This window comes from Parasteatoda tepidariorum, chromosome 7 (genome assembly GCF_982258835.1).
Source record: "Parasteatoda tepidariorum strain Cologne lab strain chromosome 7, Ptep-v5.0, whole genome shotgun sequence".
Lineage (NCBI taxonomy): Eukaryota > Metazoa > Arthropoda > Arachnida > Araneae > Theridiidae > Parasteatoda > Parasteatoda tepidariorum.
The window spans coordinates 36,494,297-36,566,385 of NC_141761.1; the positions used below are offsets into that span (position 1 = coordinate 36,494,297).

General features: G+C 28.0%; 1 protein-coding gene across 2 annotated transcripts; it reads left to right on the plus strand.

Annotated features, from left to right (window-relative positions):
- The first annotated feature begins 9,387 nt into the window (after nt 1-9,387).
- On the plus strand, nt 9,388-39,318 carry LOC107440029 (uncharacterized). 2 transcript variants are annotated; one of them, XM_071183578.2, is made up of 4 exons: nt 9,388-9,641; nt 28,544-28,608; nt 30,416-30,477; nt 33,484-39,318. In XM_071183578.2, the coding sequence occupies exons 1-4, from the start codon at nt 9,618-9,620 to the stop codon at nt 33,669-33,671; spliced, it is 339 nt and encodes a 112-aa protein (XP_071039679.2). In that variant the 5' UTR covers nt 9,388-9,617; the 3' UTR covers nt 33,672-39,318. The 2 variants fall into 2 exon arrangements, with proteins under 2 accessions (XP_071039679.2, XP_015908293.3); XM_016052807.4 differs by lacking the exon at nt 9,388-9,641 and adding an exon at nt 25,114-25,289.
- The last annotated feature ends 32,771 nt before the right edge of the window (nt 39,319-72,089 follow it).

Consider the following 72,089-nt stretch of genomic DNA (forward strand, 5'->3'; position numbering starts at 1 on the left):
GATACGCATGCGCTATGATTAGTTAAAAAAAAAACTGCAACTAATTATAAAGCATACGCATTATTTTCTGTTTTATTTTATAAATGGTTATTCCATAAAAGGCAAGGAATATATTTTTTTAACAAGTAATTCAAATCAAACAAATTCGAAAATACCCGGAAAACAATAAATTGAATCATTTACACATTTTTTGTAACGATTCCGAAATGAGAGATGGTCTGCTTCCATCTGCTAATGGCAACCGGATACCAACCCTACCGCACCGATTGTTCTTAAACTAAGATGTAAACTGAAAGTAACTGAGGCCACGTGACCAGTTTACGCCAATGTCACCAGTGTAACCGGTGTGATTATTGGAACTCGAACTCAGCTCTGCAACTATATTTTCGATTTATAAATTTAATGTAATTGGAAATATTTAATAGAATTCTAGATAATGCTGATATATCTAAATAATGGTGATAACAATATTAATAATAATAGATTAAAGAAACTTTTGTAACTTTCAACATATTAAAACTATTTTCTATAATATATAGCGAAAATGAAGATAAATAATTGCCCTATAAACAAGTTTAGTGCATTTTATTAACAATTAAAAATATCGCGCATTTATTAACAATAAGAAATGTCGTTCATTTATCAGCTGTGCATTTTATTAACAATTAAAAACATTGTAGTATATTTCAGAACAGCAATGATCATATTTTTGTGTAAACTGATACTTGGTATGGAATTTTTAGGAAAGCCCCACGAATCTAATTAATTAAAAAAAGAGGTAGTTTTTTAATAGCAAGAGATTGTATAGCGTAAAACGTACCCACAAGCACAAAAACGTACTTTTCTGAATAAACATACCTTTTAGTGAGGGATTTGGATTTCAAATCATTAAATTATGGGGTAGCTGAACTGTGATCTCATGCAGAGGTCAAAATTTGAATCCTTAATAATATCAATTTTTATTTTTGTGGATATCTCCATCTCAGAATTTTTTAGTTACATCTCAGGAGTTTTCATTATATCTTAGGAGGCGAATCAAACAATTTCTGTACGCAATTGTGAAATTCGTATGTCCAAAGATTACTCTACGCAAAAAATAAGTTATATATTATTTATTTAATAATAATAAAAAAAATCGCAAAATAATAAAATATTTCTGATAATAATAAAATTTTTATTTCAAATTTTTAAGTTCAATTTTGTTAATCCATCATTAAATAGAACAAAAATAGTTACTGAAATTATTAATATATGAAGTTATTGCTGCATAAATGAGTTTTATAACTGAGTGCAAAACCTTTTTTGGTTCTCTTCGTAAGTTTCCGAGATATAAAGCAAAAATTGGTCTTAACATAAAGGGGCCCACACTTTTGACCCATCTCTTGACCAGTTTGTGGCTACCCTCCATATTTTTATTGTCAAAAATCGAATTCTGTCCATAAAATGAATGCACATTCAGAAAAAGGTTTTTTTATCTGATTTCGTAACTTCAGTCATAGTTAGGACTAATTAATTAGCATAATTGATGTTAACCTGTAACACCTGAACTATTAAGCTTTTTTTTTTAAACATGTGAAATTCCGATTATTACGACAAAATGCTTCAAGTTGAATTTTTTTTAGTTGTGATCAACGTAGATCAGTTCTTTACTTACAGTTCTTTAAAAAATAAAAAACAAACTTTTTTTTAATGTTTTATGTAAATATCACGTTTACCCCTCTTACCCTCTTGGCCTTGTCAGCAAAAATAAACAAAACATATTTTCTTAAGATACTTACGTAGCAATTGAATGGCCTCAAGGAAGAAAATCTCTAGAACACGCAAAGCTTTTTAGGCAATAATGAAAGTTCATAAATTCATTCGGTAATAAATGAATTATGTTATCAACTAATTTAAAATCATTAAGTTGAATAAAAAAGTTTTGATTCTTCAAAACTACAAATTACACTGAACTAAAAATTAATTATATAAATTTATCTCAATAATGAAAATAAATGAATATTTTAAAAAAAACCCTCATATCGAAAGAAATAGGAAGAAAAATGTGAATAGAAAGAAAAAATATATATATAGAAAAATTTGAATAGTATAGAAATAAAAATTTGTAAAATTACTTATTTTAAAAGTGAAATTTCTATTCTAGGATGTCAGATTTTCTTGAGTAATTTAAGGGAAAGAATAAAAATCACTGAAAATCACTGAAATTAAATTTCCATGAATTAAATTTTTATAATTTTAACATAAATATCATTAGATTTAATATAATTTAATAACGTTTACATTTTCATTTGTTTTAGTGCTTGCCTGTCGGTCAACAATTATAATGCCGATTCTGTTTTACCGATTCAAATACTAAATTGTAATTTCTATATCCTTCCGATTTCATTAATGCCTGTCGAAATTCGATATTTATAATGCATTATCGGTGAAACATGAAATTTCCGTTAATGAAAATATCAAGCTAATGATATCCCGTGAAAGTAACAGAAATTTTAATTTTTTTCTTTAACAATTTTTTATCACTTTTTTACTTTACATTACATTTTATTTTTCAACCTAAAATGTATGGGACTTAGAGACTTGAAATTACGAAGTTTATTAGAAAAATGAACAGAGAATGCGATGAAAAGAAAAGTTTAAGTTTTGATTTTTAATTCAAGAATTATTAACTGCTAAACTTAAAGCAAAAAAAAAACATGCGTTGGTTAATCTACTACTCGCTGAATTGAAACTAAAGTTGAAACTTGACGTGTTTAAGATAGCCATTTTCAATTATAAACTTAGCGCAAGTATTTTTCGAAATTCTAATTTATTAGAAAGTTACTGAAATTTTAAGTACTATTTTCGTGAATGTTTCACTTTTTTGTTTAAAAAAATGATTGTTTATCCATGTATCCAAAACCCGTTGTCAAAAAATCGGTCTTTCTCGAGATCATCATTGTGTTAGCTCACTCTTAGCTTGATTTCAAAAATAACAAATAAAACAGATAAACAAATAAATGAAAAAATAAAGCAATCAGTTGCTGCCATAAATCATACCATTTATGTCTAAATTTTTAAAACTGTAAAATGTCTCAAAATGTCTCGTTATAGACTGTTAACAAGTAAAATTTATTTTCATTTATTACTTCGTATTGTGCCCCTTTATCTATATTGATAAGTTAAAATTTTTTTTTCAAGTACAACTAATTATTTAAACAGTTTATTTTGTTACGATTACTTATTAACAAAATGTTCTTGCATAAAATTAGAATATTTATACATTTAATAAGCAAAATGATTTTTTTTGTTTGAAAAGTATTGCATTTTAAGGGATAAAAAACAAAGATAAGTGTGAAGCCACTATGGATTTTGGCAAGCGAAGCCTCCTAGTTAATAAAAATCAGCAGTTAATTTAGTGACTAAATTAACCTTTAGTTTTGATGATTGAAATTTCTAATAGCTTCAAGTACCTTTTGAAATGGCATCTAAGTGTAGCTGATTTAAAGTTTCATCCCCTTTGAACTCTCGATACAGAATAATTTCTAAGTAATTGAAATTTGAAATAATTAGGGTAAAGCTGAGTATTGTATTAAAAGCAGTAGTTTGAGTTACAAGTTTAGTAGTTTAGTAGAAGTTCTGAGTAGTTTAGTTATGACTAAAGTTTGTTTTCACCTTCGAGATGAGCTTCGGTCGCAGCTTAGAATTTAATGAGCTGGTCAAAAGTGGAAAATACTTTAATATCTCTATTTAGACAAGCGAAGTCTGACTTTCTGTGTGTGTTGTTTTGCGCTGAATCGAATTACACTAAAAATAGGTTAATAGGACTATTTGTTCACAAATCATAAGGGATATAGTAAATTTAAAGTATAAAACGTACAATTTTTGATTTATATATATATTTACTAACTGACATCTTCTGCGGACCAGTCAACGTTTGATAATTTTACCGCCAGGAGGGGAGAGACGTCAGTTTTTATAATTTATATTGCTTGATTTAATAATCTTAATTTAACTGATAATAATTTTAATTTAGCAAGCCTTCAAAATAAATTACAATAAAATTCGTGGTATTGGTGATGTCTTTCATTTCCCAGTTAACCTCTTGTCCATGGAAAGTCGTATAAGCCCGAGAGATAATGTACATCAGTAAATAAAATGGAAATAATTCATAGTTTCTTTGGCAGCTTAATACCATTTGATCCACAGACCGGTCCTGGAGGTTGGAGACCACTGGTCAGTTGGATCTTGTATTTCAGCAGTTGATTATTCCTAGCTTTTCTCTTCCTGATTGGCACATCTCGCATGTAATATGAACGAAGATGCTGCACATGGACAAGTTTCAAAGGTTTATTTCGTGGCTTATAGACTTGATCTCGTGTAATGTTACGTAGTACTATACACCGAAGAGTCATTACATTATGGCCACCCTCTATCTATAGCAATGGGCTCGCCCAGGTTTTCATTTCATGGTTTCTCGCCCAGGAACAATGTTTTCATGGGGCACATTAGGACCCATAATCCTCATAGAACAATTCCTGACGTCTGTAAGCTACTTGAACAAAGTTGCAGACCAGGTTCACTCATTCATGGCAACAGTTTTTCCTGCGGGGGATGATGTTTACCAACAGGATAATGCACCATGTCATCAGGGTCGAATTGTCATGGATTGGTTCGAGGAACATTCAAGTCATGTCTTGGCCACCAAATTCACCTGACCTTAATCCAATAGAGCATTTGTGATCCTATTTGGAAAACCAAATTCGTGTTGCCACGCTACACCGTGCAATGTGAGGGAATTGCAGGACCAGTTGGTGAGTGCTTGGTACCAGATACCTCAGATTACATATCAGCACCTTGTGGAATCACAACCACACGGCGGGTGCTAGCAGTTTTGAGGGCTAAAGGTGGTCCTACATGTTATTAGCAGGGTGGTCATAATGTATTGGCTCTTCGGTGTATAATCATAATAATGTGAGCCTTACACACTGGGATGTGTATGCCGTAGGCTGGTTAAACATGAATTATGGCGTCACAAATCAAATTGTATTGATCATTGCGAATCTTTTTTTTTAGAAATTCATATGGCAGGGTAAGTATATATTTACTTTTTAGAACTTAAAATTTGGAATTTTCGATAAAAACTTTTGGAATAACTTTAAAGGGGGGCATCTAATTCTGAGTTATACTAATAGTTATTCTCAAAATATTCACTACTTATTTAAAATCCTTCTTTTTAAAAATACCACTCTTATTTAAAAAAATAATTAACACTATAAAAACGTTTTCCATAGAGTTTTAGGTTATCCGATTATAGCATTTTTTTGTGCTAGATAGAGCGTTTTTTGTTAAAAATAGACGTTTTGGGCATTATTTCAATTTCTGTTTCAATTTAAGTAAATGCTATTTAATATTTTTAACAGAATCATTCATACTGGATTATTTTATAAGCATGGAAAGCATTTTATAAGCATGGAATATTTCTATGCCCGGGGGTAATGAGATATTTTAACTTTGAAAGGCTTTCGGAGAAACGAATTTAAATATTCATTTTTAGGAAAAGATAAGGACGACTATTGTCAGATTTTATTATATATTTCGCAGAATTGATTTGTCATTTAACATCTCTAATAATTTGCTTTTGTATAGTCTTCAAATTACATTCTTCCTGGAATTTTTGCTTTAGTCGTATAATTGGTAATATATGACTAAAAGCAAAGTTAACTTTATTAGTTGATTTCTCTGATTATAAAATTTTAAAATCGCTTACAAAAAAAGAAATGGAAACGAAAACGTCAGCACGAGGTGAAAGAATTAGGAAAAAAGAGTTGCTTAAAATAAATAATGCTAACCCAAAGCTACCATGCGCCATTTGATAAAATTTTATTCAATCTTTAAGAGCTTAAGTGAAGTTTCAATTTAAAAATACTAAAAAAAAAATCATCTTCCGACATTACTTTTTATATGTTTTTCCTTCTCTAAAATTATTTTCTTGAATAACGTAAACAAATTAAACTGGATAATAAATAAAACATAAATGCTTAGATTTTTGCTTTTTATTCAGAACATAATATAATTGAAGATTTAAATGCCCTTACTTATCCCAATGATTGAATCGGAGAAACATATTTAGTTTATTTAAAATAGCGAAAACTAAAAATTTGACCTAAAATCCAAAATGGTGACAAAAGCCCTTAATTTTATTTAAGACGCATGTGGTATTTGATTAAAAAATATTTAACCTTTAAATGTATAGGAATGTAAATCTACATCATATGTGTCAAACCTCATTATATAACCACATTTTCACAGCACTTTCTTTAATTTTAATTTTATCAAAACTGTTTTATCATTTACGCAGGCAACGAGAATCTTTGACAGTTTATTTCTTTATTAGTGGCAATTTTCGTCATTGGCGTGCTATCATTTCGGCGTGTGTTGCGAATTACTATTATTTATATAAAAAGAATAATATTTGAAAAAGATCATTTATGTAAAAAAATATGTTTGAAACATTATATTATTATACGCAGTGAAAAAATTTAAAAAATAAAAATGTGCAGCTTTTTTCTTGTTGTATTATTCATCGTTGGCGAGCTAAGTACAGTTTCATTTCGGTTACGAATGCCGATTATTTATATAAAAAGAAGTATATTTGAAAACGATTATTTACCTAAAAATTATGTTTGAAACATTACATTATAGTACACTGTAAGAAAATATTTTGTAGCTTTTTTTGTATTTTTCTCGCTAACTACAGCGATTTTCCGGTTGATTTTAAACAATATTATTAAAATTAAAAATTTATGCATTTAAAGATTAAAATTATGTTGAAAAAATAATTTCATTTATTTTAATTTTCAATGGTAACATATAAGAAATAGTATAAACAATGTGAAGAATATAATATTTATAAGAATAACAAGGTATACTGTTTGAAATTTCTCAGAAAAAATGAAATGGTAAACAAGCAATTTTTTTATTTGTTACTTTACCATTTTCTTACAAAACAGTCAAATAACCTTAAAAAAGAGAGTTTTTAAACTATAAAATGAGAGTGAAACCGTCTATTAACTGCTTTCACCTGATACGGTTAAAAAACCAGAATTTTATCGCATCAACTAGGAGCACGTAATGAGGCCACTTAGTTCCTTGCTGCTAGATATCATAGCCGAAAAAGCTAATCCGTCAGTCTCATGACATGAGAATAGGCGCTCGAGTCCCAAGTTTAGTTCCCAATTTGGGACCCTGACTATTAGAATACGATACTCTCATTCACGCATAGATGGCAGCACCATGAAGTTGCTTAACACAAAATAACCCAGTATTTTCCATCTCTTACGATAGACCAAACAACTAGATAAACCAATTAAACCACATCCACGGTTCATTTGATAAAACATAACTCAACCATAATCTAACTCCAGTGCCCATTACCTAACGAAAAGTCTATCTCTTACGTCCAGTTAAAGTTCTTTTTTAAATTTTTGAAGCCATGCTAGTTGTAAAAGGTTAAGAAATCGTAAAGTTTTGTATTCATGGTTGTTAAACAACAAAATGGTTGTTCAACAACATGGTTGTTAAACAACAAACCTCAAAGGTAAAAAATGTTCTTTAACCTAATTTTGTTGGTTAATTGGTTGGAGTAATAAATTGCTATGTTCCGGTTTTTTTTACTCCTTATTTTAATGCAATTAAACCAAATGCTCAGTGAAAGCCATTTTAATACATTTAGTTGAGAAAATTGTGTTATTTGTAAGACATAGCACATCTTAGCTAAAATGGAGTTTTAAAATTACTTTTGAGTTAAATATGGGTAAAAATGGTACATTTCTAAAGGCTTCAAGCAAGTTCAAAGACTTCAAAAAAGTGTGACAACAGTTTTATTATGTAATCATTCAAAACATTTGCTCCAAACGGAAAGTTGCTAACATTAAAAAGTAAAAGAAAAGTTGTTAGGATAGAAAAGTCTCCATATTTTTGTCCGAGCTTCGTATATTTTTATTGTTGAAAAAGAAACAATTTTTGTATCCTAGTTGGTAGTCGGCTAGTTAATAAATGTGTATGGTTTGTTCAATTGTTGCTGAAATAAGAAAACGTCTCTTATCCGGCTTCATCAAAATTATGTCTTCTTATTCATCGCCGCCTTTTTTTTTTTATACCTTTCAGACGTGAGCATAAGTTTTATAAATAAAAACTTAATAGTAGAGTCAGGCTTTTTATGAAATAAAAGTTTCCTAAAAAAGCAATTTATAACAAAATTTCCCTTAATATGTAAGAAAAAATGCCTTTTAAATAAAAAAATAGTATTTTATTTAAGCAAGAATTTCAATCTGAAACATGATTTACTTCCTAAAAATGCATGTAACATATAATTGTACTAAAATATGTATATATTAAAGTATGTATTATATGCTGTTGAGATGGAAGTATTGAAATGTGTTTTTCTACATTGACTTTAAAACGGCTATCTAAGTTTAAATTAATATTGTGCTCATTTTAATTCTTCTTTAAAATCATTGTATAGATATTATTTTTATCTATATACTATACTATATATTATCTATATACTATATATTTATAATGCATTTTTCTTTAATGCAATTACTTTGAATTATTAATAATTAACAACGTTTATTTTGCTTTCATTATTTTATTTCATTTCTACTCGTCAGAGCACAGCATGAAAGTCAGTTTGACTATTAACTAAAGCCCGTGAAAAATGTCATAACATCTGGACTTAATTTCACTGATTTGCTTAGAATTTATGTATAATAAAATTCAGATAACAACTGTCTGTTTATTCACGGTGCATACACAGTAAAAACTGAAACGTATCTTAGAATGTTACCCAAAATGAAATAACACCTATAACACCTTTCCAAACTCCAATATGTATTTAAGGCTATAAAACCCGTAATGGTTCTAATATCTTTCCAAATTGGACGAGTCCCGCAGTGGACTGATCGTTAAGACACGGTTCGTTCCCAGCAGATCACCGAAGTCAAGCATCACTGGCTACGGTCAGTGTGCTGGTGGGTGACCACTTGGATCAGTCTGCGTAGGGACCGAGGGTGTGCGGTATTGGTGCTCGTTAAACTGTGCTACCGTAAAGTGCTCGAGTTCGCGCTCAGGTCGTCGGGCTACCGAAGCGGGGGTGCCATCCCCTCCGCAGAGGATCAAAATTGTGATGGCATGTCTTCGGATCATTCTCAGGGATGTTTCCCAGACCGTCGCCAATAGCCCATTGTGCAGCTCTAGTGCGACGTAAATTAACAACAACAACAACAACAACAACAAATTGGACGAAAAAAATTACATGTTCAACGACTTTCAGCTTAGAATACCAATTGGGAAACGCCAATATTCAAGTTGGTTTACAGCTCTGCTACTTTAACTGTCAACCGCATTCGTTTTGCTCTTTCGGCCGTGCCATATTTGTTTTCGAACAATCGAATGTGCACTATTTTGAGGTTCCCTGTTGGACTCGGTGGAAGCCTGTTGAATTTGAAGAAGAGCCTCAGAGCTCAGATAAATCTTGATAGGCTAAATTAAACCTTACCTATTGAAACGCAGTGCTATAAGCGAAAGCAGAGAGCACGTCGCACTTTACTCTACTCAATACTCAATACAATCGAATGTTGTTTCGACAAGTCAACAAGGTAAGTGTTTGACCTTTTTCTTCCTTTTCATAACTTTATCATTATTATAATATAATTTTTAAACATTATGTGATGGGTTCATATACTGCAGAAGTGGATTTTTTGATATTTAAACCTTTGTAATATCTCATAACATATCGCTCATGGGCTGCAATAGCGGCACAACTAAAAAAAACACGATTTTTGGACTAAGAACAGGTGTAAATATGAAAATACAGATTCTTTCAGCAGCAATACTAGCACAACTCATAATTCAACTTGAAGGTAATCTTCGTTTAAGTAAACGAAAGCATTTCTTATGCGTTTTCTTTAGGAATGAAAATTTTAAAACCACTTATCTCAAAACATGATTTTTTGAGTTGTGCCGCTATTGCAGCCCATGAGCGATATAGATAACATTTTTGCCAATATAAGATTTTATTTTTTGTAATATATTTGTTTGACTTGAAAAAAATTTCTGATTAATTGACTTCGTATTTAATATTAACCCTTAAAACTTTCAAAGTTCAAATTAACATAGCAGGAGCATTTATCAAATTTAAATAGTTTTTTCCTACTTTAATTTACCGCAAATATGAAATCATTAAGGCATCGGGTTGACTTTCATTTTCAAGATTGGGCAGATTCTGTACCATCATCTCTGTTTTACCAAACAATTCAACTTTCTCTGTTTGATTTAATCGTATGCTTGAATTGGTATTTAACGTAGACATAGATTTCCTCTTAATGTTAGAGAGAAAAGGATTATATTCGTAACAAACAGATTGTATTGTAACTCTAAATAGTAAAAAATGATAAAAAATAATGATATTGTTATAACCTATTTTCTTGGTACAGCATAATCATTGAACAGTAACCATATTTTGTTAAATTATAGATTTATATATTTATTAAAATAAAATCGTTGTCACAAGACTCGTTAAAAATATTTTTTTTAATTTCCTAAATAAACAATTTTCCTTAGTATAATTTACAAGCTAGAGCAAACGCTTGCATTGTAAGTTAATTTATATAATGCCACAGAAGTTTCTCTAATTTTTCTTTAATCCGATTTAACAAATGTTATCAACCAACAATACGTAACGTTTATAAAAATAAAATGTGGTTTAAAAGTTGTGTGAAACCGCCAAGTTTGATTATGTATGAATGTGATGAATGAATACGATGTATGTGAATAAAAATTTTATAACGAGAAGAGAATAATATTACGTTTATATTCATAAATAGATACAAAAGCAAAGAGATTTTTACAAATAGAAATAAGTGTTTAACTTTATGAAATTTTAACTAATTAATTGGCAATGATCAGGCTGTTGGGTAACAAGATGCATTCCTTTCGAATAGGAATGTTAAGCTCGTCGTAGCGTTTTGGGGTAGATTAAAAAATATGTAAAAAAAAAAGAAGGAAAATTTACCCTTGAAACTTTTGTAATCAATGTTGTAATGCTAAAATATTTATCACAGGAACGAAAGTCACTGTATGTGGAAGCGCATGAAAGATAAATGTAATTTAAATCTTTGCTTACTGATAAAGCAGAGGGTGAAATTCAGGAAAATGATTATTTCTTATGTTAAAATATGAATTCCTAAAATTTTTTATAATTCGGGATGTTCCGTAACTACAGCTATTCATATGTAATTTTTGAATTCTTCTTATAAATGAAGCAAAACACACATTAATACACATTAGGGGTTAAAAATTAGTCAACAAACATGAAGGGTATCACAATTCAACAAAACATTATAGAGGAAGTTGAGCGGAAGTCATTGAACTTGCTTGATTGCCAAGGAAAACAGGGAAGAAATTTTGTAAACACATTTAAAAAAAAGAGCAAATTTAGTTTGACTGATTCAGATTTTTCACTCCCAAAATAAAGGAGGTTGCGTAATGGGGGAAATATGGCCCCTTAGTTTGGTCAGGAGAGCAGTCCTAAGTTTGGACTCATTTATGCTAATTTAACTTTTTGCGTATATCTTCATATCTCGTGATATTTTTGAGCGATTTGAAAAAAAAAAAAAAACTGCTTACAATTAAAAAATTCATTTGTCGAAAAGTAATTCGATGCAAGAAATGACTTTAGCAAATATTTATCATTTTTCATAATTTTATCTAATAATTGTTGAAAAAGTTTTGAGCTGTAAGGTATACAATTTTTTAAATCATTTTAACGAACGCAATTTTACATGGCAAATACAAAATTAGAGCGGAGCCCGTCAAATAGAGCCTGAGAAATCAAATTTTAAACATACGATTTTTTTTAAAATTTGATTTTTCAGGAATTATTCAACCGATTTCTCATTTTTGTATTTGGCCATGTAAAATTACATTCTTTAAAATTATGTAAAATATTGTATACCATAAAATTAAAATTTTTTCCTCTTATTATCAAATAAAATTATAAAAATAAAGAAATATTTACAGAAAGTTACTGTTTGCACGGAATTATCTTTGGGCAAATGAATTTTATAATTGTGTGCAAAAATTTTTCAATTCGTCTTAAAAGTTCGCGATAAATGATGAAATATGCAAAAAATAAAATTAACATTAAGGAGTCCAAAGTTTGAATCGGTCAGTAGTGTTGAGAACATGTTTCTCTGATTGCAGTTATATTATATAATTTTGAGGTCAGAAGTCGAATCCATCAAAAAAAGGTATGTTTCAATAGAATATTAAATATTTCTTTTAAACTGAACTATATTAAAGATTTCTTTTTAACTGAACTATATAAAATACTTATTTTAAACTGAATTTCTTCATTAACCAAAATAAAAGTATTTACATTTTGAAATCATTTATTCAATTCACCATATTAAGTTATTTATAGTATATGCAATAAAAAAACATTTTTTTCAAGTATAAATTCCTTTTTTGAAATTATTTCTGGAAAAATTTCAGGCAGTCCTAGATTTTATTAATCCTTACTGACTTCTCTTAAGTTTCCCGGGGGATTTACACAGCTCATAGAGATAGCAGAAATACAAATGAATGATAGATGGCAGGCTTTGTGCGATGCAACAATTTTTTTTTGTGCGGCTGAAACAAAGAACTATGTTCCCAGCAGACGTGATACAGGCATTTTTTTTTATATCAAATTTAAATAAATTGTTTTTTGTATAAATATTAGCAAAAGAAGCAGATGCAGATTTTATTTCTGGCCTGAATAATGACATGCAATATTTTTCATGTAAACTGCTGAAATTTTATTGAATTCAATTTCGATACATAGCAAAAAAAAAAAAAAAAAAAAAAAAGTAAGAAAAAAGAAAAGGAAAAGAAAAACATTTTTGTGATCAGTAAAACATTTTAAATAAAATAGGGTTTAAGTTAAAAGCTTTTACAATGCTTTCCCTTATCTTACTTGGGAACTGCAATTTCCGTCATTAATAAATTAGTCTTCTTTTTGGCTAACTATTGAAGTCTAAAAAAAATCTATGAAAAGTGCAAAACTATAATGTTTTGATTGTGCAACTGCATTACTTTGCTTCGAAGACTTTTGCTTTTTCAGATTTCATAACTACAAAAAATATTGTTGAAACTCCCAAATTTGCTACAATCAGACAAAAGGTCGAAAGAAAAAGTTAAACATGAGCTACAAATGTTGGAGGTAATCTTTGAAAAATTGTTACTTACAATTTCCTTTACATTCCTTTTTTAAACTCTTCAATTGCTTATTTCCAATCGTGAAAAACTTCTATTTTATTTAGCTATGTCGTTGTGTGTGCGACTGTAGATTACAAAAACTATTACAATTCTATATTGGAAAAAAATGGCTTTCCCAAGGAGACTATATTTGAGATAATTTAATCTTTTGATCTTTATTACACATTCAAATAAAGAAATTATAATTAATATTGTGAAATTAGTATAATAATAGCAATTAATATATAGAAAATTCGGAATTTTTAACTTGATCATCGGTTGGATAGTAAATTAAGGTTCAGAATTTCATATTTTTTCAGTAAATAAATAACTATATACGTATTTTATGTTTTTAAGTTACGTATTTTAAATTTATATTAATATTTTCAAAGCTTGTTTTTCGTGAAATGATTTATATGAAATCAATTTTTAGTCCAGTGCTATAAATTTCTTCTACCGAAGTTATTTCACATATTTCACCCCTTTTCTTTAATCTATCAAGCTGATTAACAGTAATAATATGTCAGTGTTGATATTATTCATTTTAACAGGAAAATACTACCATTGAGGAGACAATTCCACAAACGACTGAGCCATCAAAATTGATAGCGATTGGCACTGAAGAGAGCGCATGTTTCTACTAAGTGTTTAGCATTTACAACGAATAAGGCTGTCAAAGTTGTAACTTTAACTATGGAGACTTACTGGAGTTTTAACATAGAATTTTCCTCTTTCTTGTTACTAAGCAGTGTGTTGCTGACAGAAAAGATTCATGTTGAAAATTTTTAAATATGAGGTGCAGTTGTTGAATTACTTAAACAACTAAAATTATATGCAAATTTCGAAAAAAATAAATTTAATGTGACATTTTATAATTCGTTCTTCTATGTATGTCCTTGATCTTGTATATCATTTTTATTAAAATAAAATCCCTAAATGTACTTTTTCTCTATTTTCCACCCTGTATGAAATACTTTATAAATGGTGTGACTAAAGTTAACTAATGATTCTTTAATAATAGGTTGATGCTTTCCATTGTATTTCGTGTTTATTGTTTTTGAATTTTTTTTGGATGAAGATGCAAATAATCAAGGATAATAAAATAAAAATTAAGGATAAATAACGACAAAATGGCATTTTTTCCACTTTCCACCCTGCATGAATTACTTTATAAATGCTGTGAATAAAGTTAACTAATGATTCTTTAATGATAGGTTGATGTTTTCGATTGTATTTAGTGTTCATTGTTTTTGAATTTTTTTTTTTTGAATGAAGATGCAAATAATCAAGGATAATAAAATAAAAATTAAGGATAAATAGCGACAAAATGGCATTTTTTCCACTTTCCACCCTGCATGAATTACTTTATAAATGCTGTGAATAAAGTTAACTAATGATTCTTTAATGATAGGTTGATGTTTTCGATTGTATTTAGTGTTTATTGTTTTTGATTTTTTTTTTGAATGAAGATGCAAATAATCAAGGATAATAAAATAAAAATCAAGGATAAATAACGAAAAAAATGGCATTTTTTCCACTTTTTACCCTGCATGAATTACTTTATAAATGCTGTGAATAAAGTTAACTAATGATTCTTTAATGATAGGTTGATGTTTTCGATTGTATTTAGTGTTTATTGTTTTTGAATTTTTTTTGGATGAAGATGCAAATAATCAGGGATAATAAAATAAAAATTAAGGATAAATAACGACAAAATGGCATTTTTTCCACTTTCCACCCTGCATGAATTACTTTATAAATGCTGTGAATAAAGTTAACTAATGATTCTTTAATGATAGGTTGATGTTTTCGATTGTATTTAGTGTTTATTGTTCTTGAATTTTTTTTTTGAATGAAAATGCAAATAATCAAGGATAATAAAATAAAAATTAAGGATAAATAACGACAAAATGGCATTTTTTCCACTTTCCACCCTGCATGAGTTACTTTATAAATGCTGTGAATAAAGTTAACTAATGATTCTTTAATGATAGGTTGATGTTTTCGATTGTATTTAGGGTTTATTGTTTTTGAATTTTTTTTGGATGAAGATGCAAATAATCAAGGATAATAAAATAAAAATTAAGGATAAATAACGACAAAATGGCATTTTTTCCACTTTCCACCCTGCATGAATTACTTTATAAATGCTGTGAATAAAGTTAACTAATGATTCTTTAATGATAGGTTGATGTTTTCGATTGTATTTAGTGTTTATTGTTTTTGAATTTTTTTTTTGAATGAAGATGCAAATAATCAAGGATAATAAAATAAAAATTAAGGATAAATAACAACAAAATGGCATTTTTTCCACTTTCCACCCTGCATGAATTACTTTATAAATGCTGTGAATAAAGTTAACTAATGATTCTTTAATAATAGGTTGATGTTTTCGATTGTATTTAGTGTTTATTGTTTTTGAAATTTTTTTGGATGAAGATGCAAATAATCAAGGATAATAAAATAAAAATTAAGGATAAATAACGACAAAATGGCATTTTTTCCACTTTCAACCCTGCATGAATTACTTTATAAATTCTGTGAATAAAGTTAACTAATGATTCTTTAATGATAGGTTGATGTTTTCGATTGTATTTAGTGTTTATTGTTTTTGAATTATTTTTTTGAATGAAGATGCAAATAATCAAGGATAATAAAATAAAAATTAAGGATAAATAACGACAAAATGGCATTTTTTCCACCTTCCACCCTGCATGAATTACTTTATAAATGCTGTGAATAAAGTTAACTAATGATTCTTTAATGATAGGTTGATGTTTTCGATTGTATTTAGTGTTTATTGTTTTTGAATTTTTTTTGGATGAAGATGGAAATAATCAAGGATAATAAAATAAAAATTAAGGATAAATAACGACAAAATGGCATTTTTTCCACTTTCCACCCTGCATGAATTACTTTATAAATGCTGTGAATAAAGTTAACTAATGATTCTTTAATGATAGGTTGATGTTTTCGATTGTATTTAGTGTTTATTGTTTTTGAATTTTTTTTTTGAATGAAGATGCAAATAATCAAGGATAATAAAATAAAAATTAAGGATAAATAACGACAAAATGGCATTTTTTCCACTTTCCACCATGCATGAATTACTTTATAAATGCTGTGAATAAAGTTAACTAATGATTCTTTAATGATAGGTTGATGTTTTCGATTGTATTTAGTGTTTATTGTTTTTGAATTTTTTTTTTGAATGAAGATGCAAATAATCAAGGATAATAAAATAAAAATCAAGGATAAATAACGCCAAAATATTTTTTTATCAGGAAAAAATAAAAACTTTTCAGCACAACTACGAACTCTGACATTGCTAAACTAAAAGCTCTTTTATGTTAAAATAAATGAATATTTTATTAATAGCAAACCATTCGTACTAGAAGTTACTTTTACTATTATATTAGGTGTACCTGAAAGTAATGTTGCGCATTAAATATTCGTCAGTCTTAAAACCCAATTCATTTTTTTCGGTTCATTTTTGATCCGGCATTGAAAGGTTGTAGCTAATGAGGGTGAATACATTATTAATTAAAAATGAAATCTTGATAACAAATATCAAATGCACCAAAACGACATTACTTTCCGGTCCTGTTTCATTTTGTAGAAAGTTGATTTTGATTTTTGAGTGTTCTCGAAGAGTAACATAACATGCACTTTAATTTAATTTTTACCCTTTCAAAAATATTATGAATCAATTTTATTATTAATTAAAAAGCTTTTAAATTTATATAATTTTCTTAGTTTTTCCGTGAGTGAAAAAAGTAAGTTTTTGTAAAATAAACCATTTTATTAATAAGTGTTCTTTTAATAAAAATGTATTTGAAGAAACTAAGTATTATAATTTGTCTATATATTGACTTATTCACGAGAATCGATTATTTCAGCTTTTTGAAATAGGATTAGCTTCTACATTAGGAATTCATAATCCCAATTTCCTTTAAATATCAGTTATTTCTCGTCTTAAGGATATTCGTAGGAGTTTAAGTATAAGCATGTGCTTATATTTATTTTTGCGTACGGGCTTTTAACTAATATGTTTATTCACGATTTCATGCACCTTATGGATAAAACTAGCACGATTATCCAAAAAGATGTTACCATGACAACTGTAAACAATCGAACATTTTCCATTCTTGATCAGGAAAAGGATCGAAAACATCATTAAGATTTAAATTTATAAATGTTCGAAAGCTTTATATTTAAGAATGTTTTGATTGCTCGCACAGTTTGAGAATTATTTTGAGGAAATATGTTTAAAAACGAAATAACAATAAACTTCACTCTTAATTAAATTCGCGTGATTTGACATATTTTGTTTTCAATCGATTATAAAAAAATTAAAGTTAGGAATTTTCTTATAAATGGTAAAAAGCCCCAATGGAAAAAAAACCCCGAAATTTGAAAGACAATTTGAGCAATTTGAAAAATAAGAAATTGCAAAGAAAGCAAAACTGCGCCAGACATGAAAATTAAAAAAATGTTTTTCTTATATTTTCTTAAAAATTTCAGCAATTGATTTGAATTTCAAATTTCACCTAGAGTTTTTTTTATATCAGAATACGAGTAATTTTAATTTTTTTTAATTTGTACTTTAAGTATCATTTTTTAAATGTTACATTTTATTTATACAATTCATCACAGTAAACGTTTACTACAGTAATAAAAATTAATACTGAAAAGACAGTAAATGAGTGTAGTATACAAGGCTACTCATTCGGAAAAATTTTATTGTATTGAAAAATTCCAGTAGTTTTTAAATTTGATCTTGTTCAGTAAAATATTTATTACAAATAGTATTTCTACAAATATTTTGTTAAATTAAAAAATAAAAATCATTTTAGCCGTAATTGAAGCATTGATAACTAATACAACACGTGGCAACAATTGAGAAATGAAAAATAGTTATAAAAGATCGAAAATGTTTCCTTTTTCTAAAATAGAAATGTCACAATATACTTTGACATGAGAAAAATATTTTGTACTACATAGGCTAAGGCGAAAAAAAAAACGTGAATAAAGCACAAATCACACAAATATGGACAGGAATTAAAACTATAAAAAAGGCAAATAAATTTACCCAATAAGTTCCATTTATACCAGAATATCCAAAAGAATAGGGTATATGTAGACTGTCCATTTTTGTATTTGATATTCGGATTATTCGCGTTGTTTTTCACTTTAGTATACTTTGGTATATAATAAAAATGACTTCAGAAAATCTAAAGAAATAAAATTAAAATTCATGTTTAAATTTTATTTTCATATTTTGAATTTCACTTTATACAATATGTATATCTTCTTCTGTGTTAGAAAAAAAAGATAATACATTTCAAATGATATTTTTTATCCCAAAATCCAATTATTTTTAAAGTGGGTTTAGAACAATATTTTATTTCTTTTTATTTTGCTAGAAAATCATCTGAAATTTATGTTTAAGCATTGGTAGAAAATGCTTTTTAAATTTCTTACTCTTGACATTTTAATAGAGGTGGAAATAATCTATTTATTTCGAAGGCTTTAGAGGCATTATAACATGGATTTCAATAATGTAATCAAATTTCATTGGGTTTGCTAAAAATATATTTTTGTGGAAACTGCTTAAATATTGTATAAAGAAAAAATTTATTTCGATTTTTTTAATTTTTTTCTCTACACCATCTTTAGCTAACACAAAAATATCAGATTGCATCCATGCGTAGCTTCTATTTACATTTAAGCGCAATGCATGCTAAAGACAAATAAAAACTTTAATTTTAATCGAAGTATCTTTTGAAATTAGTGGTGAAATATGAATAAAATTGAAATCAGGGAGCATGCATATTTTAAATGCACAATATTTTCAAACTATTAGCCAAAGTATTTAAATCACTTTTTTACACTTCATTTTCATACGAAATTGAACAAGATTTATACAGTACTTTTTGATATACTAATTGTTAATAAAACTATTTACATATTTTTCATTTTCATGAAACATAATTCGGGGCGATTTTTGCACATATTTGCTGAATCAATTAATTGTTATTTTAATTGAAGTAAAAAAAAATCTCTACTGTGCTGAGAGTTAATAAAATTGTGATGAGGGAGCATGCATATTTTAAATACAATGTTAATTAAAGAAGATTTTTCACGGATTGTTACCAATATCAACCTATTTTAGATATTTAATAAAAACGACAAAATTAAATTTATTCCGACATTTGATTTCCAATTTGTCATTTATAGTATTCCACTTTCTAAAATAAAAGATGCTCTTTTGAATGAATACTAAGAATTCGGGGATCTGCTAGTTTTGCTACCAGAAAATTCCAATAATTATGTGTCTTTTTAATAGTTATCTCTATAATGTAAATTGTTTTTTACTCAAATGAATAGAATACTACAAGGATAAATTTTTTCGTCACTTCTTTCAAAACTATTTTCACATTATCAGGAAAAATTTATGCTCCAAACATTAAATTTGCTTTTCGATTTATTGACTCAATCGTTCAATTATCTTTAAATTTCGAAATAGTATAATTTTGTTAAATACAGAGTGCTTAAAAAGTCCCGGACCCATTTTGATGCTTAATAACTCATAAAATAATAAAGATAGATTAAAATTAATAACATAAATGGTTAGATAGACTCAAAAAGTTTCATGACCATTGTCAGTGAACTTCCACGTTGCCCCCTTCGTCGCACGAAGAATATTAAGTCGATAGTTACGCCAGGTAGCTTTCTTTTTTAAAGAAAAGACGGTCTCACCAGTCGTATACTTAGACATGTTGGAAAGCTTTGTATTTCCACAACTAGAAGATCTTCAGCCACATGTCCTTTTGCAACAAGATGGTGTACCACCTCATTGGGGTATCATTATTCGTAGTTTTTTGAATGACCATTTTCCTGAAAGATGGATTGGGCGAGGAGGTCCAATTCCTTGGCTACCCAGATCACCTGGATATAACAACGCTGGACTTTTTTCTTTGGGGATTTATAAAGGACAATGTTTACAGAAGGATCTTGTCGAACATTGATGACCTAAAAGCCAGAGTTACAATCGCAATAGCCTCTGTGGATGCCGACATGCTTGCCGCTACCTGGCGTGAAATTGACTATCGACTTGACTATCCGTGCGACGAAGGGGGCACATGTGGAAGTTCATTGACGAGGGTCATGAAACTTTTTGAGTCTATCTAACCATTTATGTTATTAATTTTAATCTATCTTTATTATTTTATGAGTTATTAAACATCAAAATGGGTCCGGGACTTTATAATCACCCTGTACTACAGTGATGGAAAAAGATTCCCAACAAGAAGAAGAAAAAAAATTGTGGAGTATTGAAATTTCGGCAATGCGTTTGTCTGATAAAAATATTTAATTGATTAAAGTTTCAAGATCACAGGTAAATGCAATTAAGAGAAAAAGCATTTCGAACGTGAAATACTGGTGCATTAATAACCGGTGTAACCACCAGAATTTTAATTGCAAGCATACAAAACGGTATGCATTGCGTCATACAGATGCTGTATGTCATTTTGTGGAATTCCTTGTTTTAATAAGTAAACCTGTAAACCTTTTTCAAGACCACATAAGTTTGTAAAGCATAAAAGCAGACTGGTGTTGAGACACTTTTCATTAGCTGTTTGCATGAGTGAGGGGAGACAAAGGAGGGAGGTGTTTGCTGGGAGCGGAGGGGAATGGGGCTGTTTAGGGGGTGAGGAGAGCGGGACCCTTTGTTAGGAGGCAGGTTTTTTTCCTGGCAATACTTCCACACCTCGATGGAGTTAACCTGTGCCTCCGGAACAGGTTCACATGGGGGCCTATGAGAGTTGGTCTTCTCCTCACTTATATGTTCTTTGTGTTGCACTTGGTCAGTCAATACGGGGATAGTTAATGCCGGTTGTGGATGACGATGAAGTTGACGTCCAATGATGTCCCATACGTGGTCGATTGGTGAAAGATCTGGTGATTTAGAAGGTCAAGGCAGAATGCAGACATTCTGTAGAGCATGTTAGGTTACAACAGCAGCATGAGGGCGAGTGCTATCCTGTTTGAAAATATCCAATTGAATGCTGTTCATGAATGGCAACAAAATAGGCTGGATCACCCGGCTACAGTACAAATTTACCGTCAAGGTGAGTAGAGTAACCACGAAAGTGCTCTTGCTGTCATAGGAAATTACTCCCCATAATCACAGGTGTAGCTCTTGTGTGTCTAGGCCGGAGTGAGGTCTATAGAAGGCCCTCTCTTGCCCTCCTTCTAACCAATATACGGCTTGCACTGACACCAAGGAAAAACCAATTTTCATCAGAAAACACAATAGATCTCCACTCTGTCCTTCAGTGAGCTCTAACTCGACACCAATCACGTCGTAAACGGCAGTGGTTTGAAGTGAGTGGAATGCAACTTACAGGGCATCTCACTCGGTGCTGTACTTAAAGTTTTCGATTTGTAACAGTTCGTTGTGTCACTGCTGTGCAAACTGCAGCTCGAATTTCTGATGCAGACGTAGTACGGTGCACCACAGTCATACGCCGTATACGAAGATCTTCCCTCCGATTAGTGCCGCGCGGCCTCCCAGAATTCGGTCTTCTTGAAGCAGTATCTTCTCTTGACCACTGCTGCTAACAATCATGCACAGTGAGCCGTGGTGGCTCAGGAGAAATAGTGTCCAATGAGGTGTACCGGGTTCGAATACGACCGATTTGAATACGATACGGCTATAAACTGGAAAATATGGTTTCCAGATAAGCTGACCAGCGTCACGAGAAAACCAAAAAACTGGTAGTAAGGTTTTCAGAAGGATATTCGAAAACTCATTCCTTTACATTTTCAATTTAATATCCGGAAAAAGGATTTCCTGATAGAGAATAGCAGAGAGTTCCTAGCAGAGAGCAGGAATTTCGGGTAAAAACAGAATATTCCTGCAGAGAACAGTAATTCCTGGTAGAGATGAAAAATTCCAAGCAGGAAACAGAAATTCCTGTCAGAGAACAGAAATAATTTAAATTAAAAATTTCTGGTAGAGGACAGAAATTTCAGGCAGAAACCAAAAATAACTTTTGCTAACATAAATAGCTTTCTTTAAAGTTATAAGTAAGGAAAAGAGGAAAGTTATTTTTGAGTGATTCTTTAAAAATTTTGCTACCAGTTTTTTTAATTTTGTCAGGACATTGGTCGGCCTAAATCCTTAGTATAATCGCAATAGTGGTCAAATATTTGGTCTGAATCTTAGTTTCGATTTTTTAAGTATTTTCCATAACACGGGAAATTTTTCAGCGAACTGAAAAGTTTTTAAAAATACATCATCAATTTAAAATAATATAATATCAAAAAATTAAAAAAAACTTCATGTTCCTTCATGTTGACCGTTTAGTCTTATACGTAAAAAAATATATTATTTTTGAAAACATTTTAAATACCAAATATTTCCATCAAGCAATTAATTCTTTTGCTAAAAATATTCGGCTTCAATTTTTCTTTGGCTAAAAATATTCGATGTTTATGTATAATTGTTATATTTTATTGCTGCTTCAAAAGAATCCTTAGAGAATAAATCATTCTCCTAAATATTTTCGTAAGAGAGCGAGGAAGAAAAAAAAATCGCCTTAAAAACATTTTCCTACCATTGAGGAAAACACAAAGAATAAAAAGATGCTGCAACTTTAGTACTAAGAAAAACAAATTGAAAACTGATTTGTTTAGTTGTGGATCTAATTTTTCTCGCTTCGGCATTTTTAATTCATCTGAATAGAGATGTAAATTCTTTCTTTCGAATTGTTGAAAAGATTTAAAAATCCCGGAGAAAAGATCGCTGAGGTATCAAGAATATATTAAGCAACACGTTTTCTTTAGCAAAAGAAGGAGTTCCAGTTCACTACAAAGAATTGAGGATAAACTCATACACCTTTGCATTCAAAACCTATTGTAGAATGAGTTGTTTTTCCGCAAGTATTGGAGTTATATAAATATTTATGCCCTAAAGTAATTTACTTTTATTTGATGCTACAAAAGTCTTTGTGTATTTTGTGCCAAATGATGTTCAGTGATTTTAAAATCTTACATGTCTATTCTAAAAATATAGAAATCCACTAAAAATTAGGCTGTTTAAAATAAATGATGCAGCAAATAAATTTGGAGTAAAATGATGAATATAAATTATAGTTCTGAAACATAGACGGAAATATTGGAGCACATATAAAGGTGTTTTCTCAATTTCCATCCATCTTAATATAATTTGACATTAAGGCGTGCTTTGTTAGAAAGTCGATAGAATTTTTTTTATTTGTGTTGGCAACAAAGAACTGAAAACTGAAATATCAAGCGAAGGCGCAGTCATAAGAATGAGAGTCAAAACAACATTTGATGAAAGAAAGGCGTTAGCAAAATAGCATTTTCTTAAGAAAGAACAAGACATCTAATTTAAGTGCAAATTACCTGCATTTAGACATGAGTTTTCATTTATTATAATAATGAATGACACGTTTGTCTGTCTATGCGTCTGTCTGTCTCTCTTAGAACCCCAGAACCAGTCCTGAAGTTTGAGCAGTGGGAGAAAAGGGCAATTTTAGCTCGCTATCCTAATAATTCAATTACATCGTGCAAGTGAGACAATTATAAAAGGAAATTTCTCATTGGTATGGAGCTAGTGCAATTCATATAAAGAAAACTGAAAATGATTCTGATTTTTAAATATTTATTGATTGCATCAGTGATTGTGATGTTTGCCTTCTTATTAGTCTCAATAATAAAAAATAGGAGTTTATTGCACGCTATCAATAATCAAAGTGAGCGTCGTAGCACAGCTGAATTACTCGACCAAATTAGTATTCCTTAAGTAATTTGAAACGCCGAATTTATTTCTTTTTTTTTTTTAATAATTTTGCTTTTAAATGCATTTCTATAAAACTAAATAATAAAAAATAAACGGTATTTGAAATAAAAAAGAAGTTATGTACTGAAAAGAAAAATTAATGAAGAAATTAAATTAAATTGTTCGGAAGAAAGGTAAAAAATCGTCGTTCTATTAAAGTCAATGATGCTTGAATAATTTTGAAAACAATTAATAAATGATAGTCACCGATGTAATTTTTAAAAAAAATGAGCTCCCCACTGAACAGAAAAATTAATTGGAGAATGATATTAAGTCCTTTAGGAGAAGCGTAGTAAATCGTCATACAATTATTTTTGCCTATAACTCTTAATTATTTTGTTAATATGTACTAACTGAAATAAAAAAAAATGTACTAAAAAGCAAAATTAATGGAGAAATGGTTCTCTTTCGTTTAGAAGAAAAATGAAAAATCGCCATACTATTTTTCGCAGAAATGGTAAATTAATTTTGGCAAGAATTATTAACATAAATAAAAAAATAAACTATATACTAGAAATCGTTTTTTTATACAAAAAATCTTTTTTTTTAATTTTAAGGAGAAATATTACTAATTCGTTCAGGAGAAAAGTAAAAAAAAATCTACATGCTACAATCGAAGCTAATTATACTTCCAACAATTTTGATAGTAGGTACTAATTAAAATAAAACTATAAGCTACGTACTAAAACGTTTCGTTTTGGGCATGTTTTTCTTCCGTCTCCTACTATTTGACTATTATTAGATAAGCGGACCTGTTGAAAATCTACCTTGCCTGCTGAAGCAACAAGTACTAACTACAAGAAAGTACAAGTTGAACTACAAGTACTAGCAACAAGCTAAACTACATGAAAGATAAATAAAAACTTTGTTGCTATAGCAACGAGAGCTGCCGCGGTACAAATTAATCAGACTGAACTGCGCATTGACAAATGTACCCAAAGAGATGCGCTCCTCTTCAACCGATTTCATCACTTACCTACCTGTTCGAAACTCGGATATTATATTGTCAGTTAGCTCTCTATTTCGACTAAGAAGTTGCTTTATGCTGCCGACAAACAAGGAGAATCTTCGTGATTCGCATGATTCAACAGATGATTCTTCCTCATCTTCTTTTGAATCTTCTTCTGAAGAAGAAGTAAGAAATTTTTTTTTTCTTCAAATAATTATTTATTTTATTTCATTTCATTTATTTTATTTTGTTTATTTCATTATATATATTTTATTTTCTTAATTTAATTTATTTATTTAATATTATTTAGTTCTATTTTATTTATTTAATTTAATTTTACTTATTTTAACGGCGAAACATACACTAAAGATAAAAAAAAATCCGGTTGCAGTGGTGTATATTGAAAAATTTTAATTTTATTTATTTAATTACAATTTATTTAATTTCAATTTCTTTACCAAATTTTATTTATTCATTTTATTCTAGTCATTTAATGAATTAAATTTAATTTTATTTATTTTAACAATGAAACACGCACATACAGATAAGAAAATCCAGTAACAGTAGTGTATATTAAGACACATTTATTTAATTTATTTATTTCAATTTAATTTAATTTATTCTACTTAAATAATTTATTTAATTTTATTTTATTTATTTTAATGACAAAACACACTTTACATACAAAAAAATCCAGTTACAGTAGTGTTTATTTCGAAAAATTGAATTTTTTAAATTTATTTTAGTTATTTAATTTAGTTTAATTTATTTTAACGATGAAACACAGACTATAGATAAAAAAATCCAGTTATTAAAAATCTAAGTAAAAATACAGTAATTAAGTAAATTAAGTAAAAATCCAGTATCCCAGGGATTTATATAGAGAAAAAATTATCTAATCTATTTAACTTTATTTTATTTATTTTATTTTATTCTATTTTTTTATTCCATTTATTTTATTCATTTAATTGGATTTTATCTCTTTTGTTTCATTTATTTTATTTTATTCTATTTTTTTATTCCATTCATTTTATTCATTTAATTGGATTTTATTTCTTTTGCTTCATTTATTTTATTTTATTTTATCTGCTTTATTTTGTTTTATTTACATTATTTATTTTATTTTATTTACATTATTTATTTTATTTTATTTTATCAATTTTATTTTATTAATTTTATTTTTCAACGATAAAACCCACACCATAGGTAAAAGAAATCTACTTACAGTGGTGTATATAGAGAAATATTTCTTTCATTTATTTAACTTAATTTTTTTAAAGTTTAATTTTATTGTATTTATTTGATTTCATTCTATTTATTTCAGCGACAAAAAACCTTAACAAATAAAAAAACCCTGTTAAAGTGGTGCATATTGAGAAAAAAAAACGAGCATCAATTCAACAATCAAACATTTAAACATATTTTTTTAAAGCATCAAAAGACATATTAAAAATATCAAGGTCTTTAGCATGTTCTTAAAAATATCGTCAAATATGCATACAGAACAATTTTTTCATAGTTATGCTTACAAAATGAGTTTACAAATAATTATTCCTTTTGTATATAGTGACTTTTTTCAGAAAAAGGAATCCTTCTTAAAACATCAGATCAATTGATATAATTATTTAGCATTTTATGGAAAATAATAAAGTACACGAATTTCTACGAAATCAAAAATATTTTGTAATTTAGAAAGAGAAACATCCTGAAAATAATAATAATGCTTAGGTGTTTTATAATATAGAAAAAGTAGAAAAATATTTTGAATCTTAATTGCATAATAATATACTTTTTCTTACAGAGTATATTTTTATGCGTAGGCAGACCAAGTAAATTACAACAAATTAAAAAGTTTTTTCTCGTTATAGGAAAGTCAACAAATAAAGCCAATGCGTATTTTACTGTACGTGCTTTACTGTAACTTGCAGTAACTAACTTAAAAACTTTACTGTAACTTACTTTAACTATCTTTAAGTTAATAAAACTAACCTATTTTACTATAACTTACAGTAAGTAACTTAAAATGTACCTTACAGTAACTTTTTGTTACTAAATTACATCTTACTTCACTACAACTATTAACTATTTTAACCAATCAAATGCGTAATCCTGGCCACTACTTTACTACTATTCTTTACTACTTTTTATGTACAATTTCTTCATTTCGAAAATATTTGAATTCGATTTATAAAAAAATAGCTTTTTTTTATAACACTGTCTAAAGTTGTTAAACGTAAATAATTTAAGAAGAAAACTGATAAGTTGTATTTTTCCATCTGGTTTGCTATCACAATAAAGATTTTGAAAGTGTCTATATATTCATTGTGTAAAGCATTAACATTTAAAAACGCACATTTCTTGGTAGAAATATGGGTTTTTCCACTTTTTAAAATATGCAATTACTTCTTTAAACTTTATTCTCAATTTTATTATTTAAAAAAATTGTTTGATTGTTTTGTTTGGTATTGTAATTTGTGTAGTACAAACCAAACACAATTGTTTTATTAAATGAGTTGAAACAATTATACAACTGGAAAAAAACATTGGTGATTTCATGGCAATCATTTTTTTAATTATTGCTTTCAGGTTTAACAGAAATAATAAATAAAATAAAAATCTCGTAAAAAAATTTCACTACTTTTCTGCAGAAAATCCAATCAGTGCGTAAAACAGGAAGCATTACAAGATTCACAAATATGCCCTTACAATTGGAATATTTTACAAAAAAAATGTTAAATTTTGAAGTAAAAATTAACTTTATGGTTTGACTTATGTCTCAGAGCCATGGAACATGTTTAGAAATGAGTAGAAGATATTTACGATATTTGAAAGGAAAGTTTTGAGAACCATCCATTGACAGTATAATTATCAGGAGAAAAAGTTATAATTTCGACATTTATAAAATTTTTAAGAATGTTATCATTAAATTTATAAAACTAAGTAGAATGAGATGATCAGGCCACGTAATAAAAATGAGCTCAGGGCAAACAGAATTGATGATTTTTATTAGACCTTAAATAACACGAGGGAGCAACAATTAACGAAGAGAAAGATTAAAAAAAAAAGAGATTGGAAAGATGAAAGTGGATGAGTATTTGGTCATCTTCAAAGAGAAGAACTGGAGATCAATTTCCGCAAGAAAAATAGATTAGGAAAAGCTTCTACGGAAGGCCCAGACACAAAATTCTGTCACGCCAATGCTAATGATGACAGTTAAATTTTATCTATTTATACTTCGTTTAATGCCTCTACCAGTTCTAAAATGTGTTTAGATCTACCCTCAGTGGTTCAATTTCATCCCATTACCATTTCAATGAGTCAAACAATTGGTTCAAATTTGTATCTTGGTTACATCAAAATCATAAGGTATCTAAACACATATATGCTTCTAGATGTCCAAATTTGAGTTTTTTTTAGCTTTTATTTGATTTTTTTAATAGGATATTTGCAGTGAGGGGAGTTATAGGAACACATATGGTGTTAGGAGAGATGAATTTAACCCACCGTGAGTATTCTTTATTTTTATATCAAATATGTTTACCTTTTCCTTAACGGAAGCTGTTTCCTGTTTTGCTAATAATTTTATTATTAATAAAATTATATCTTTGTATTAACTTTATTAATTGCAAGTATTTGAGTGCTTGCGGTAGTGGACAAGAAGTTGGATGACTGGAAATAGGTTAAAGTATCACCACTGTGGCCACTGTAATGGAAATGACAAAAAGTCTCCTCTCAAATTTTGGAAAACAAAGATTTTGTTGCTTCTGCTGATCTAATGTATATAATGAAATCATTCACTTAAGATTGCAGATATTTTATGAAAAATATTATTAATATCAAAGATATAAAAGTTTGAGTGAATACGATTAGTTGCAATTACACAAATAATCATTCAAAACATTATAAAAACAAATAGAAGAATATTATTAAGAGATATTTTTTCTTTAATAAATTTGATGTAGTTTCAATTGCATACGCTGTTCGTAACTTTCAGCTTTTAAATGAGTAAGCTTTAAGATTTTAAATGACAAATATGTGTAAAAAGAGAATTGGTATCTTAAGAGAAGTGTATTTAAATCATTTAAATCAATAAATAATTTATTTTAAGAAATACTTTTAAAAAAGAAAAGAATATTTCAGAGGCATCATCTGATACCGTTTATAGTCCATAACTTAAAACTCAATTAATATTTTACTTGAATGAAGGCTAGGAAAGAAATAATACAGTCAACAAATTCAATTGATACTGCCATCTGGTAACCATTATCTAAAATGAAAGGTCTTTATTACTCATTTAAAGAAAATAAAGCATTAAATTTGCTTTTTATTTTGCTTGTATTTTTAATGTTAGAATAAGGGAGGAAGCTACATAAAAAAGAAACTAATGATTAAATTATATTTTCTATAAATTTGGAATTGAAAAATAAATCTGTTATTACCACCAAGCAGAAGTAATGGTTACGATTCTGTTTAATTTTCAGAAGAGAGAATTACTAATTTAAAACTATATATATATATATATATATATATATATATATATATATATATATATATATATATATATATATATATATATATATATATATATATATATATATATATATATATATATATATATATCCTAGAACTCCCATTTATGACCCAATTTTCTTCGAAACTTTGTCTATCTCCCAAAATTTGAGGGTAAGGAATCGAAATGTGTAAAAGAAAAACTATTTTTAATTAACTAAAGTACGTTTTTGACTGATTTCACTTCTTAATTAAATATATATATATATATATATATATATATATATAATTTAGAAATGCTGCATTGTTCAAATGATTAGTGCAATTATTAAATTATTTGTGATTATTCGAAGGAGATTTTCCTGCTCTTTATCTTTCAATGCAAAAGTTTGAAAGAAAAGAAAAAGTAAAAGTAATTATTATCATTAATTTATTAAATAACAAATTTAAACTTAAATACATATACCTTTGAATTTAATAATAATAATAACAATAACATATATATATATATATATTTATTTATGCCTTAAGAAAAGAAAGGAGATTTAAAGTATTGGCTCATCTTAACAGTTTAATAATTTGTGTATGTTAGTTGTAGTACATGTATTTGTTCATGTTAATTGTTTTGCATTTTGAGTTTGAATCATATTAATTTACAGGTAGAGAAACAAAAATGTAGTAACTGACTTGTGTATTTATTTTACTTATGTATTTATTTTAATGTATCCCATGTATGTATTTATTTTACTTATAAAATTTACTCTTCTAACTCTTCAGTACGGTACATAAGTTTCTTTTTGCAGGTCGAATTCTGAGGATAGTTCTGAGGGAAGTTTTGCAGTGCACCAATCATCACACTCTGATGGTATTATATATTTACCTAACTGTTTAATTTTCTGCACAGTTAATTTAACAGAATTTAATAGAATCCTCAGTTTTTCGTTTCATAATTTACCACAATAAATTTTTTACTAGAGGGCTAAGCCTTTTGTTCCTTGCTGTTCACCAACACTGAGGATTGTTTTGCAGCGTTTATTGTTCTTAGGCATAAAACAGTTTTTCCCCCAAAAGTTGAAATTAATATATATGTACTATAAATAATTCCTCTTAATTATGCTTCTGTCTCCACTTCCTTTACCAAATATTCATTTCTGTGAATTAATTGTTTATTTTATGTCAAATTTAATTGGTAAATAGCATGAAAGATTTCGTACGATTCCTTAAGATTTTATTAAGATCTATGAGTGTACATAAAATAATTTTTCTACACAGTAGGCTAGAGAAGGGGCTAGAGAAAATTGTAATTGCAATCCCTAGGATAGAAAAAACCCATAATAAACAAGTTTGCTTAAAAGTTATGCAAAATCCGTTTACTTTCCATTATTTGAAGGTTAAACTATTTTTTTATTATTTTATATAACTATTTTATTTATTTCTCTAAGATAGTCAACGTAATTTTGTCGCTGGTGTGGCAATTGTTATATGTTCATGTTTTACCACTTCTCCGCCATTGCCTTAACCTCATAATTTATTTTGTCGAAATGCTGAATCCCTTTCCGGCTAAGTGTTTTTTAATATCAGAAAAAATGCTGTAGTCACTGGTTGCTGAGTGTAGAATATAGGCAGAGTGTAGGGTGTTGGTAATAATAAACTTTTGAAACAGAGCAATGATTTTGAGAACTGGCGAACCTTGCCATCAAAAGAGCTTGCATATTTGTTCAAGATTCTTTTTTCTTAGTTCTGAAAAGTCTGGCTAAGCTTCAGCAGTGTTTCGTAGTATTTTTCAGTATTTAATTTAGTATATTCAGACATAAAGGTTATTTAATTCAAGTTTAAACTCCTCTGCTTCGTAAATAAGGTGAAGTGTGAGTCCAATGCTTTTTTGTGGACATGGTGGGGAGCTGGTTCCCAACTGGCTTATGCAAAAGCGTTTGGTCTCTTCATTATTTGTAAACATTAAACCATATTGAGGTGTAAAAAGGGATCAAAACAACTATTTTAATTTAACACAATAAAGGTCAGTTTAAGGTTATAAAAGTATTCCTCCTAATTAGCTAATAAATCCTTTAAAAGAAAAACCTGCATTTAAATTTTATTGAAAAAAAAAAGAATGCTTGGATTTTACAGAGTGATGATCAGTAAGATTTATTAAAATCGGATGATTTATTAAAAATGATCACTCTAGATCCCTCTTTCCTAAATTTTAAGTTTAATATACATTGAATTCTTTTAACATTCATTGAATTAATTCGCTTCTCTATTCATTGGTTTTCTTGGAATTCGAACAGAAACAAACCCAGTAAAGAATTGTTTATTCATTTCTCATTTATACCTTTTATTTCTTTTTGTGTGTAGCTTCATTGTAATTCATCTCACACTTGATTCGTGCAATATTAAAATAGTTCTTCTTTAATAAATAATATATTAATATTTTTTCGTCCTTTTTCGTTTTTGTTTCATTTCAAGTTCATAAACATTTGACTTGAAATAGCGAAACTAAGTAAGAAGTTCTTTTTCTCCTCAATTCTAGCTACATAAAAGTCATATAGGAGTTATTAATAGAGAATGGTCATTTGAGAATCATTGAACTGATTGCTGATTAATGTTGCTGCTAAATAATTGCTGTAGTTAACAAAAACGATATACTAAGGCGCAACTAAGAAGAGGAAATGGAATAGGATTCATTGAGATAAATTTGAAATTTATTGCATGATAAGAATAATATAATTTTTCTAGAATTTCAAAGTATTTTACATTCATCACCTTTAATTTGCCCAAATAAAAATTAATCACGATAAGGTTTTTAAAAAGAAATTATGTCTTACTTTGTATTTTAAGATTATTGATTTTAAAACTTGTTTCTGGATGCAAAAGTTTAAATTTATTTTAAATAAGAAATATTAAATAATTTAGATGAGTGCTTATCGCAAAATTTTTTTTTTCACAATCCTTTTCAGAAATAAAATAAATCAAGTAAAAAAAAAAGTGGGCAATGTTTTGAACCAGAGTGCAAGTTATTTTCTATTAGCAATAACTTCTGGTTATAAGCGTACGATCTATAGCTATCCATAGTTTTTTCAACGATCTATATCTATCTATAGTATCTATAGTTTTTTTCAAAAATTTAATACCATGAACATTGAACTTTAATATTTTAGCATAAAAATACATTTCTGATTAAAGTTAAAATATTACCACACAACTATTCATTTAAACGTATGTACCTTTATTTAAATTTATGCATCATTATTAAGAAATTTAAATTTTGACACAAAATTCAGACCTTTTAAACACGCTTGGTATAAAATTTGTATCCTACTTTTTTGTTTTAAAAGTATTTGATATATAAGAATACATTTTATGTTGAGACGCATAATATGTTGAAGAAAAAACAAATATGGTATCTCAAAAATGTAATAATTATTAGGATGTATATCAAACACTTTTATAACAATAAAAACGACTTAGGGTACAACTGTTGGTCCAGCCGTTTCATTAAGAAAAAATAATTTCCTGTGAAGAAACGTCAATTAGAACAATTTTGAGGGACATTGAGTTGAGTTTTAAATTGACGATATCATAATAAATATTTATTCAGTAATTAAATAATATTAAACATAATAAATATTAACTGAGTTAATATTTATATTTATTATAATAATATTATTATAAATATAAATATTAACCCAGCCCCAAATTTAACTTATCTTTTCAAAAAACTCTTGGTAAATTGATTGATGCTGATAAATAATTTGAGACTCCACCTGTGTTTATAATGTTCTTTAGAAAGGAAGTAATCTTAATAAATCAGCATGCTCAAATATTAAATTATTTTTTTAATGCTTTTCTAATAAAAGTATTAAAATTTTAGGAGGTTCATCTGCAAATGATGAAATTACGATCAGAGACTGGTCAACTTCTACAATTTACAGAGCGGTGATCTGTGTAAGGCTCATTGAAAATATATCATTATTATTTGCAGTTCTTTATGTGATGATTTTGCTTGCAATCTGGTATTTATATATGACCTTTGCTATTTGGAACTGGATTGACTCATAAAAAACTTTAATTCATTAACAGTCGCTAAAAACATGAATTTTCCTTGTTACACTAACACCAAGGCTGTTAATGTTCCTTTAAATATACTATCAACAGCTTTTGCAACATCAGCATTTTCATCAGTAATGGTTGCTCGTGTAAGAGGTAATGTTATAAATTAAAACTTGTCAATTTCTTGATTTGCCTATGGAAGAAACAGCTTTAAATTCATTTGCATTAATCACTATTTCGATTTTGTTTTATTCATGTGTAATTGTTCCTTTGGTAAGAAAAGCATGCTGAATCTTGTGATATGTTGCAAGAATAATTTTTGTATATTTTTGTTAAATTTCCATTGGCAAGGCAAAAAGGTACAAATATTTAAAGAGATAAAAATACAAAAGTGTGTACATGAGAAGATCAAACATGACAGAAGTCATTGCCCTAAATGTTCTCTTGCTTCCCTATACCTTGAAAACCCAGTATCTCTACTCAGAGCCCAGCATGGCAGCAAATTGTCCCTGCCCATTTCTTCTCCAGTATCACAAAATGGACAAAAAGGCGTGGCGAGAAGGCCTATACGATGCAGAGGAACAGAATGACAATCATGATCCGTAGATGAACGGTAGGCCGCAACTGCATCACGTCTAGGTTTGTCGGTTATTGAGGAAAGGTTTAACTTCCTGCAACTTTTTGGGGCTGTGCTAGTCCGAAGATCCTGCATTGAATTAGTTTAACGTAGATATTTCAGAAACAGTTACATTTTCCAAAAGGAAATTGCTGTATTTGAGTGTTGAAATAAATTAATACCTTTTTTTGCAAGTAAATTTGTCTGCTCATTATCCCAGACACAATGGGCAATTTTTTTATAGATGAATGACAAATTTATGCTGCAAGGAAATCTAATAATTTTGTTACAATCGTTTAAATGGAAGAAATGTTACATTTAGTGAGCAAGTATTAGTTTAATGTATTATTGCAATATTTTATCTACTTATTTAAATTCAGATATTATGAAATTGGGAGTAGTTAAAAGGTTCCCTTACATACAATTTTGATGCGCGAGATTAGCTCGAAAAGCATTATTTATTGTCCCTAAAGTCCATAATTAATATATATTTTTTTTAAAAATTCCTTCATAAGAGGTTGTTTATGTTAGTATTTATGTTTCAAACTGTCGTTCTCATCCCTTTTCCCCTAAATATAATAATACCAGCACAATTAAATTAGAAAAAAACGTCGCTGCAGAGCGTGATTATCGTTACGTGAATATGTAGAATAATTATTACAATAAGTGTTATATTGCTACAATAAATGCCAAATGCGCAATTTGTATATTAATTGTTTTTATCTAAAGAGTTTAAGTTAACTTTTATTCTTTAAATTTTTCATAAAATTTAGTGCAGTAAAAGACATTTCGTCAACAAAATATTAGTTCAAATAAAATAGTTCTGATGTAAAAGACCTTGCACGAAAGTACAAAAACTCGTATTCTTTGTGCTTTTTTTTCTCAATTTGCAGCTGTAAAAATAATTTTTTTTGGCATAATATTAGTTCAAATCAAACTGTTCCAAGGCATAGACATTTATTCTTTGTATATTTTCTGTGCATATATTTTTATTACTGTCATAAGAGACCTTGATTTATAGGCATAGTATTGGTTCAAATAAGGCTGTTGCAATGTACAAGACAGTGAACGATTTTTACTTTAAGTATACTTAGCACTGAAAAAAAATTGTGATGTTTTCAGAGATTTTCTTTAGATTCTAAAATTGAGTACGGTTTTGTAAGCTAGAAACAATGGTGTGAAAATTGTGTTAAAGTAAACACTCTCCTGGGAGAGGGATTTTTTAAGAAATGGGTGTATACAGGGTGTTTCTTAATCATACAATTTTAGAAGCGTAGTGTATAATGATGAAACAAGTGAATACAGTTTAGGGGTTACTATTTAGAAGAGAAAAAAACAAAAATGGCATGGAATTATCATTACCAAGAGGGAGAATATAAAGAATATTAAAACATGAAAGCAATGGAAATTTGAAAAACAATCGCCAAAACAACCATAAGTTTCAACTGGCAATTGAACTTGATTCATTGTTTTTCTTTTAATGTTAATTGTTGTTCCCATTAGTTGCTATTGAATGTTATTTATTGATGTTTAAAAATGAATTGGAGTATAGTGTTTAGTATCAATTTAAGTTTCGTGATATATTTTTTTTATTTCACTTGATACTCATTTAAACAGATAAAATGATTTAAATACTGAAAAGGACCAAATTATATTTCCCTCTTCAAATAAAGTAAATTATAAGTTTGAAATTAAAAAAAAAAGTGAAATTTATCTGCCGAGTGTTCCGTAATCACTGATCTCACAAATTAAAACACATTTGGGCTCACTAATTAATATTTAAACAATGAAAAAATGTTATCAAAATCTGCAAAAAGTTATTTATTAAGGCAGTAGTAAAAATATCAAAATCTGCTTGATTACCAGCTAAAGCTTGCTGGAGTTTCTGATCGGCTTTTAGTTCCTAATAGTTTCCTCAGGTTTTATTGTATTTAAGACAACCTTTCCAAACAGGGAGTGACAGATTTAAATATTTTTGATCCAATTTAAATACCAATTCTTGAAGCGGACCCTTAACTGTTTACTTTATTATTCAAGATGGTTATAAAATATATATTTTATACATTTTCTAAATTTAAATTTGAAAGATTGTTGTCTTAAAATTATTCATTGAACATAGCAACAATATACAATTTTTTAGTAACATTGTGTATGATATTTACTTTTTTCACTCAAAAAATTGGTAATACAGGTTGAAAAATGTTGTAAACTTTATTTCTTGATGATTATTAATTTTTGACAATTGTAAATAATATCGTTTCTGTTGTTTTTTAATATTACTCCAATGTAAGCGTGATAATATCATCCTCGAATTGTGATTTGTGTAAAATGTACCTTCAGAGTACTTAAATCAAAACGATGGTTTTTCATAAAAATAAAACATCACTATGATTCTAGATAAATGAGATCTTTACCTAAACTTAACTGTAGTGTTCAATGTGATAAAGTATTGTTTAAACGTAACATACTCAGTTCCATGAGTTTCACTCACCTGAATAAAATTGCTCAATTGTAAATAAAATAATGCGTACGTACGATTTTATATAAAACTACAAAGGTCATTTCTAACATACATGTAAATATTTAACGTAAATCACCTTCACCGAAATGAACAAGCAAAAAAATATACAAGAAATGAACAAAAACCAAGAGAAGATAACAATGTTAACTGTTTGCTGCATTGAATGGTTAAAATCTAAATTATTAAAATTATTGAGAAAAATATTATTAAAGTTATTAAAGAAAGAGATTTTATGAGATAATTGTTATTTTTATTCTATTTATTCGCTCGCAAAAAGCAATTTTTTTCTTACACAGACAAATAATTGTTGATTTTGAATCTCCAGAAAAACTGAGATGAACTGAGTTAAAGATTTTTTAATCAAATACTTTGTGTCACGTTACCGCTGCTCTTTATATTTTTATTAACACTTGGAAAGAATGACTTCAAAAATTTGTAAACTGTATGACAAATTAATATTTTGGAGAGGAAAATCGTAATTTTTCACCGAAGTCTGTTGAATCACAAGAATATATACTTATTAATATTGATGAAATATACAATGAGCGAAAAACAATTGTTAAAACCACCGAAAGATGGCCGTGTTTCCAGCTCTTGAACCGCCAAATATATGGATGATTTTTCTGGAAGAGCTTTGGTAATGATTTCAATAAATTTAACAATAAAATATAGCCTTATAATGTGTATTGTTAAATGTTGTGAAATTTGGTATTCGTATCATGATTCCTTAGAGTATGGCATAAAAACCATTTGCCGGTTAAGTTTACTTAGCAGATATGCATTTTTTCCTAATGAGCGGTATTAAGAATTATAGTATTGGACATCAGAATGTCTTGCAAACTTTTATTATATGAAAGGAAAAGTTATCAAATGAATGGTTTAAATATGGTTTATTCCGGTTTTATTAACCAGAATGATGTTTTTTCTTCCTTTTTCTGAGAAAACTAGAAATGTCATAACTATACTGGTAATTTTAAAGAATTTTGTCTTCATGTAATAATTATTAGTTATGAAAAGCTTAATATTATTATTTATGAAATAGTCTTTCTATTTCTGTTTATTTTTTGCAATAAAACAGCTTCATTAGATTTAGATCAACATTTTTTACTGTTTGACGCGATTCCTTCAAAATCATCAAATAAAAAAAACTTTAATCGAAAAGGCAAACAATAAAAAAGTTTAAAAAAAAACGTATATTTAGTATTTGGTATTGGAATTTGTATCATAAAAATAATTTGTAAAGGAATTAATAAATACATTGTCAATTTTACAATGATTTGCATAAAAGTTATTTTTTATTGTTATGAAATATTTTTCTTCTTCTCCCTTTTTCCGGCATCTCACTTTTTCGGATAAATTTTCTGAAAATGCTCCCAAAAATGCATATATCTGCCAGAAAAAAAATGAATAAGAGATGATTGAGTTTTAATTTTACTTAACACTACTAAAATTAAACACTAACTAATCCTTATAATGATTTATATTACTGTTATGAGCCAGTAGATAATAGTGAAATTTATTCTGCTCATCTCTAAATTTTTACATTTTTTTGTTGCGTTTTTTTAATATTTTAATTCTATTTTGTAGTATTTATCAATAAATTCCTTTAAATGGTTGTATTTTTAGAAATTAAGCTAAAACTTTTGAGCTGGAAATAGATAAAAGTTTCTCTGAATTTTCATGGTTCAGTTTAAATAAAAATAATTGTCTCTAAAATCTTTCATTTCAAAGGTCATGCGTTCCCCTAAGCATTGTTGTGATTCACTACAGATATATATATAGATTCTGTATATTTAAAGAGTAACCTTTAAAATAGCTCATCATTTTTTGTCTTTATTTGATGAGTTCCGTTTATTGTTATGTCTGTCAAAACATTTTACCTAACTTATTTTGCAAACTAAGAATGTTTTAATTTATAAATCTATGTTTTTGTCCATTTTTGTGTTCCAGTCATTATATTGAGAATATAATGGCTGAGCAAACTCTTAAGAAGATGGCAATTTATTCCTTTCTATGTGCTTAAATAGCTGATTGCATGTGTTAAGTACTTTGAATGGTGCTGTGAGTACACAATGCACATTTTCAAACTTATATTTTAACAAATCTATTTGCTGGCTTTCCTATTGTACTCCATATTTTAACAAATAACATCCTCCTTAATCACCTTTACCTAAGATATTTGAGTGATGTACATGATATAATAATACAGAATAACCAATATGCAGAATATTTTTGAATATATAGATTTCTTTTAATTTTCTATAAAAACATGGAATTCATAATATTTTCGCAGATTAATGCTCAAGGTAAACGGAATGCTTTAAGTTGTTTAAAATGATGAATATTTCACATGAAAATCAAGAATATGAAAATTAATTAATTTGCAACAATGTTAACATATTTGCAAGTTTTATGAACAGCATTGACCATGCTTTAAATATTATAGTGTAATATAAATGTGAAATTGTGTACGTAAGTTTTAGTTGTTTCAATGATGTTTTATGTAATGTTGTTTGTGCACTTCAAGATGACGTTTGTAAAATAAATTTAATATTAAATTGTAAAAAGATGTGTAGTTTTTTTCTCTCTATTTCACAGTTTGAATTTCTTCACAAAATGTATAAAAAGATCAGGTGGCAAATATATTATTAAATCAATAGTATGAATAGTATTTTAATATTAAAATGACACTGTTTTAAAAGGCCTTTCACAATTAAAAAAATAAATGCAAAAACAATAATAATATAGTCTAAAATTACATTTTCTATAAAAAAAAATATTTTGTTGCTGCAAAAGTTCTGCAATATTATTTCCATCGTACCCTGCAATATGTGATTAAAAAAATATTTTTAATTGAGATTCTCATGAATTGATCTTCATTTAGCATCGTTCAGCTTAGTTTTGCACAAAAATGAATATGCGAAATTAATATATAATTGTTGATAAAAGAATAAATAAAATAAGAAAATAATAAGTTTGCAACATTTTTCTTAAATATTAATACCTATTTTTATTTTTATTTATTTTTGTTTTTTAACTTTCACTAATGTAAAAATATGTTTAAAGAAGACTGATAATAAAAGTTTATTTAAAAAAATATTAAAGATGTAGTTTAAGAAATTGCCCTAGAGATAATATTAAAACCATATTTTTTAAGGATGTAATGAAAAATGAGTTTTCGAATCGTTATAAAATAATACTTAACAATTAGCATAACCCAATTTAAAACTAACAATTCACATTGAACATAAAATCCACCATAATATTTCCTGTGATATTATATTTTGTAGATATCATAACATGAAAATATCATAACATGAAGATATCATAACATGAAAATATCATAACATGAAGATATCATAACATGAAGATAACATAACATGAAGATATCATAACATGAAGATATCATAACATGAAGATATCATAACATGAAGATATCATAACATGAAGATATCATAACATGAAGATAACATAACATGAAGATATCATAACATGAAGATAATATAGCAAAGATATCATAACATGAAGATATCACAATAGCATTTTCATAGATATCATAACGTGAAGAAATGAAACCATATCTTTCTTGTTATAATAGGAGACACAGCCCCTAATTCGCTCCGATCACTTACTCCCTGATAACTTAATGTTCATCATTTTTCCTTTCTCTTCTTCTCTTTTTTAAAGTAGATATTTTTGTGTGTTTTTACTAAGAAAAAGTGTTTTTGTTAAGAAAATCTGCAATTATAATTTTATGTAAGCATATGTTTATATTATCTAAATCGTATCGAAATAAATAATTACCAGTGCTTGAAAAAAGCTTAACTTAAGAAAACAAAATTTATGACAAAATTTGAAGAAAGGAAAGATATTTAGTTTTACTCGTTACCAATCTATAATAACAACCTTATGGCATTACATCATTGATGTTGAAAGGGACTTTCGAGAAATTTTGATTTAAGGTTTTTATATTTTTAAAAATGTTAAGATAAATATTACTGCAACTACTAATGGAATTTGAAATAGATTTCTCAATGCAATGTTTTGCTTCTTTATCCGAGTATAATTACGGTAACATGGGTCCAATAATGGTCAGCATATCGGTCAACGCTGTCTGATATCGTCAATGATTAGTAAATGAATATCCCCAGAAGTTATACATGGAATTTACTTGACCGAGTAGTCTCACCGTTCCCCCAAACGCCATGTAATGTAGAAGGTAGGAGGTACGAAACTCACAATAACAATACTTGCATCTCTTTTATGTACATCTCTAACTTAAGCTATCTGTTCTTTAACTTGACTTGGACTTTGATAAATCATACTTGGTAAAGAGTAAGCAAGCCTGTATATATATGTTTAATAATAAATTAATAAATCTTGAAATAGTAATGATCCTTTTTGCTTATATATATATGTATATAATATATATATATATATATATAATATATATATATATATATATATATATATATATATATATATATATATATATATATATATATATATATATATATATATATATATATATATATATATATATATATATATATATATATATATATATATATATATATATATATATATATATATATATATATATATATATATATATATATATATATATATATATATATATATATATATATATATATATATATATATATATATATATATATATATATATATATATATATATATATATATATATATATATATATATATATATATATATATATATATATATATATATATATATATATATATATATATATATATATATACACTACCGGTCAAAAGTTTGCGAAAATTTTGAAATCTACAAAGAAAAGGTCTATATTCAAATGCTCATAGAACTGCGAAAAATCATTCAAATTGCATAAAAATTTGATATGTTCTAAAGTGAACCCTCTACAGTTAGTTACATATGATCAAATTGCAATACTTTGTTTTTTACGAACTGAATCCAGCTTTTCATTATGGGTTGTTTCTATGGTGAAAAAAGTTGTTAAGTTTGAACACTTGCCAAACTGGTAAAAAATTTTTTTGAACTTTCTGTTAATGGAAAATAGTTATTTGAATTGTTCTATGTAAGCCCTCAAAATTTCAGATCGATTTGATTTTTTTTGACAAAGTTATAGAATTTTGAAAAACATGTGTACTTTTCTCGATTTTTGAGCATTCCACATATGCAGTCTTTTGGTCTATACATCTTCTACCAAAGAACTTTTTAATTTTAATGTTTTCTATATTTTCAAATAATTAATATTTATTATAAAACAAATATTCTTATTCATTATTGTAATTATTATTGTCTATATTTATTGTTTATATTTATTGCTCATTTGTATTAGTTTTATTGTGATATTTTTACTTTACATTAAATTAAAATAAAAAGTTATAACAATAATTACATAAATAATTCTAAAAAAATAATAACAATAGTATAAAAAATTTGCATTTTTACTGAACTATTTTATTTACAACAGGTCAAATATTTAACATTAATTAAATTAACATTTAAATCTTAGATTCCTCGAACCATCCACCTTTTGTTTTTATTATAGCCTTACATATGCGTGGCATCTTTCTTGTTATAAGAGGAGACACAGCCCCTAATTCGCTCCGATCACTTACTCCCTGATAACTTAATGTTCATCATTTTTCCTTTCTCTTCTTCTCTTTTTTAAAGTAGATATTTTTGTGTGTTTTTACTAAGAAAAAGTGTTTTTGTTAAGAAAATCTGCAATTACAATTTTATGTAAGCATATGTTTATATTATCTAAATCGTATCGAAATAAATAATTACCAGTGCTTGAAAAAAGCTTAACTTAAGAAAACAAAATTTATGACAAAATTTGAAGAAAGGAAAGATATTTAGTTTTACTCGTTACCAATCTATAATAACAACCTTATGGCATTACATCATTGATGTTGAAAGGGACTTTCGAGAAATTTTGATTTAAGGTTTTTATATTTTTAAAAATGTTAAGATAAATATTACTGCAACTACTAATGGAATTTGAAATAGATTTCTCAATGCAATGTTTTGCTTCTTCATCCGAGTATAATTACGGTAACATGGGTCCAATAATGGTCAGCATATCGGTCAACGCTGTCTGATATCGTCAATGATTAGTAAATGAATATCCCCAGAAGTTATACATGGAATTTACTTGACCGAGTAGTCTCACCGTTCCCCCAAACGCCATGTAATGTAGAAGGTAGGAGGTACGAAACTCACAATAACAATACTTGCATCTCTTTTATGTACATCTCTAACTTAAGCTATCTGTTCTTTAACTTGACTTGGACTTTGATAAATCATACTTGGTAAAGAGTAAGCAAGCCTGTATATATATGTTTAATAATAAATTAATAAATCTTGAAATAGTAATGATCCTTTTTGCTTATATATATATGTATATAATATATATATATATATATATATATATATATATATATATATATATATATATATATATATATATATATATATATATATATATATATATATATATATATATATATATATATATATATATATATATATATATACACTACCGGTCAAAAGTTTGCGAAAATTTTGAAATCTACAAAGAAAAGGTCTATATTCAAATGCTCATAGAACTGCGAAAAATCATTCAAATTGCATAAAAGATATTGTTTTAATTATATTCATAATACATTCTTTAATAACAATAAATACATTAATGAATAAGTATATTTATTTTGTAATCAATATTAATTATTTGAAAATATAGAAAACATTAAAATTAAAAAGTTCTTTGGTAGAAGATGTATAGACCAAAAGACCGCATATGTGGAATGCTCAAAAATCGAGAAAAGTACACATGTTTTTCAAAATTCTATAACTTCGTCATGAAAAATCAAATCGATCTGAAATTTTGAGGGCTTACATAGAACAATTCAAATAACTATTTTCCATTAACAGAAAGTTCAAAAACATTTTTTCGCAAGTTTGGCAAGTGTTCAAATTTAACAACTTTTTTCACCATAGAAACAACCCATGATGAAAAGCTGGATTCAGTTCGCAAAAAACAAAATATTGCAATTTGATTATATGTAACTAACTGTAGAGGGTTCACTTTAGAACATATCAAATTTTCATGCGATTTGAATGATTTTTCGCAGTTCTATGAACATTTGAATTTAGACCTTTTTCTTGTAGGTTTCAAAATTTTCGCAAACTTTTGACCGGTAGTGTATATATATATATATATATATATATATATATATATATATATATATATATATATATATATATATATATATATATATATATATATATATATATATATTAAAATATGGAACAATTTTCCATATTTTGATCACACTCCAACAAAGTGAAAGATCGAGATTAATCTTAAGAAAGGAATTATGTCCATTTTTTCTGATTTTGTTACATATAATGTCATTAGTAGACCTATAGTAGTAGATTAATAAAGTAGATTAGTAGTAGATTAATAAATTCTCTGTTTCAATTTGTTTTTTAACAAGAGCAAGAAATGCCAGTTTTTTGTCTTAAAATGGAGGAATTGATTTCAGTAATAATAATAATAATTAATTGTTTGCAAAATTGTTATGTCTATGTAAGAAATATAATAATTGTCTGTAACTATAAAAGTTAACCGATCAGATAGTTGCGTTAAAAATATTTAACGAAAATAATCTCATACCAGAAAATTGCATTACCAGCTATTTGTAAAACCAATTTCAATTATTTGATATAATATGAGTTTATAATTTTAGAATATGTTCAAGCAATACTTCTTTCATCTTATATAATAGCTGAAACTAACATAAACCATTTTTAAATCCTTCCAGAACTTTTTATGATCTGAATAAATAATTTATATGTTGCTGCTTTTAAACATATAAATTAGTAAGTTTGCATTTAAAATACATGTATAGTTTCTATTGGAGAATTTTTTTTCTTCTTTCCTTAAATGGAATCATCAAGTAGTAATCTCTGGAGACTAACATGCAACCATTAAAGATGAAGTTCTTTTCTACCAGGATATACCCTATATATGTTTTGCATAAATTTATGGAGGGCATTATTAGAGGAATGTTTTCAATTCCTAACATATTTCAGACAAAACTTCTTCGGTAAAGTCACGCATGGAATACTCGCAAAGAAGTAAAACAGTAAAAAAATTAACGACAATTTTTACTAAAAAAGAACAAAAAAATTGATGTGCGCAAAGTAATAAGATATTAAATTCAAAATTCATATTTAATAAAATGTCGCATTTTAATTTAATGTTTTTGTATAGAACTTTTTGATGCTTATAGAATAATATTTTTTACTTGATTAAGTGTTGGGAAAGGCTGTTACATCAACCAACCCACATTTGCGTTACATGAAGAGGAAAACCTCTAAAAGCTCCCGCAGTTAGCCAGACAGCAAGAGAACTCTAACCCATGATCCATCTACCACTGGTCATATTTTACATCAGCACTGTGGTCAGTGCAAGCCGTGTGCGGAATTCATATTGCTGTGATACGAACTTGGGTCACTGCATTGGTTGGCCGGAGCTATATCGTCTGAACCACCAATGCTCTGAAATATTGTATTTATATAAATGTTTCTTCAATTATTAAAATTTCATGCGATTACTTCATGGATATTTCAGCTTATTTGAGAAATTTAAAGGGCCCTGACTCATACAAATCATACCTGATTTTAAGAAGTTAAGGACTTATTTTAGTTTGGTAACTAAATTCACTGTGATATTGCTATTTAACAAGATGGTTAGATTGAAATTCTTGGAATTAATTAAAACTTTCTTAAAATTTCTCGCCCAGTTTTAGTTATCTGAATAACTTCAAAGATCATTTTTCTTTAAAACAAATTTTCAATGCTTTTTATTCATTTTGGGGCATTCATGTAGATTTTATGCTTCATTAAAACAAATAAAAACAATGTTGAGATAACTGATATTTTTGAAGTTACCAATAACTTATGTGCAACTAAAGGATAAAATTTTTGTCATTTATTTTTCAAGCGCCTGACATTGTTACTTAGACAAATGGTCATTCTTTCCTATCCATTTCGTTGCTTAAAATTGAATGATACCAAATCCAACTAAATAAGAGCAATAATTTCAAATTTAAATCATAATATTTGAGTTAGACGAACGTTTTTTCTAATTTGAAATATTAACACTGGTAACTCGTTTGATATTGTTATATAGACAAATGTGACCATTGTTTCTTATTTATTTCGTTACTTCGAATGAGACTGAAGCCAATTAAATAAGAGTTTAAAATTTAGAAGCACTGCATTTGTTATACGAATTTCTGTTCCAATCGGTAACTTTATAACCATTTAAACTGGTAAATCTCAGTAGTGGAGATGAGCGCAAGACAGACGGAAATGTGGGGCAGGTCCATGTCCTCCCCAGGGCGACAGAGCTTGCATTTAGGACAGTCAAAAATGTTTATACTAAAAAGGTGTTTGGCCAGACAGTCATGGCCCGTTACAAGTCTAAAGAGAGCAACTGCCTTAAACCTGGGCTGATTTGGGACAGTTAAAATATGGTTGAACCAGGTTTTAAGTATATTGCTTTTACGGAAATTCTCTGAGAGCATGTTCCGGAATTATCTATCTATCTATCTATCTATCTATCTATCTATCTATCTATCTATCTATATATATATATATATATATATATATATATATATATATATATATATATATATATATATATATATATATATATATATATATATATATATATCTTTATATATATATTTCGTCTGTTCGTGTGTATGTCACTGAACTCCTCCTAAACGGCTGGACTGATTTAAATGAAATTTTCTGTGTACCTTCAGAAGGATTCGAGAATGGTTTAGATTCACAATAGAACATTCTGCCACAAACCGTTCCAGCGGTATCAGCGAAAATCGAAATGGAATTTTCTGATTGGTTAAAAGTTAGCCATTGTTTTAAATTTTGCTGTACACGAATCAGTTTTCAAATATCTTGAAGATAACAACAGTGATATTTTCTATCTTATAGCTCTATTCTTTTAGAAAAGTAAATTACATATACTTTAATATTTAATCATAATTCGGTTCTTTATTTCAGGTGAGCACAAGCACGTAAAATCAACGAGAATAAGTTTCGTAATTATTGGTCGTATCACGGATTTAGTATTGTGAAAACTGTTTAATAAAAATCAAGGCAAAAGCAAATTTCTTTCATCTTGCACGCTTTTAATAATTATTTATATTTAGTATGCAATTTTAGCTCAATTCAGTATGCAATTTTTCATTGCTGACAGTTGTCATTTGAAAACTATTAGATTGTTTATTATTACAAAGTTTGCGAATTCACATTCATTTTAATTATTTCATTCAAAAAATAGGAGTAGATTATATTTGAGGGTGCCCCTTGACTCTCACCAAGTTGTGATAGCGGTTGATCTCCAAGCCGGCCGATGTTGAGTCCCAATCGTGATTCTGATTTGCTTAAATTTCAGCGTTATTTTTAAATGTTCAACGGTATATGTAATTTCAGAAGTCCGTTAGTTCTATGTTGGATACCGGCTGGTTAGGTTACTTTTGCTTCTGATCAATAGGATCGAAGGTATGTGGGCAGTCATAAAAAAAGGACTTTAGAAAAAAATGTCACCGCCATTCCGATACCACAGACGCCATTTTCAATTCGTATTTCGCCGAATTTATGTGGCGATGGAGGAACACAGATTCTATTCATGATAAATTTAGACAGTATCTAACTGTTATTAGAGAATTCTGTGCACCTGAAACTGAGGAAATTCAAGCTTAATGAATAAGTGAGATGTTTTTTTTCCTTTTCTTTCTGTGCTTACTCCATTAATTTTTATTTCGATTCAAAATGCATTTTATTGGGTTTATTAATTTTGCTTACTTTGGGTTCATTGCAATTTTATAAAGTTTTGGCCGATGTCTTGCTGAAATTTTCCAATGTATTATTAAAATATCATTATGTTTTGGCAGCCATTCCTGTTACCTCGGTGTTCCGCGCAAACAGGAATGGTGATAAACATAAGTTACCAATTTCGTCAAGGGGCACCCACAAGTATATTTTTACCAAAAATAGATTTTTGTTTTAAATTTTATCATTATTATATTTCTTATTTAATTTATTTCATTTTTATTGCTTTTTTATTATTTAAAATAAATACGTGAATTTTCGAATTAGCAAATTTGCGACCACTGTCAACTTCTACATTTCTTTTTGTTTGAAAGAGAATATTTGCAAAAATATGCCGCCTAAACGAATCGCTCTTAGTCGATCAACATCTCAAGCACGCAAGAAGAGAACTAACCGTGTTTCAGAAAATTCGGAGCAACGGGAAGAAAGACTTGAAACTAATCGAGAACACAATGCTTTAGCCCGTTCCTTAGAAACGTCTGAGAAACAGGAAAGAAGACTGTTAACAAATCAACTACGCACTTATCAAGCCCGTTCGTCGGAAACATCAGAGCAACGGGATGCAAGAATAAAAATCAATCAAGAACGCACTTCGCTATTCAGACGCTGTCAATACTCTGATTTGAATCTCAGTGCATTTCACTATGATCCGACAACCAACTATAGTCTTTCACCCAAGCGTCATCATCGGAAAAATGGATCAATTATGTATGTTTTGTAGTGCTCTCAAATTTAAGAATGAAACAGCTGGAATTTGCTGTTCTGGAGGCAAAGTGTAACTACCAGATTTAAAGTCGCCAGCCGAGCCATTATCAACGTTGTTATCGGGTCAAGCAAATCAATAGAAACTTTTCTTGGCGAATATAGGTCAGTACATTCGTGTTTCCAAATGACTTCATTCGGTGCTGCTACAAGTATCGGTGCGCATATGGACAGCTAGAGTTATTTATTACATTCACATGCAATCCTGTTTGAGCTAAAATTAAAGAGCTTTAGTAACTTAGGCAAACATCATCGGATTTTCATGATACATTATCACACGTGAGTTAAAATAAATATTAAGCTCTAAACTTGGTTTTATTGCGAAAAGTCATGTTTTTAGAGAGACACGGTGTTTGATGCATTTTATTGAACGGCAGAAAAAGAGAATTGCCACATGATTTGGCTTATTGAAAAACTCACACCAGGACAAATTGGTCAGCTCATATCAGCAGAAATATTCATGACGCCATTGATCCAGAATTATTTCAGATCATCATCCAAAATATGTTTCATGGTCGGTGTGCATCACCATACATGTCTGTTTGAAAATGCACTAACATTATCCTGGAGAATTAACTGTTGAGACTATCACTGGTTTTTTCACCATTAAATAAAATTCTCTATTCAAATCATAATCACAAATCCACAAATCTCATTCACATACTTAAATACTAAATTTAAATTCAAACTGAAAGCGTTGCAACGCACGCAGGGTACAGCTAGTATATATATATATATATATATATATATATATATATATATATATATACATTATATATATATATATATATATATATATATATATATATATATATATATATATATATATATATATATATATATATATATATATATATATATATATATATATATATATATATATATATATATATATATATATATATATATATATATATATATATATATATATATATATATATATATATATATATATTTTTGAGAGAGATCACTGTGTTTTTCTAAGAATAAGGAAAAAATACAGTTACTGTTACTAAACTTTTACTGAAATACTTACAAACAAAAATAGAATTTTTACATCAGATATCAAATTTAATTTCCATTCGAGTCTTAAAATTTTTATTTGACATTTATTCCTTCATTTATACATGACATTTATATATATATATATACTTACAATTGAATGGTTTTTCAATTGTTCTGATTCTTTTCTTCCACATTTTCTCCCGATTTTTCAAAAGGGATCGGAATACTGCAGATAGTTTTTCTTTGAAGGAGTTCTCTATTTAACTTGTGTTTAGCATTTCTACTTCCTTTCAAATACTTTGTTCCGCTGTATATACAGCAAACAAGTAGTTTTTCTGAAAAAAATCAATAAATTTTTTTTTTGTATTTAAATGTGAACCGAACGAAATTTTTCGATGACACTAGAGGGGATTTGCATCACTACAAATCCACTTTATTTGGAAAACATTAATTCTTTATCTAAAATGGCAAATGCTCTTTCACAGCTTTATGTATACCCTTCTTCTCCACGAATATATTTATTTGCTTTAATTCTAAACTGAGGAGATGAATAGGCGAAGTCTTTCTTTACATGCGACGGATATCGACACCCACTAGAGGGAACTAGCTACTATCTCAAGTGAGTGAATTTTCTCACAATTGTTTGTGGGTTTGAAATGAAGTCAGCACATTCGAAGTTAGTGCCGTGTATAAAAGTTTCCGTTTACAGGTAACTCCTAAATTTGTTTTTTATTTTATTTATGAGAGTTAAAAATGTCATTTTCGTTAAACTATCGTCATGTCGATGACATTAAACAAATAATTTCGTTTATTAAATATCTTTCAATTCTTTTAATTTCACGATATTTAATAGATTAAACTCTTTGTTTAAAGTGAAATACAAAATAGTTGCTAATTCTTTTAGAAATTTAAATTTTAATTATTGTTTCTTAAAACTATAGGTTTTCATACTTGCAAGCAAAGTTTCATAATAAAAAAACATATATATATATATATATATATATATATATATATATATATATATATATATATATATATATATATATATATATATATATATATATATATATATATATATATATATATATATATATATATATATATATATATATATATATATATATATATATATATATATATATATATATATATATATATATATATATATATATAAATAAATAAATACAAGAAAACACGAGGAAAGTTAAGAAACTACTTTGGTCTAGTGAATGAAAACAAAGGAAATTCAATAATAGTTATTGGTGTAACCATATTAATAAAATTAAAATCGTTAATATATGTAACACATCTTTCGTAAATTTCAGCAGAAACTAATAACATTAAAAAGTATTTTATTTTTTAGAGAAGTATAAAATATGGTAAAATTTTGCAGAATATTGTAAAATTGACCGTGTTTTTGTCCCAATGGGAAAATTAAAGAACTTGGTAAACTTTATCGAATCACCTTGGCAATGAGGATAGTATAATAAACAATAAAATATGGTTTCACAGTGTGTGAAAAATACTTTATTGTAATTATTATGATTATCTAAGTTTATCAATATTAAGGAAAGCTGTAATTCTGTTAAAACTTTGTAAATTTCATTGATGATTTTTTTTTCATTACTGAGATATTTTTCAGAGAGTTGCCACTGGATTCAGGAAGTAAATATTTCCGTTTGAATGCTTTTGTCGTTTTACATTGTCTTAAGTTTTAAAAGCATGCTTAAGATCGTAGGAAACGACAAAGTAATCAAATTTGAGCTACACTCATCCTTTGAAGAAAGCTTATTACTAGATGATTGAAGAAACTGATAACCAGCTCTTTTGTTTCCTGATCTCATATAATGTTTCTTGTTTCCAGAGCGGATGAAGATCTAGGATATAGCATGCATAGTGTAAAAAACATCATTCACTTGCTTATTTTTCAAATGTTAATTCTAAAAAAGGAAGTAGAAATTGCGCTCTACCTTGTTTTTTAATATTTTGTTCTATTTCTTGCATGGACTAATTTTCCTCCATTGGCAGGTATGAAAATGTAACTATCATATTTAAGAGCAATAAATGAAAGTGTTTGTTTCTTTTTTTGGGAACCAAATATTGGATTTTTAGGCTTGATCCTACCAAAGATACAAAATGTTTTCAGTCTCAAAGCAATGAAGGACGCTATGTGAACAAATTAGAAATATATTTTCAAAGCTCAATAATCATCAGTCATGATCCATTCATTTGGTTGAATTAATTGAAGCAAAAAAAAATTCCAAAATAGTTATTAGTGCATCCATACCAGTAAAATTAAAATCGTAAATTTGTTGGAATGTAAAATTTGCAAAGTGTTCGTAAGTTTTTGTCAGATATATATACAGTTAAAAAAGTATTAATTTTTTTAGAGAAAAAAAAATATTTATTTATTATATATCGAAGAAAATTATTAAATGAAATATTTGTGAAAAGATGCTCCTTTAAATACTCATTTTTTAAGTCTAAAACATTCATCATCATCCTTTCTTCCGCATCCCTTTATAAAGCAAAAAAGAAAAAAAGATATTCAAAGTCAAGTAACATTCATGCCTTTAAAATTTAACTATGAGTTTTGTAAAATAACTATAAAATGCGGTTTTATAATATATGATAAAATTTTGCAAGCGTAGTAAAATGCGGAAATTTTATTTTGAATCTTGGAGCATGGGATAAAAACAATATTTTTGGTTAAATTAACTTTTCAATTTTGTATTTTTTACGAAATCTGTGTTAATGAGAACTCTAATTTTGAAAACTAGAATTTCTGGTTGACCTAATGAAAGAAAAATATCATTTTCATGCGAATGGAAAAATGATTTAAATATGATTAAACAATTAAACGGAAAATGATTAAACGGAATTACTGGTTTAAATCCTGTATATTTTAGTCTTATTAAGCAGTTTTTTTTATAATCAGAAATATTATTGCTAGTTAGTCTATTAACTTTTTCATCCGTTTAATAAAAATTTTAAATGTGTGATATTTATTTGTCAACAAATATATAAAATTAAAAAAAAATTGAAAGTGATGACTGGGGCTAGCGATTAATGCTTTCGCGTTTTCTTTTTTAAAATATTTTTCTTAATTGTATGTTGGTTTAGAAAAATATTGGTTGGTTTGGAAATGGTAACCCTATGCAAGTTTGAAATGCCTTACAAATACAATTGTAAGAATAAGTATTTTGAATAATTCATATAATTTTAAATTTTGATAATTAGATAACTACATTTTAAAAACTTCAGTGTAAGTCAACAACAAAATTGGTATCAACTGCATTGAAATTATGTTTCACTAAGTGCTCCACTACACCAAAATCAAGATTAGTTCCCTGTATAGTGAAACACCTAAAATGTTCTCTTACATTTTTGGTGTTAAGTAGCCGACACCATGCTTGTTATTTAGTACAGCAACTATATAATTTATAAGATATGATCCTCATAAGATTTTTCCACGTAAGAAGTAAATTTGCTTTTGAAATACAATCTAAAGCAAAAAGCATAAATCATATATTTACGATATCTATACAATCCAAGGCAATCTAAGCATAAATCATATATTTACGATGCATTTAAACAATATTTCTTACAATAAGATTAGTTAATTAAAAATACACACAGCACCTGCACAAGCATAACATTAATATGATTTCGGACAGAACGGAAATTAATAAAAGTTAAATATTACAAAATTATTTTATATAATTGACAGATTGTGTAATTACAGTGAGGCTAACACTAAAAATATACATGTTCTTTACAATTGCTTACATGTAAAATTTGTTAAATCAATTAGGCAATGAAATTGCTTGAAAAATAATCGACCATGATCAATATTTTTTTTATCAAGAAAGAGGATTGAACCTCGTTTGGTTTTACATAAGCTATGACAAGTTTGATAATTAAGACCAACAAGAAATATATCTCATGTGAACACATCGCCATCTCGCTCTCCGTATCGTTAAATTTTAGAAATTGCACAATTATACGCATTTGAACTTCTAATAATGGCCAAAAACATTTGTTATTTCTTTAAAATGTGCCATACCATAATTTCACTCAAGAATTTAGTTTAATAATATAGATATACAATAATTTTTCGCCAAATTCGCGAAACTCAGAAAAACACATAATCTTCACCAAAGAACATCAGATTGGTGTAAGCTTTATCAATTATTGGTGTTAAAACTTAACTACGCCCTCTGAGGTGTGTTAGAACGCTTTACTTGGTATTAACTGGAAATAAAGTAATCATTCGCAGAATTTTAAATGTTTTTTTTTTGAAATTATACGATTTTGTTAAATCGTAGCTGGACTTCGTACAATAACTGTCAAGTTTATTTTTAGACATTACATGATAGTTAACTTCATTGAAAATGTTTGGCTTATTGGCTTTACTGAATAAAGCTTATTGATTGTTAGCATAAACGTAATATTACTTGTAATTGGGTACTTGCACTTCAAAAAGAAGAAGATCTCGGATACCCACACATGGGATCTATGACGTCTGCGCCAGCTGATATTTATAAACAAAATGGCTCGTTATATTGGAGATAAATTTCTCCACGTAAGTTAGAATGTCAACTAACGTAAAACTAAATAAATACAGTGTCGCATCGCATCTCAAATTTGTCAAAATATTATTTTTTCTCGTCTGCGTCTTTTACTTAGCTTAGATTTATTATTTATTTATGTATTTCATCATAACTGTTAGATATTTTTGTTTTATGTACCTGGTAACTTCGATGCATAATTATTTTTTCCCTTTTTTTTTTATTCAAGAACAAAATGATTTCTCGTGAACCACTGAAAAAGTACAACACGAGGCTTACAGACGTAAGTATGGTAGCAAACAATGTAGGATTTTTAAGCAGAAATACATACTAAAAAGGCATGTAAAATTTAGAAGAGAATCAAAATAATAGTAGAAAAAAATAATAATAATAATAAAAAAAAACATTTACAAAAAGGATGAGAAAAAAGAAAAATTTAAAATAGTGCACAAAACAAAGTGATTTATAAAATTGCATTAAAAACTGAATCAATGAATTTGCAGAAAAGTTTGAAGATGGTTTTGTTTCCCACAAAAGTACGAAGAGGGGGAGGAAAGTTAATAAAGTATAATTAATTGTTGCATAATTAGTTTGTTCATGTTTTACAATCTTTTGAGTCAAATAAGAAATATATGGTGAAATAATTTAAATCTTTACTTAAAAAATCTTTGTGAAAGCATAAAGATTATGTCACTAAAAAGAACTAATATATTTGACCGGCTTGGCTTACTCAAAATAAAATGGAAAGAACAGTTGGTAACGTAAGCAATGCCACCAATCAGGATCGAGACACCCACACTATGTCACGTGCTGGCATCCCCTTAAAGTTAGGTTTCACAGTTTAAAATCTAAGTTCTTAAAAAAATAGTAATAAACTTTATTTTTCAGTTTCATTCGTGCATATTATTATTATTATTATTCTCTTAAATGTTATTATTATTATTGTTGCTGTTTTTGTGGTAAGCATTCTTAACATAAAGTTAACTTAGTGAAATACTTTACTGGTTAGCAAATAAACGCAATAATTATCACGAAGCTGGAGAAATGAGACGACATATTTAAAACATGCCACACGATGATTAATCAGAAATTCTGAACTTATTTAATTTTAAATTCTTTAACGAGTTGTCCTAGTTGTTAATAAATGCGCTTTTATAAAAGTTCTTTAATCATCCAATAGATCAATGTATACACAAAGAAAAGGAATGAAAATATGCATGTAATTAGTAAAGATAACCGTTGACCATCCTGGTTTCTATAAAATATTATGTTACATTATTGTTATATTATTTGCATGATTCTTGAATTGTCAGAAAATAACAGTACTTAGAGTATAAAAGTAATTAACAGAAAATAAAAAAAATGTAATGTAATTATACTCTTAAAAAACTGTGTTTAGAAAGTAATGCCCATATTATGGCAGAACTAATTATAATGTGTTGTTCATACGTCAGTAGAACTGTGCATAAAATCATGCTACATATCCGAGTAAAGAAATTAGTGCACCAATTTAACAGAACTAAAAGCAGGGTCATGTACCTCAAAATGTATTTATATAGGTTTATACGCATTTTATCATCCTTAATTTTAACTGATTTAACATAAAATGTTCAATTAAAAAACAAATAAAAATTTTTTCTGAAACAAATTTTAATGTCCTAGAAGGTGCTGGAAAATCTATTCTTAGATGTTAATGTCTCTATTTGCAAGAGTAAGAACTAGAAAGTTAGCCAACTAAGTTATTGATTTACCTTTATTGTAATTAATTAATTACGTGGCAATATTTAAAATAAATGATTTAGGAATGTTTCAGTCGTATAAAAAGAAAGTTAAAATATTTTCTTCTCCTTAATTGCTCTTCAAAAGAAAATAAGTAAATTAAATGCAGGAGTAACGAGAAAAAATATTGTTGTGACGTAACAGTTTGTAAATCGATATTGATAACACCACTGTTCCGTTTTTCACTTGTTGCGTGGATTTAGGTTTCGGTTTTGGTAAGCGAAAAGAGTGGCTTTTATTTTTAATTTAAATCCATTCCATAAAATCATGATTGTCCTCACATCTTAAAAAGCTGTTCAATGCAAACTAAACTCTTAATTTTATTAATTATTATTGAATGAAAAGCGATGTTAATGTTCTAACACTTAGTTTGTCCATTTCAACCCACATCTGGAACTTATTTAACACCTTACACGCAGCATTTCTTTCATGTGTGAATATTTATTTGTTGGTTATAACTTCTATACACTTTTAAAAGAAACATTTGTTGCTAATTGGATTAAAAGTGATTCTAGGGCTCTTATAAAACGGAAAGCGTTATTTCTTATTTATTAAATAACGAAATAATGTTTTTGGATAATTTTTGTCTGTAAAATTGGAGTCTTTTTAATATTTATCTAATAACTAAGGTTATGTGTTGTCTCTTAAAGTTCAAAGATAAGTTCTGGTTTCGAAAATATCAACTATCCTAATATTCTGACCTTCATAAGTATGTTAAAAAAACTAATTTCAACGAATGAAACTGAATAAAAGATATTAAAAAGTATTAATTTGTTACTTTCATCAGATGATGCGGAAAAAAAATCTAATCATTTTGTCTGAAAAGGGTACTTAACCCATTAAGCGGCAAAGCACCTGCCATGGAGCAAGTATTCTTTATTTCTTACTGTGTCCCCTTCACAGATTAATTTGCATTTTATTAATGTATCACTAAATATAAATTATTATTATCTTATATTATTATATATGAGGGTGAATTAAACGTTTTTGTTTTTTAAAGCTCTTAACTTTAAAAAATACTCAGAGTGTAGTTTATAGGACAAATGTATACCAGGCTGGGACACTTGACAAAAAAAAAATCTATATGAGTATACCTGGCAAATGCGGGCCGGCAAGTGGCACTTAACATTAAAAGCACCAGTGGTCCCTCAAATTGAAATATTGGTACTACTCAGCGGAATACGTTGGATATCCACAAGTTAATGCAGAGTTTTCATTCTAAAGAAGATGAAATTAGTCTGTATTTAGTAACTTTTGAGCGTCAAGTAAAACGAGTAGATATCCCTAAAGAAAGTGTCTTATTCATCTATTATCTCTTCTTTCACCTGATATAACAAAATTGAATAGCAAGAGAATCTGACTTACAAACTTACAACTGTGATCATGTAAAAGAAATTTTAAATACTTGAAACATCTGTTGATAGATAGGATTGCGAAAATAAAAACTGGGATCATACTAATATACATTATTCTTTCCCTCTTTCCCTTTATTTCATTGCACTTTTTCTATTTTAATTTAAGTATAAATTAAGTAAAACATTGATTTTAAGTATCGTCTAATATTAAGAAAAAAAGATTTATTGGTTCTCAATTGAATCCTAACAGAGTTTCCAAATAAATCTTTAATGGACGATGCCTAGTCATCTGTGCCAAAGTAAATAGGTGAATATACTTAGGTAAAAATAGGTGAATTGAGTAATTACATTCGCCAAATATAGATGAAAGGATTGGTGAGGAATAACTTACTGCGGTTTCTAAAGATAGAATAGAATAAGTAATTAAGACTGCATTGAATATTTATGGAGCACTTTTGGAGCATCTTCATTGGCAAAATTACATTAATGCAGATAGTCGAAATATACCGAAATCAAATATTTAGCTCTGGTATTTATCTATTTTGGGAAGTCATAAAAAACTTCTCAGTACAGTTACTATATAAGGTACCTAGTGCCTACATCAGGGTGTTTTCTGTATATTAAAATAGCACTAATATCAGCACCAATACTTTCTAAAAGTAATTAAGCAACATTTAGGTCAAGAACTTCATTGCCAATTTTCAAGGTGTAATTTTGCTCCTTTGTGCATATTCTTTTTTTTAAAATTGCAGTTAACAATTGATTTTCATGCAACAATTTACATAACTTGTAATTTATATCGAGACTTAGCCTGAACACAGGTCATCAACGCTGATAATTGAGCTTACTTGACAGATCAAATAGAAAATAACTAAATATTAAAGAGCGTATAATAATTATTTTTTTATTTATTAAATAAACCTGCTAGCTAGCAGACATTCTTCCACAAATCATCGGAATGAAAAGTTCTTTTTATTATGTTATAGTGTGTTCTAACCTTTAATATATCTTATCATACGCCCACATTAGCCTACATCTTTTATTTTGTTTAGTACACAAGTTCCCTTTCTTTTTATACATTTTGAATATATGTACATTGTATCAATTTGAAAGGTTCACAGATTATTTAAATTTTTATTTTGTTATATTTTCAGAAAAATATTAGCTATGCCTTTTCGCCTCTTTTCCCAATCAATTCAATTAATATTCATTGACTTATAATTAATGATAATTTCCAATGTTCAGAGAAACATATTTACAAAAAATTTGTTGCTTTTGGATGTATAACATTTGCCTAATTTATGATGAAATTTAACAGAAAATATTTATGAAAAATATTTTCTCTTTTTCTGAAATTATAAAACAATCCTGATGATTACTATCAGTATTTATTTACGCACAATTGAAAGTAATCTTCTCTCACGCTGAGTTTAATAAATTATGTTGTGCTGTGTATTCTAAATGTTTTTTTGAAGCATTTTACTGTTCAATTTATTTCAACAGAATGGATAAAAATAATTAATTACGTTTAAAAATAAATTTAGAACATGACTGACTTACAACTTATATACTTTTTAGGAAAAAGAGTTTTATTTATTGACTATAAACTGTTGTTATTTTATGCTATATATTGAAATGATTTTTTTAAAGCAATTTACTGTTCAATTAATTTGAACAAAATTCATTTTGACGGAATGAATGATAATAATTAATTCCTTATAAAACTAAATTTACAACATGACTAAAACTTACAACTTGTATATCTTTTAAGAAAACAATTTTACTTGCAATGTTCTCCTATAGATGGTAGCAGCAGCTGCTTGATCGAGATTGAAAGTCGCATGAAATTAGGCAAAGTTATAACATTCTGAACAAGAAAATAAGTAGGCATTAATTTTACAAAATATCTAATTAATATAAGATGATCTGCAGTTCTAAGACTTTAAGATAAACCTGTGTGCTACTATCTACAATATTTTAACTACTTTCTAAATTATATTTCATAATTTAATTTAAAAGAATAATTAATAAAGTAAATGATAAGAGATATTGAACAACATTTGCTTGTAATTATAAAATTATCGGTTTCAAACTGCTTTAATATCCTTAATTTCCTATAGATGAAGGCAGCTGAAGTACTTCCATTTATTTGAAAAATAGATAATTTCAGAGAAAAACTTTTTTGTAAATATTGCATATACGCTTGAATTTATATACACATGGGAAAATGTTTTCTTTGTTAAAATAAAGTAAAACCCCAAAAAGGTACATTTTGCTACTGAAAATATAGATTTTAGTAAGCATTATCAAAAACATTACAATATTTTTGAAAAATTGAAATAATGACATGATATTATTTTATTGCCGTTTAGTCTTTTAAGCAGTCTAATTCAGTTAATAGATCTTTACAGTTTTCTAATAGCTGAGGATATGCACATTATTTGTTAATTTGTTCAGAGTTAACCTTTTGAACTATTCTTAAATCAATTTGAGAAGGCAAATTTGATGCAGATAAACATTTGCGTTACAACATATAACTTGAGAAACAAAGTACAAATGCAATTAGTATCTTTCTACCTTCCAATCAAAAATCAGTCACAGCAAGTTATATATATCTAGAAAAAGACATTTATATTTATTTTATTTTTGTAACATTGAAAATACTTTGATGACTCACATTGATTAAAATATAAAAATATTAAAATGTATAAATAAAAATTTTTTCTTTTACAAACGCTTGTACAGAATGCAAAATTGAAAAATGGAAAACTTCATTAATTTTTGACAAACATCTGGATTTTCAAAAATTCAAATGTAAAAAGAAAATTTCAAACAATGAGGCATTTAACTTACTTTAAATAAGTCAACATACTTCTGCAGACAGGGTTTGGATAGAGGTATAATGTGACCTGGGGGTAATGCAAAACTTTTTTGAGGTTCTAAAGAAAGATTTCAAAACATTTAATTTGAAAAATAATTGGTCTTATTCCATTTTTAAACTTACATTTAATTAATACATTTAATCATTTAAAAACATTACATTTGAATTATCAGAATTATTTTTAAAATCAATTACATTGTTACAAACTTTAGAGATTCTTTGTGGGACCATAAAAAATTGGATTCCTGAGGTTAGAGCTCTAGCAGCTCTTCTCTTAATCCGGCCCTGCGTGCAGACGATATTTTAGATTACAAAATCAAACACAAAATATTCTTTCTCTGATAAAATGGCCTTACTTTGGATTAGTTTGACTTTTGTATTCCTCAAAATTAAGGGTTTTGATACAATATGGAAAAAAGAATCCCAAAGGTTTAGTTTGGAGAGTGAAAGAGAATTTGGACCCCTTTGTTAGTGCCCCCTTTTGTGTATTATCGTATCTCTGGAATAATTTGAACTAACCAAATAATTTTTGTTTACAGTTATATAACTTAGTAATCCAATGATAATTCTACTTGAAAAATAAATATTATAAGTGTTTAATATTTTTATTAATATTTTTTATAATGATAAATAAATTTGAATTATAAGGTATTTTTTACGTCATTTTAACTATGCAATCTTAATTCACAAAAGCCAGCGGAGTTTCAGCGGAATTGAATAAATGACGGAAAATTTTAATAACTGAATATTTTAAAATATGATTTTTTTGATGCTATTAAAAAAAAGTGAGAATTGCAAACAAAGAAAAGAAAAGAAAAGTGAGATTAACATGAAAACATGACCTAGAAACTGGGAACCATGAAAAACTATAGTTTAAAGAGTGTGGCAAACCCCCATATTTTGATTGTCACAAATCTAACTGTGTCGGAAGACAGATATATTTATTCAGAATAAGCATGTTTCTGTGTCTGATTTCGTAATCAAAAATATTATTTGCTCTAATAGAGTATCAGATATTAGTTTATTCTCTTCAGTCAATAAGATTGGAAGTAATAGTCCAATCTGTACATCATAGGTCATTAAGTTGTTCAGTTGTTTTTTATTTCATGCAGTGCACAGAGGAACTCAGTAAGAGATTTAGCAACAAAAAAAAAAAAAAAAGAGGAAAAGTTGACATCCTTAATTACTTTTGATCTAATGATCAGATTTTTACGTACTGAGGATCAATCTTAATGGTCACGAGGTTTTATCTTAAATAGGGTGCAGGCGATATTTTTTATTATGAAATTAAATACAAAAACGTCCTTCTCTGAATAAAAATACTTCTCTTAGACGAATTTGTTGTTGTTGTTGTAGTTAATTTACGTCGCACTAGAGCTGCATAATGGGCTATTGGCGACCGTCTGGGAAACATCCCTGAGGATGATCCGAAGACATGCCATCGCAATTTTGATCCTCTGCGACGACCTGCACGCGAAGTCGAGCACTTAACGGTAGAACAGTTCAACGAGGACCAATACCGCACACCCTCGGTCCCAACGCAGACTAATCCAAGTGGTCACCCACCAGCACACTGACCGCAGTCAGTGATGCTTGACTTCGGTGATCTGTTGGGAACCGTGTCTTAACGATCAGTCCACTGCGGGACTCGATGAATTTGGATTCTTGACTTTTAAGGAATAGGATAGAGCATGACTCCAATAGTTTAAGCAAGAAAACAATAAAGAATTAAGGAGTTTGGATTCCTTAATTCTTTTTTTTTTTTACTTTTCATTTATTTGATTATTATATATTTTTCTGTATCTCCAGAACTTTTTTTTGAAATCAGAAAAACCTTTGTTTACAATTATAAAATTTGCTTCTAAAAATAATTTCTTATAAAAAAAGAATTTTTAAAAATATTTTTTTTTATCATTTAATTATTTTAAAGTATGAAATTCTTAAGTGACAAAATGCAAAATTTGAATGAAATCAGAAAAATAGTTCTCTATAAATCAAAATTTAGAAATAGAACTTTTAAAACGAGAATTTTTGATTATTTATGATTAGTTCATCAAACCACTAAGATTGTGTCTTAGTACAATGTAATACGAACATCAAATCAAAAGTTATCCAGAGTGTTTCCTATTTTCCAAATGTTTCCTATTGCGCAAAATAGGATATCCAGAGTGTATCCTATTTTGCGCATTTACAATAAAAAAGTTGCCAAAAGATTCATTTAAAAATTTAAAACTAGAAATATAATTTATATAGATTTCGATACCAGTTTTCAACAGTGAAACGTTAAAATTGTTATATTTTAATTTCATTGTAGAGTACAAGCACAAAAAAACTATTGTACACGCATTTTAATTTTTTAATTTTAAGTGTAATATGGAATATATAATAAAAAATTACATAGCATGAAAATTTTTTCATAACAAATAATGACAATTTTTTCATAGCAAATAATGAAATTTCTTTTTAAAAGATCATCCTTAACTTCATTAATTTATTTTGATTTTTTCAGCCAAGTGATTAATTTGTCTAAGTATCATACAAAGTTAATAAAAACGTGAATTCGTTTTGTGCCCACTTTTTTAAACGCGTAAATCAAGACATGTTTATTTTCTTTTTTAAAAGCTCATTTTGACTTTCTCTAATTTTTAAAGCGTTCATGTCAAGTTACATGAAATTTTTAAACTAACATTTTGAAATTCCTGTTTCCAAAGTAATTGATTGACTAGACCATTCAGAAATATCATCACTCTTAAAAAAAAAATTCTCGTCCTATTTCTGCCTTTTGTCACAAAGTGCAACTATTCTTTTGACTCCAACCTCCCTTGTCACGCTACGTTTTGTAAGAATTATACCAACAGTTCAGATACAAAACAAACGTTCGTTTCTATTTAACTATGTACTTTAATGAACCTTGATAGCATAACTATAATAATAATAGCACGTTTACTTCCTTTAATGAAAAGCAAATATAAATACAACATCAAGATTTAAATGTTTCTCATCCTTCTCAACCTCTTGTCACAAACGGGCACAATGTCATCATTCTCCCTTTGCTTCTTAAGCATGAAATCATTTGTGGACAGCCCATTGACTCAGAAGTTTTTCTTAAGCATTCTCCAACTCTAATAATTTGAACTTCGCAAAGGCAAAGAGCATGATTAATTAAGTACTTAAATGCATGACTTCGAATAAAAGCTGAAAAGCATTCATTGAAAATCTCAGTTATGGTAGTAATTCAGCTCACGACTTGTAAAGGAATTTATCGCTGAGCTTCTGAGGAAGCAATATAATCAAATTCAGGCATTCTGTAATCCTTAGTTGGGGATCCAAAGTGGAATGTGGTGGGGAGGAAAGAAAAGTTAAAGAAAAATCTATTAAATCAGAAGACGTGAAGATGAGCTTTCATGACAAAAAGGATTAGGGTTGAAGGCTAAAGAATTAACATCGGGGTAAACGTGCGTTTTAACACAACACAGTTTTTTTCTTTCTTCAAAGGCTATTTTCCAAACTTGACTATTTATAGAATTATTTTTTGAAATCGTAATCGTGAAATGATGTATTGATATTACTTCTTTTTTATTAGCTTGCTTTCTTGTCCATATACATGCTTTCTTGTCTATGTCAGTCCCTGTACGACTTGCTAGTAAGCTCAAATTTTTATTGTAGCTCGTACGATGATTTCCATAATTTGCTCGGGTGTTCTCAATTTCAGTGGAGTGAAATTCCTCGAAAAGAACGCTTTTCGTAAAGGCTTCAAATGAGGGATCTAAATTTAAGAACAGATTCAGAAACAAGAGTTTGGAAGAAGTATGAGCTAAATATCGCAAATTGCTTTTTTTTTTTCAAAATTTTTTTTAAAACAATTTTCTAAAAATCTTTTTTAACGTTTATAGTAATGAAGTGAAATAAATAAATTGCAAGCCAGCTTCGTTAAAGTTTATCATGTTATCGTTTATCAATTACGTTTAGTTTTTAATTTATTGACAGCAATAATATCTGGTACAGTTTTAGTGCAAATTTCTTATGTATACACTCTATAACAAAAACATCGACGCACCAAGAAGCAATCATCCGATTGTTTTGAAATTTCGTAGGCATGAATGTTTTGGCTCGATCAGGCTGGAATGATGCCGACTGGGGACGTATAGTCTTTAGCGACGAATCCCGCTTCCAACTGTGTCCTGACGATCATTGAAGACGTGTTTGGAGACGCACAGGGCAGAGGGGGGATCCTGCCTTCACTATTGCACACTACACCGGCCCTCAACAAGGCATTCTGGTCTGGGGTGCCATTTCCTTTGACAGCCGGACCCCTTTGGTCGTCATTAGAGGTACACTTATTGCACAGCAGTACGTCGACGACATCCTAAGACCTGCTTTGCTACCGTTCCTTTCGCAGCTCCCTGGGCTGGTTTGTCAGCAGGACAATGCCAAACCACACACGGTACGTGTTGCTATGAACTATCTGCAAGCTTGTCAATTTCTTCCTTGGCCTGCCAGATCACCAGATCTCTCTCCCATTGAGCATGTCTGGGATATGATGAGAAGGCGATTGCATCTGGCACGGAATGTTGATGACCTCGTTCGACAATTGGATCGAATTTGGCAGGAATTACAGCAAGAGACCATCCAGGAGCTTTATCGGTCTATGCCACGCCGTGTGGCAGTTTGTATCCATGCTAGAGGCGAGTCAACACCTTATTGAACTTGTTACTGTAACTCTGCAATAAATCATTCAATTGTTCTGAAATTTTAATCATTTACTATTCTGTACATTGTCTTTCTATCCACCAATTTTCGTTGCAATCGGACAACTGCTTCTTGGTGCGTCGATTTTTTTGTTATAGAGTGTATTTAGTGCTCATCTCTCCAGTAATAAGCCATGAATCGGTGTAGACTTCATTGTCTCATTTCCTCTATTCCATCTATTTAGTATTAAAAGCTGTTATCATTATTTATTTTATATAGCAAAATAGATTTAATAAATATTTTAAAGTTGAAGGGTAGAGTAGAAGCTTCAAAGTTCAATCTCACTATTAGGACGCACATGATTCCTGCTTAAGCAGAATTCATTTTTCAGATTTTTCCTTCATGTCACCTGAATAAGATTTCCAATTAAATATTAGAAGTTACTCCTAAATATTTAATACTTTCACTCTCATCAACATGCTTTTTTTTCTTCAAAATTATTATTCAAAATGCATAATTTGAAAATTCGTATTTCAGCATTTTGATAATCCCGTTTCGAATTAGGGTGTAAAGGGTTAGACAAAAGGGATTCAAATGGATATTTTTTTTCATGTGAATGAATAATATTCTTAATTTTATGAAAAATGATTAAATGGTATAATTTAGTTTCTTTTCTTCAAAATTATTTTTTTCAAAATGCATAATTTGAAAATTCGTATTTTAGCATTTTGATAATCCCGTTTCCAATTAGGGGGTGTAAAGGGTTAGACAAAAAGGATTCAAATGGATATTTTTTTTTATGTGAATGAATAATATGCTTAATTTTATGAAAAATGGTTAAATGGTATAATTTAGTTTCTTTTCTTTAAAATTATTTTTCAAAATACATAATTATTTGAGCATTTGTATCATTCCACTTACAATCAGTCTTCCCAAGGATCTAAATGGATAATATTACCATGTGAATGAATATTATACTTAATTTATTTAAAAAAAAAAGTGTATTACTAATTTTTTGCTATTGGTTTATTTCATTTAACATACTGGCGAAAATAAACGACATTTTCTTTATTTATTTGTACATTTTTTGATCATCCCGCATGCATCTAATCTTTAAAGGGTAAAGGGTTTTCAATTGGATGTTTTTATTATCTAAAAATATACTATTTAATTTACCGAAAAATTTTAAACTATAGTATTGCGTAGCTTTTGTTTTAACTGTAATTATTAACAAAAACAATAGGCGCCATTTTTTCAGTAAAATTTATTTTAAAAATAAATTGATAATAAATTTTAACAGCAATTCTTGCAACGTAAGTTTTTTAAACCTTTATTTTATGATATTTTATCTCACCCTTTTGTGACATTTTTTTTTATCAGAAGGTTAAAAAATGAGGCATATTTTTTTTTTCAATTTAACATGTTTAATATCTGAATAAAAAGATAAGTAAGTGCATTTTTAAAATTTTTTTGCTGTACAACATTTAAACATCAAATAATAGTGTGCACGTTTCAATCCATAAAATTCCTCTAAGCAAAACTATTTATGACTGACAAGTCAAAAGACTCTGACAAAATCAATTAGACTCTGACCAACCATCGTAGCTTTTCAGTTTGCGCATGTTCTTCTTCAGAATATTCATCCAATCAAATTGAGGCTCTTAAATTCCGTGTAAAGAAATCGCACAGGTGTTTGATTCTGAGAAAAGTATAAAATAAGATCCAGTTCAAAAATTTCATTATATTCGGTAAATGCTGAGTCTTCCAAATGCTGAGCAGCACTGTTCAAGAACGGTAGCTATTTTCTCATTTATTTGAAATACTGCATGGAACTTGAATTTAACATTTTTTAGTTATGACAGTTATTACTTTTCTACTACAATCAAATGTGATTCCAAAGCTTAAACTGTTATAAAGATAAATACTTTTCATTAACAAGGTATAAAAGCATTTAACTTACGGTATTACATCAAATGGCGATTCAATTGACGGAAATGTGTATTGTAAACAATTTTTATAATAGTTTACACTGTGCTTCCTTTTATCACATTATTTAAAATCATACTCAACTGGAATATTTTATTTCTTGTTAATTTTAATTATAATTCTGTAATTTATACATATTATAATATATATTAAATATTATATATTTAATATTATGATATATGTTTAATATAAAAATATATATTTAATATTATATATTTAATATTATGATATATGTTTAATATAAAAATATATATTTAATATTATAATATTTAAGTAAAATATGTAATTTTAAAAACAAATCTTGCATCACCTTCGTGTTAAAATTGAAATGTGAAATTAATACAAAGTAAAATAGACTATATTTGTGTTTGAATTCAAGTATTTCAGTCGTTAAGTGTAAAAATGGAATAAGACCAATTGAAGCTAAAAGTAGTTAAATATTTTTTTATGATTTTTTTAAATTATTGTTACATTTTGATATTTAGTCGAATTATAGTACTAAAAACCCCACTCAACGCGATAGCATTTGCCAATATTCAATATTCTTGAATTGATTCCAGCACTAACAATTAAAAATCTCAAAAATAAAAAAAAATAAAAAATTTGCTTATTCCACTTTAAAAAAATTACGACTAATTTAATCATCGTATATCTTTCCAGATGAGCATGTGACTTTCACCCTATCCCATTTTTATGGACCACCAAACACAAAATTTGATTTGAGATAAATATGAATACATTTTTTGTATTGAGAAAATGTTAGAGAAGTGCGTTATTAAGTTGAAAAACTAATACTTTAATTGTTAGGAAATTAAGAAAATTTATAAATATGTTGAACTAAATATTTTCTCTGCGTTGATATCATGTTTTTTTTCAATACTTTTTAAGCTGGTTTTACCGTACTCACTTTGGCTCCTTCGGCAAAACTCGATCCCTTACACTGTTAAAATTTTCATTCTAAAACTATGGTAAAATAACTGGCAGCTGTCTGTCCATCCGATTAACCGTAAAGTTCACGGTAAAAAACATTTTTTTTTCCTTTATGATTTTGAAACCATTTACAAAAAGTATGGTTGTAAAACGATGAATATAAAACTATACTGTTTTTTAACTATTTACAACTAGCATTTTTCATAAACGTCAAAAAAAAATTGTCTAACTAGGCATAGGAGCTCGATTTTTCGTAAGGTAATGGTAATTAGAGAGTGCCGGACACTGGAAATTCTCCATGTGGTGAAGGAAATTGAAGAAATATTGCGGTGCCACCACTAGGACTCAAACTCCAGTTCTGCCGGTCATGAGATTGACAGATAAGCCATCTCGGCTATGATATGTACGCCGTTGCATAGAACTAAGTAGCTTCATTAGGTGGTTCTAATTGTTGAGATAAAATTCTGGTTGCTTAACCGTATTAGGTGAACGCAGTCAATAAGCAGATTTTCTCAAACTTAACAGTTTGATCACCATTTTATTTATGGTAATTTGACTGTTTTGATTAAATATTGTAAAATAACTATTCAATAAATTGTTATTTAACCATTTTTTCCGAGAAATTTCTAGCACTGTAACCAAAATTTTATAACCAATGTTTATACTAGTTTTTGTCACACTTTTGTATCGTAATTACTGATATGAAATGAGTCTGGATATGACACTCCAGTACAACCCCCCCCCCAAAAGTTTGGTAACAAAAACAAAATTATACTGTATTTAAACAATTCATTTGGTACTTTTCCTTTCATATGGTGATAGTTTACCGGTTCTAATGTTTTGATCTATTATTGGGTTATGTATTGTACCATTGATGCATTATTTGTTTTTACTCATTGTTTCTAACTATCATTTGAGCTTCCTAAAGCTCATAGGTATTAAATTAAAAAGTAGAAAAGTTTTTTCTTCGTAAATTTTAAATGTATTTTAATATGCAAATATGATTTGGAGAAATATTTTATTGGATTATATTTTGGATAGACGCTTCATGTGATTAGTCAAATAATGTCTAATGCGTATCCTTCAAGTATATGGACTGAACTATTCCATACAGCACCAAATATAACTGTTACGTTTCAAAAACGTCGCATGGAAATGCTTCCTATGGTTACAGAAATGTAACTAAACGTTGAAAGTAACTTTCTCGTTGATTACAAAAATGCAATGTCCACGTCTTCACGAAAAAAAGAAACATAGCAGAAATGTTTTTATCGCAGCTTAAAATGTCGCAAAAATATAACAATTACATAATTGTTAAAATCTTGTTTACGGAAAGGTTACTGAAATCCTTTGATATCGGTTTGATCCCAGGAAGAAATTAGGTTATAGAAAGCATGTTTTAAATGTGGCTTCAAAGAGAGGGAATGGCTATAGGAAACATCATTTAAAGATGTGACTTCAAATATGCTTAATCAATTATTGCAGATGAAATTTTAAGGTGCGAAATTTATCTCAAAAATACACAGTGCTCAAAAAAGTAAACGGGGGTTCCCCTAAATAACTTTTGAACTAATGATCGAATCTTCGTGTTCTAGAATTAAATTTTAATAGTTTGAGGAGGTGACCTCAAATTTTCTAATTAATTAGTGCAAATGATGTTTAAGTTACGAAATCAGACAAATACTTCCTCTTAATAAACATACCTCTTTTTCTCTTTTTTGGATTAGGATTTTTAGAATGTAGGTAATAGAATTTTAATAATACGACTTTTTTCAAAATTTGATTTCTCACAAACTTTTTGACCGATTTTGCCCAAATTTTGTATTTTTTCATGTAAAATTGATTTCTTTCAAGTGATGTAAAAATTGCCTACCTTACAGTTTAAATTTTTTTCAATTATTATTGAAACAAAAAATAAAGATTTACTAAATATTATTTTTTGCATGGAATCACTTTTCGGTAAATAGAATTTATATTTATTTGCAAAATTTTTTCAATTCATTTAAAACGTTTTGGAGACATGAAAACTTAAAATTAACATGAGTCAAAAATTAGTTTTTATAAAATTGTCCATATCTTCATGAATATTTAAGTGGTTTACGAAATTTTTTGCAGTTATTTTATATGATAACCAAAGCAATTTATATAAGTTACAAGCTTCTCACTGTAATCGCTGTTCTCGTAATTTATTGCTAATCCTTCAAACCTCTAAAAGATTTAAACCTTATAGATACGTATGAGAAATCATCTGAATTAAACACTTCGAAAATTTTAAAATATATCTCTAAGCATTTCGTGAGAAATATGAAAAAAATGAGTTAGTACTGAGGTGTTTCCATTATTTTGTCCAATCCCTGAATATTATGAATTTAAAGTTTACATAAATTTTTGTAAATTGCTTAAAAGATGAATCAATTTATGAAAATAGCTTTCAGCCTTTTTAAATAAATATTAAAATTTCGTTGAAAATACTGTTTATAACTCTGTCACAAAATTTCATGACAATATTTCAAATAGTTTGTAAGTAAGGATGCCTATCGTGAAGTGAAATAGGGTATAAAAAGTCACAACTTTTCTATGGCTTTGCAAAGAAAAAATAGATATAAAATATTGAATAAGAATTGAGATGCAGTGAAAAAATTTGCGCTGAAAAGTACCGCCAATTCGGGTAACTGTATTTTTGTCTTAAATCCTTCCTTCTCGCTCCCGTGAAAATGACAGGTTGCAATTTCGCCAGCTACTTCTCGCTCCCGTGATATTGACGGGCTGGAGTGTTCAGTAGTAACGCGCCAATAAGAATTAAACTAATTCATTTCTTTTGCCCGGAAAACATTTCATTTCACATTTTTCACACTTGATAGCAGTACCAGGATATTTTTAAGGTAATTGTATATAGTTAGTTTATTTTAAACTAGATGTCAGCACTAATCAAATACGTGTATTTATGATATGTAGAAAAAAAGCACTTTTATGACCGTTTTCTTGAAAATTAACCGATAGTTAAGGGGTTGACGTAAAATTTTACGAAACAAGAAAATCTGATGTGCCGTAAATTTTACAGAAATATTATCTGTAAAATCAGTGATTCACTGTAATTAAATAAGTGTTACTGTAAAAATTACTGTATGAAGTCTTACTATGGTTGATGTTACTTTTGTATGATGGTTACGGTTAAATCTTTATGATAGAAAATTTAAGAATGGATTTTATGGCAAAATGAATTTTACTGATAATGCACCTTGAGTGCTAGTAATTTTTACCATAATTTGGTCCGGAATTTGTCAGAGCTTGATATAATTTTAGAATATTTTCAGATAGTATGCTCATTTTCTACACAGTTTATATGAAATTTTCACCAAGAGTTTCTGACAAAATTAATGAAGAAAGCAGGTGTAAAGTGAGTGGCTTATTCGATGTTATTATTATTATTTGAAAATCGCTCAAATAATTTTGTGATAAATGCTTGCAACACACTAAGTTAGATTTTATATAAATTAAACAAAATGTGAAAATTAACATCATTTCGATACTCATTGATCACACCTACTACTTTAAGTCGTACTTTATAAAACAATAGACAAGTTTTTCCACTTAATTTTTTAAAACTTTTTCATACATTCTCGTCTTAGTATGTAAGTCTCTTTTTTGAAAAAAAACACGCTTTTATCTTTCCCAATATTTTTCCTCTTTGTTAATTTGGTGATGACATTAAACCTCAATTTGGGATCAAATTCTTTTGTATTTTGAGTAAATAGAGATAAATTTTTATATGAATCTGTTTATCTAATCTGCTATTACTAGAAGGTACAATGAATAGAGTTCAAAAAGGGAGGTATTATCAATAGTATAGCAAGTTTCTTGCAACTTCCTGCTTTGCTTTTTGGTCTTTCTCTTTAAAGAAGGAGCTAAATGTTAGAGGTTTTCCACAGATTTCTTTTCAAACTAAAAAGCCAAATTTATTAAAACTGAAAAAAAAAATCTATGTGAATCATATGTTTTCCCTTATACCACCATATCTTGCTGCATGGTTATTGTAGGGTAGAATCATTAGAAATTTGCTTTTATAGGACGATCTGTAAGATTTCTGCATAATTCGGAGAATCGACTATTAATCGACAAGATCAATTTCATCATTGATAAAAAGAAAAATCCTGAAAAATTTGCTGATAAAAAGAAAAATTGAGAAGCAATTCACAAACATCTAAAGTGACTGCACAAATTTATTTCCGCACGAACATGAGGAAACCATATTTCGAGTTGTGAGAATAAACCTAGGCGTTTCAAATGATCATGAATAGATGAATTCGACTAATGTAATCTCTCAGTTATCTAAAGAGTTGCTATTCACCGAAATTGGTGTTTTGCTCCGAAATAGAAATATTGC

Excerpts from the sequence above, each read along its gene's own strand:
- LOC107440029 (XM_016052807.4), top strand. The coding sequence starts at position 25,197 with ATGCTGCCGACAAACAAGGAGAATCTTCGTGATTCGCATGATTCAACA. Across the intron at positions 28,609-30,415 it reads AGAGATGAATTTAACCCACC|GTCGAATTCTGAGGATAGTT; the intron begins GTGAGTATTCTT and ends TTCTTTTTGCAG. Across the intron at positions 30,478-33,483 it reads CCAATCATCACACTCTGATG|GAGGTTCATCTGCAAATGAT; the intron begins GTATTATATATT and ends TTAAAATTTTAG.